The sequence below is a fragment of the Gossypium arboreum genome, chromosome 4 (genome assembly GCF_025698485.1).
Source record: "Gossypium arboreum isolate Shixiya-1 chromosome 4, ASM2569848v2, whole genome shotgun sequence".
NCBI classification, from domain to species: domain Eukaryota; kingdom Viridiplantae; phylum Streptophyta; class Magnoliopsida; order Malvales; family Malvaceae; genus Gossypium; species Gossypium arboreum.
In genome coordinates, this window is record NC_069073.1 from 19,219,886 (window position 1) to 19,291,974 (window position 72,089).

Here is a 72,089-nt window from a genome sequence, read left to right on the forward strand (position 1 = left end):
GATTATAGATGAGATGTGATTAGTGTATAGGAATATATTAATTATACTGAAATCCAACATTTGTTGCAGATTACCGAGTTTGTCTCTATGGAGACCACTGTAATCAATTACCTCTACAAAGATTCAAGTGTATTTTGGAGGGATGTGTAGCCCATGGGCTTGGCACTTCAGTGCCTATGTATGTATTGGTGGTTTAGCTCATTTGAGCAATCAAGTGTGTTTTGGTAGTTACCCGCTTATTTGTATCTGTTTTTTATAGTTCATCGGGCTAAAATAGTAACGAAAAGGTAATAAATAGTATAATGATATCTTTGATGATAGAAATGTATTTATTTATGTGACTGAAGGGATGCAAACGGTGAACTTGATAGATAATTTAATAGATTGGATTTGAATGGAATTATATGGTACAATTCAAAGTATTAAAGTATCATATTTATTAAAATCACCACTTTGTTGGGATCCGATTGATAGGAAAGTTATGTAGTTATTTAAATTGGAAAATTAACTATCTATGATGGTAAGCTATATAGTTTCTTAACCTATGAACTTACAAAGCTTTGAAATTCTTACTCGTTTAGGTTTCTATTTTGCAGTTGTCTTTTGCAGAACTCGACTATCAGATCACTCCAAAACTCACACTATCTAGCTTCTGTCAAGGTAACCTTTTAATCGTTCAAAAATTCAGGTACATGGCATGTAAATAAGAGTCATATTGTATTTATGTTATTTTAGAAGTTAAATGTTGAAGTATGATGTATAAAGTGTGTGTACATATTAGTGATATGGTAAGTCAAATTTGAAGCTTGTAAATGGCTAATTTTGAAATTAGTTGGTATTGATATGGTTTTTTGGTATGAAAATATGTTAAGACATTGTGAGTTAATGGTATGATTGAATGTGGTAATAGATGATCAATTAGGTGAAGTGCCTGGTGCCAAATGAGGCATTTTACTTTGATGATAAATTTGAATGATATAGGTATGATACATTGAAGGTTTTATGCATAACTTGTGGTATGGAATTGAAACATATTGTGTGGGAGAATGCCTCTTATTTGACCAAAATTTATTTTGGCCTTCTTCTCTTAATTAAACTATGTTTTTAGTTTCCCACTTAAACTATCATTAACCTAGAGTTGTTATAGACATATATGCTACAAATTTTGGCCTATAAATAGGTCTTAGTTATTCTATATTTTACACAACAAAAATATTTAGATTGAGAGAATTCTGTTCTTTTTTTTCAAAGGATTTTTCTTGTGAGGCTACAAGTTTTCTTTTAATTCTATCCATCTTTTGTACTCTCCTTTATTATAGTAAAATCTTCTTTTTCTCGTGGTTTTTTCTCCTCTTTTGAGGAGTTTTTCCATGTAAAATTTACATGTTTGACCTTTTTTATTCTTATTTTCTTCACTTTGTTCGTTGTTTAATAGGGTTTAACCTCAACAAAATGGTATACAAGATAGTTTGATTTTCGTAGTCAACTCGTTCAAAGATGACAACGTCAAGGTTCCATATTGAGAAGTTTGACGAAATTGTATTTTTTAGTTTGCGACAAGTTTGAATGATGACAATATTGGTTCTAGTTCGTAGATATGGATTAGTCAGAATGGGTAGAGATCGATGAAAAGTCTCTATCCATTATTTAATTGTGCCTCACGATAATATGTTACAGAAGGTTCAGAAAGAGAAAATAACGTTTGCATTATGGAAGAAACTTGAAGCTTTATATATGACAAAATCTCTGGCCAACAGGTTAGAATGGTCAAAAGTAAGTCCATTAGAACTCGTATTAGTGATTTTGTTACCCTCTTTAATAACTTAAAGAATGTGACACCCCGAATGTGACCCTAGTCGGAGAGTGGTTTCGGGACCACGAAACCGAGTCACAAGAATAATTAAGTGTTATATTTCGTACTTATTGAATGTGGAATTGGTATGCGTAAATATTTCGTGTCTCGATTTTTATTAATTAGGTGCTAATTTATAAGAAAGGACTTAGTAGTAAACTTTGAAAGTACGATAGGGAAATATGTGATGACTAATTAAAGCATGCATGCAAAATAATGGACTTGCATGTCAAATTCCCCCTTTTTACAAGTAATGGCCGGCCATGACAAAGAAATATGGGTTAAACATGTCATGAAACATGTTTTGTTGGGCATTAGGGAGAAAATCATAAACAAATAAGCATGGGTGAGAAAAGAATAAAAAAAAATGTGTGAGAGAGTAGCATTCCCCCATTCTTGCAGTGCAACCAAGAGGAGAAAACAAAAAACTTGTTCATCCTTTCTCATCTTTTTAGCGAAAATATTAAGAGGAAGAAGGATTTTGCTTCATTTCCTTTGTTTAGAAGAGATCTAGAAGGTGATTTGGCTAAATTTGCATCAAGATTAAGGTATGTATGGGGTTGTGTTGGGAGTTTCATGCATGTTTTGGTTGCTAACTTGACGTGCATGTTAGCCATGGCTCAAATCTTTGGTATGCCATGGAAATGGTATTTGGCCAAAGTTGTTATAGTGATAAAGCCATTGCATGCTAAGTGTGAAGCTTGATGATGATGCATGCAATGATGGATTTTCTACTCATGAGTAAGATTTTGAGTTTTCTCTTTGTTTTATCATGATTAAAGTTGAAAAGGAGCATGATTGTCATACTTGGCCATGATGCATTCTTGAGCATGATTCATGCTTCTTGCATGTTAGTTAAAAGTTTGTGTTTTGGATGGCTATGGACACTTTGAAAATTCGCCATGCTCATATATGCATATATATGATTGCCCATTTTGTTTGGTTATGAACTAAGTGATGAATATATTGATTTAAAGAAGAAAATGTGGAAGAATGCTTGTGAAATTGCAAGCACAATTCGGCCTAGCACACATATAAGTGCTTGATGCTATATTATAAGTTTTGGGCCACAATGTGCAAGCATTAATTAGTAGATTGCATGCTGTTTTTGTGAGGTATTAAGTGCAAATTTTGACCTCAACATGTACATGAATATTCGGCCTTGGGTAGCCCATTGAAGGCCTTAGCATTTCCTTGATGTTCAAACAAATTGTATTGAATTGCTTGATGTAGTATAAAATGTGCATGACCATTGTGTATTCAAGCTAAAGAGTGGCCATATGACCATCTAAAATCCTTGTCATATTCGGCCATAAGCAAGCACAATGAGGTTTTAATAAATTGAATTTGTTTGAATTAGCTCAAGAGCCAAGAGGGCCACAATTGGACAAGGGGAAGGAAAAGGTGATCGAATAGCCGAAAAAGCCGTTCGACAACATCCGAGGTAAGTCCTCAAGAAGTGACCTTACTTGAATTATGTGAGATGAAATATGGATGTGTATGATTATTGATAAGGTGTGTATGAGTATTTGAATTCCACCGGGCTAAGTCCCAAGGCGAATATGCTAATGATATTAATTGTGTTTGAGCCTTAGTAACGAAAATGAAATATGTATGTCCAATGATTATTGATGTATGTGTGCATGAGAAATTGAATGATATCCGGCTAAGCCCAAGACAATTATGCTGAAAATTATATCCGGTTAAGACCAAGGCAATTGTGCTAGTGGCTACATCGGGCTAAGACCAAGGCATTCGTATGAAGTTATTCTATCGGGCTAAGACCAAGGCATTTGTGCACTTGATTATATCCGGTTATATTCAAGAATCTTGGGCTGGAGGTGAGTGTTGGTTGCTGAAATGAATTTAATTAGTACACTCGGACAGCCCAAAGGATAAGGTACGTTATATGTGCATTGGAAAGTCGGCGTGTTTGAGCAACATTCGCTCAATCGACTAATGAATTTCAGTTATTGAATTGATTGATGCTTTGCGAACTTATATAATGATGAAGTATGAAGTAAGAATGTGTATTAATGAAATGATGCATTTGGCTATGTGAATGTATTGCTGTAAATTATAGTTCATTATATTCCTTGAGACTTACTAAGCATAAAAATGCTTACCCGTTGCTTTGGCTCTTAGTTTTCTAGATTTCGCTCGAGGCAATCGGATTTGGGATCGTTGAAGTCAAGTCATCCACACTATCAAGCCTCCATTTTGGTATAAATTTTTGTTTGAACTTGAGATGGCATGTATAGGACTACCCTTGTTTGTTAAATATGTTGTAATGTAAGTATGTACGGCCGATGCGAAAATGGCTCGAAAAGGAAGTATGAACTTAGACTAATTGTGGGTTGTATGTATATATTTTGTGTCATGATGTGGCTATGGCTTGGAAATGAGAATGTTGGTCATATGATCAGCCATTGGCACGGTTAAAATGATCATATATGAACCTATGTATGGTAAGGCTAGTTGAATCATGGAGACCACCAAATAGGTGAGTCCTATCTTAAAACAGATGCTGCCAGCTGCAGTGGCGTGAATGTGAAAAATCACCAAAATTCATAGGAATGGAATTAGATAGTGAATAAGCTATGTAAATGAACCTTGATGAGTCTATTTTCATATGGAAGAAATGAAACGGTCATAGGAGTTACAGGTTAAGAGATATTAAAGCTATTGTGAGACAGGGCCAGAATGGTTTCTGGGTTCCCTGTCGCAACTTTAAAAATTCACTATAAATTATCCAAAAGAATTAGGAGATATATCTTATATGTACAGATTCCATTTTGAGTCTAGTTTCATTAGAAACAAACGACACCAGAATTAAAGCCCTGTACAGAGAGATATTCAAGTTATACCGCGCGAAGGTCGGAGCAGTCGATCCCTGTAACAGGGGTAACTTTAACTAATAAACTGTACCAATTGGCCCGACCAAAAATCCTAGAAATAAATCCATGGATGGATATATGAGTCTAAATTCAGGGAAAATTTACGAAACCAGTTTCCGAGTTTTGAAACTCGAGATATGATTTTAAGGCGACAGTGACGCAGTTTTCCAGCCTGACTGGAAATGTCAAATTGGTGGGCAAAAACATGTGAACTTGGTTTGTTAACCTCGGGTCCGCTAACCGCGATGGTCTCGGGTTTGGGGTGTTACAATTTTATTGGTATCGAGCCACGGTTTAGTCGATTCTAGGACTACCGTGATGTGTTTGGGGTCTAGCTATACATGCCATTAAATGATGAATCGATAGTGTGATGAATTCGACAATTTGACTTCATGTTTGTTTATAGCAATGGATCCCGATCCCAACCGAAGCGATAGCTGATGATGTGGAGAGTGTGGCGCCTGCTCCGCGCAAGGGACAGCGCCGCCGGACTCTCAACCTATGGCCAGTAATCCTAATGATGAGGCTAGGCAAGCCTTTTATAGTGTGATGAACGAATGGTTTAATCAATACATTCGAACCAACACTACTGTTCCACCACCTCCATTCCCGACGAATGCAACCCCCAGACCTACGATACCTCCGTTGATCGACCCAATAAGGTCGAGGTAAGCCCTCATCGATAGGATTCAAAACATGGGGCCACTGAATTTAAGGCTACGGATGATGATGATGCCGAAGCGAGCTGAATTATGGTTAGATAACACTATCCCGGTGCTTGATGAGCTATCCTGTACACGATGAGTGCTTAAAGTGTACCATCTCCTTGCTACGCGAGTCCGCCTACTATTGGTGGAGTACTCGACTTGTGGTGCCTAGAGAGCAAGTGACTTGGGAATTCTTTCTAACCGAGTTCGAAAAAGTATATCGATCGAGATTCATCGACCAAAAGCGGAGGGAGTTCCTTGATCTTAAGCAAGGTTCTATGTCCGTTACCGACTACTGAACGAAAGTTTGTGAGGCTTAGCCAGACGCTGCGAGAATGCATTTCGTCGAAGCTATTATGTAAACGCCGAGGATGGGCTGAATGATGATATAAGGATGTTTGTTGGCATTCTCGAGATAAGAGAGTTCAGTAGTACTTGTTGAGCGAGCTTGTAAAAGAAGAGCTTAGAAAGGAGAAACAAAAAGCTGATGTGGGGATTGGAGAATTCGAAAGAGGTCCTCGGAAAGTCTCTTCAACAAGCATTGAAGAGATTTCGAGATGATCTGAGCCGGTCTAGAGGTGTTTGGGCTTTTCTAGACGAGGACGCGATCGACCCCTGTGACCACACGAGTCACCTCGATCGCCGGTGGCGGAAATGATCGCCGAGAGAGGCGGAGTGTCCACATTGTGGCAAATGGCATTCGGGGAGCTGTTGGTTTCGTGATCGCTCTGCTATAAGTGTGGATCGGCCGACCACTTTATGAAGGATTGCCCGAGGATGCACGAACAGAATGCAAGTCGAGTGCAAACCCGGTGCTACCATCGCTCGAGGTAGACCACCTAGAAATATGGGCAATGTCGATTGGCGGTCGAGAGGATCTAGAAATGCTACCATCGGATCCGAGGCTCGTGCTCTGCTAGGACTTATGCCATACGCGCACGCGAGGATGCCTCTCCGGATGTTATTACCGGTACTTTCACTCTTTTCAATACAAATGTAATTGCTTTGATTGACCACGGTTCTACTCATTCATATATATGTGAAACCTTAGCATCCAGTAAGACTTTGCCCATTGAGTCTACTGAGTTTGTAATTCGGGTGTCAAACCCCTTGGGTCATTACGTGCTTGTTAACAAAGTGTGCAAGAAAAGTCCCCTAGTGTTCGAGGTTCTTGTTTTCCGCGGACTTGATGCTTTTGCCGTTCGATGAGTTCGATGTTATTCTTGGTTTGGATTGGTTGACCATGCACGATGCGGTTGTAAATTGCAAGAGCAAGACTATCGATTTGAGGTGCGCGAATAATGAAATAATTCGGGTTGAGTCCACGGACTTAAAAGGGTTGCCACCGTAATATCGCCGATGTTGGCCCGAAATATGTAAGAAAAGGGTGCGAAGCGTACCTTGCGTCGTGCTTTCGATGACAAGGAATCGAGAAGAAACCCGAATCTGTGCCGTGGTTTGTGAATACCGGATGTTTTCCCAGAAGAATTACTGGGTTTACCACTGTTCGGAAATAGAATTTGGCATCGAATTGGTACTGGTACCACTCCAATTCGATAGCTCCGTATCGTATGGCCCCAACGGAATTAAAGGAGTTGAAAGTTCAGTTGCAAGAATTGGTGGATAGAGGTTTTGCTCGCCCGAGTTTTTCGCCTTGGGGTGCGCGGTCTTTGTTCGTGAAGAAGAAGGATGGAACCATGCGATGTGCATCGACTATCGTCGACTTAACAAAGCGACGATAAAGAACAAATATCCGTTGCCACGTATTGATGACTTGTTCGATCAATGAAGGGAGCCTCGGTGTTCTCGAAAATAGATTTGAGATCGGGCTACTATCAATTGCGAATCCGAGATTGAGGACGTGCCCAAGACCGCCTTGAGCGAGATATGGTCACTATGAGTTCCTAGTGATGCCGTTTGGGCTCACTAATGCCCTGCGGTATTTATGGACTTAATGAATCGGATCTTTAGACCATATTTGGATCGATTAAGTAGTCGTGTTCATTGATGACATCTTGGTCTATTCAAGAAATGAGACCGAACATATTTGAACACTGCGGTTAGTCTTGCAAATTTTATGGGACAAGCAATTATATGCTAAGTTCAAACAAGTGTGAGTTTTGGTTAGAGAGGTTAGCTTCTTGGGTCATGTGGTATCTGCATCGGGTATTCGAGTCGACCGAATAAAATTTCAGCCATACTTAATTGGAAACCTCAGAAATATTACCGAGGTTCGAGACTTTTTGGGCTTGCGGTTATTACCGACGATTTGTAAAGGGTTCTCAACGATAGCCACGCCGATGATGGCTTACTCCAAAAGGATGTTAAGTTCGAATGGACGGAGAAATGCCAAAAAGCTTCGATCAACTGAAAACTTATTTGGTGAAGCCCCAATTCTAGTGCAACCCGAGTCCGGCAAGGAGTTTGTTATCTATAGCGACGCCTCTCTACTTGGGTTAGGTTGCGTATTAATGCAAGAAGGTCGAGTTGTGGCCTGTCGTCGAGGCAATTAAAGCCACATGAGAAAAATTATCCGACTCATGATCTCGAATTGGCGCTATCGTATTCGCCTTAAAGATTTGGCGACATTACTTATTTGGTGAAAGGTGCCATGTATACTCGGATCACAAAAGTCTCAAATATTTGATGACCCAAAGAGACTTAAATCTGCGACAAAGACGTTGGCTTGAGTGTTAAAGGATTATGAACGATCATTGATTATCACCGGGAAAGGCGAATGTGGTTGCGGATGCCTTGAGTCGTAAATCGTTATTCACCTTACGAGCGATGAATGTGCACTTGTGCATCCGATCCGACGGTGTGTTAGTGGCTGAATTGAAAGCCAAACCACTATTGACACACCAAATTCGAGAAGCTCGTAAAGTCGACGACGAGTTGGTTGCAAAACGGGCTGCGTGTGTTCGAACAAGGACTCGGAGTTTCAAATCGACGATGACGATTGTTTGAAGTTCAAAAGTCGTCGTGTGTCCCAAGGAATTGAACTCATTTCGATAATTCTGAATGAAGCCCATTGTAGCCAAATGGCAATCCACCCGGGGAGTACAAAGATGTACAATGATTTGAAACGTCGATTTTGGTGGCATGGTATGAAGCGAGACATCTCCGACTTTGTTTCAAGATGTTTAATATGTCAACAAGTGAAAGCGGAACATCGGTGCCTTGAGGATTACTTCACCAATCACGATACCCGAGTGGAAATGGGATCGAGTCACAATGGACTTTGTATCCGGACTGCCATTGTCAGCAAGTAAGAAGGATGCGGTTTGGGTCGTGGTAGATCGATTGACTAAGTCGGCCCACTTTGTCCCCGTACGTACGGATTTTTCAATGGACAAATTAGCGGAATTGTACGTTTCAGAGTTGTGAAATTACACGGGTGCCTATTTCTATCGTGTCGGATAGAGATCCGAGATTTACCTCGCGGTTTTGGAAAAAGTTGCAAGAAGCTTTGGGTACCAAGTTGCATTTCAAGACCGCCTTTCACCCCCAAACCGATGGTCAATCCGGCGGGTAATTCAGATACTTGAGGATATGTTAAGATGTTGCGTCCTCGAGTTTAGTGGTTCATGGGAACGGTATTTGCCGTTGATTGAATTAAACACAACAACAACTTTCGATCGAGCATTAAGATGGCACCTTATGAGGCTTTATGCGGGCGTAAATGCCGTACACCATTGTTTTGGACCGAGCTTGGTGAAAGCAAGATTTTCGGGTGGATTTGATTAGGGATGCTTTGCAGAAAGTGAAAGTAATCCGTGAAAGTTTGAAGATAGCCTTCGATCGTCGAAGTCGATGCGGATATGAAGCGTAAGGATATCGAGTATCGGTGGGTGATAAGGTGTTTCTCAAGGTATCGCCTTGGAAAAAGATACTCGAGTTCTACCGTAAGGGCAAGTTGAGCCCGAGGTTCATTGGGCCATATGAGATATCGAGCGAGTCGGTCCGGTGGCATATCGTTTGATTTTGCCCCCGAACTCAAAAGGTTCACGATGTCTTCCACGTGTCGATGCTTGACGTTATAGATCCGATCCATCGCACGTGATTAGTCCATCGAAATTGAAATTCAAGCTAATATGAGTTATGAGGAAGAACCAATTCGTATCCTATCACGAGAAGTGAAAGAGTTGCGAAACAAGCGGGTTCCGCTAGTGAAAGTGTTATGGCTCAAGCACGGGATAGAAGAAGCTACTTGGGAGACCGAGAACTCTATGAGAGAGCGATATCCGAACCTATTTACCGGTAAGCTTTTGGGACGAAAATCTCTTGAGTGGGGAGAGTTGTGACACCCGAATGTGACCCTAGTCGGAGAGTGGTTTGGGACCATAAACCGAGTCACAAGAATAATTAAGTGTTATATTTCGTACTTATTGAATGTGGAATTGGTATGCGTAAATATTTCGTGTCTCGATTTTTATTAATTAGGTGCTAATTTATAAGAAAGGACTTAGTAGTAAACTTTGAAAGTACGATAGGGAAATATGTGATGACTAATTAAAGCATGCATGCAAAATAATGGACTTGCATGTCAAATTCCCCTTTTACAAGTAATGGCCGCCATGACAAAGAATATGGGTTAAACATGTCATGAAACATGTTTTGTTGGGCATTAGGAGAAAATCATAAACAAATAAGCATGGGTGAGAAAAGAATAAAAAAAAAATGTGTGTGAGAGAGTAGCATTCCCCCATTGCAGTGCAACCAAGAGGAGAAAACAAAAAACTTGTTCATCCTTTCTCATCTTTTTAGCGAAAATATTAAGAGGAAGAAGGGATTTTGCTTCATTTCCTTTGTTTAGAAGAGATCTAGAAGGTGATTTGGCTAAATTTGCATCAAGATTAAGGTATGTATGGGGTTGTGTTGGGAGTTTCATGCATGTTTTGGTTGCTAACTTGACGTGCATGTTAGCCATGGCTCAAATCTTTGGTATGCCATGGAAATGGTATTTGGCCAAAGTTGTTATAGTGATAAAGCCATTGCATGCTAAGTGTGAAGCTTGATGATGATGCATGCAATGATGGATTTTCTACTCATGAGTAAGATTTTGAGTTTTCTCTTTGTTTTATCATGATTAAAGTTGAAAAGGAGCATGATTGTCATACTTGGCCATGATGCATTCTTGAGCATGATTCATGCTTCTTGCATGTTAGTTAAAAGTTTGTGTTTTGGATGGCTATGGACACTTTGAAAATTCGCCATGCTCATATATGCATATATATGATTGCCCATTTTGTTTGGTTATGAACTAAGTGATGAATATATTGATTTAAAGAAGAAAATGTGGAAGAATGCTTGTGAAATTGCAAGCACAATTGCCTAGCACACATATAAGTGCTTGATGCTATATTATAAGTTTTGGGCCACAATGTGCAAGCATTAATTAGTAGATTGCATGCTGTTTTGTGAGGTATTAAGTGCAAATTTTGACCTCAACATGTACATGAATATTCGCCTTGGGTAGCCCATTGAAGGCCTTAGCATTTCCTTGATGTTCAAACAAATTGTATTGAATTGCTTGATGTAGTATAAAATGTGCATGACCATTGTGTATTCAAGCTAAAGAGTGGCCATATGACCATCTAAAATCCTTGTCATATTCGGCCATAAGCAAGCACAATGAGGTTTTAATAAATTGAATTTGTTTGAATTAGCTCAAGAGCCAAGAGGGCCACAATTGGACAAGGGGAAGGAAAAGGTGATCGAATAGCCGAAAAAGCCGTTCAACAACATCCGAGGTAAGTCCTCAAGAAGTGACCTTACTTGAATTATGTGAGATGAAATATGGATGTGTATGATTATTGATAAGGTGTGTATGAGTATTTGAATTCCACCGGGCTAAGTCCCAAGGAATATGCTAATGATATTAATTGTGTTTGAGCCTTAGTAACGAAAATGAAATATGTATGTCCAATGATTATTGATGTATGTGTGCATGAGAAATTGAATGATATCCGGGCTAAGCCCAAGACAATTATGCTGAAAATTATATCCGGTTAAGACCAAGGCAATTGTGCTAGTGGCTACATCCGGGCTAAGACCAAGGCATTCGTATGCGAGTTATTCTATCCGGCTAAGACCAAGGCATTTGTGCACTTGATTATATCCGGTTATATTCGAAGAATCTTGGGCTGGAGGTGAGTGTTGGTTGCTGAAATGAATTTAATTAGTACACTCGGACAGCCCAAAGGATAAGGTACGTTATATGTGCATTGGAAAGTCGACGTGTTTGAGCAACATTCGCTCAATCGACTAATGAATTTCAGTTATTGAATTGATTGATGCTTTGCGAACTTATATAATGATGAAGTATGAAGTAAGAATGTGTATTAATGAAATGATGCATTTGGCTATGTGAATGTATTGCTGTAAATTATAGTTCATTATATTCCTTGAGACTTACTAAGCATAAAAATGCTTACCCGTTGCTTTGGCTCTTAGTTTTCTAGATTTCGCCGAGGCAATCGGATTTGGGATCGTTGAAGTCAAGTCATCCACACTATCAAGCCTCCATTTTGGTATAAATTTTGTTTGAACTTGAGATGGCATGTATAGGACTACCCTTGTTTGTTAAATATGTTGTAATGTAAGTATGTACGGCCGTGCGAAAATGGCTCGAAAAGGGAAGTATGAACTTAGACTAATTGTGGGTTGTATGTATATATTTTGTGTCATGATGTGGCTATGGCTTGGAAATGAGAATGTTGGTCATATGATCAGCCATTGGCACGGTTAAAATGATCATATATGAACCTATGTATGGTAAGGCTAGTTGAATCATGGAGACCACCAAATAGGTGAGTCCTATCTTAAAACAGATGCTGCCAGCTGCAGTGGCGTGAATGTGAAAAATCACCAAAATTCATAGGAATGGAATTAGATAGTGAATAAGCTATGTAAATGAACCTTGATGAGTCTATTTTCATATGGAAGAAATGAAACGGTCATAGGAGTTACAGGTTAAGAGATATTAAAGCTATTGTGAGACAGGGCCAGAATGGTTTCTGGGTTCCCTGTCGCAACTTTAAAAATTCACTATAAATTATCCAAAAGAATTAGGAGATATATCTTATATGTACAGATTCCATTTTGAGTCTAGTTTCATTAGAAACAAACGACACCAGAATTAAAGCCCTGTACAGAGAGATATTCAAGTTATACCGCGCGAAGGTCGGAGCAGTCGATCCCTGTAACAGGGTAACTTTAACTAATAAACTGTACCAATTGGCCCGACCAAAATCCTAGAAATAAATCCATGGATGGATATATGAGTCTAAATTCAGGAAAATTTACGAAACCAGTTTCCGAGTTTTGAAACTCGAGATATGATTTTTAAGGCGACAGTGACGCAGTTTTCCAGCCTGACTGGAAATGTCAAATTGGTGGGCAAAAACATGTGAACTTGGTTTGTTAACCCTCGGGTCCGACACCGGCGATGGTCTCGGGTTTTGGGGTGTTACAAAGAATCTCGAAGCAGAGATTAGTGACGAGTTAGGTCCAAACAAAAGATCTAACGGGCAAGCCTCAATTCTAGTTACAAGAGGCAGATAATTGGAAACACGAAAATATACACACTTTTTCATATCGTTTTTAACTCAAATCATGCAGTTTTGGTAACATTCTTGTCAAAAAATATAGAAAATTATAAAATAATTAAATTGTACTTAAATTGTTAAAATATTGAATTTTAATTAATTTTATAATAAATTTTGATTAATTTTGATAATTTCCCACAGGTTCGCACAAAGGGCAGAAATTGGCCTGGCAGACACTGCTAGAAGCACAAAACCGAGAAGCAATTTTTGAAGTATCAAGGAAAATTATATTTTCAACAAAGGAAGGTCCAAATTATCAATATTAATTCATAATATAATTAATTTTTATTTTAATCCAATTTAATTTGGGTTAAATAAATTATTATTAATTAATTATGAAAAAAGGCCCAGTTGAGCTGAGCCGAGAAAATTAATCCAACCGAGCACTGGGCATGTAACATCCTGATTTTCGGGTTTTTCGCGATTCCTGATATTTTAAGTAATTTTCTAAAATTTGGTATGTGATTATGGAATTCATAATTTGGGTGTGTAAATGGGCTTATGGAAGGCTTATGAGTTAGCCAAAACCCGGTTGAATTTTTAAATTTTGGACTTAGGAGTTAGGGGTTCTGGCTAGGTGCCCTTATATTAAGTTGTGGGTAAAGTGTATCACAAAAATAGCTTTGGTAGAGTGGCAAGGGTGACGCCACTAAGCTCCTAAAAAGGTGGCGTGTGGAGCATAAGGGAAGACCTGGGATCGATTCCCTGTGGTGGCAAATAAGATTATTTATTTTTATATGCAGGAAGGGTAAGTGTTGGAACCTAAGTGGATTCTGTAAGAGGAGAGTTGGATCAAGTCAAATGCATAAATTAAGGAGGGATAAGGGGAGAGATTTTAGGGATTTGAGAGAAGGATAGAGCTTAGCCGTTTGGAAGGGGTTAGAGAGGGGAATTCGGCAGAGGGGTATTAGGTTAGTAATTTCGGCATTAGGGTCTTAGCTGTGTCGTTTTCTCTTTTGTTTTAGTTTTTCTCTTCTTTCTTCTTCCTTAGCCGAATCTACCATCTTTCCTCTCATCTTTTCTCCCTTTTCTTTTTCAAAATCCAGCCTATTACTTTCCTCTACTCATTTATTATTTCTTTCTTTAATCTCTATACTAGAAATACCAAAAAGCCAAATCGGTGAAGATAGGTGGGTGCCGATTCTTGGTGACCAGCAACCTTTTCTTTCCTTTTCAATAGTTGGCGTTCGATTCCTTTACATTTTAGGCATCCGGATTCAAGAGGAGAAAGACTGTGGTAAGTGTTCAAACTCTAAACAATTCCTAGTGTAACTATGGCCAAAAGCCAAAACCCCTCTAGTTTAGGGAGGTGGCCGAATGTGGGTGTAGGCCTTATGGGGTCTTCTTTTAATATTTTTGGTTTATTTATTGAAGGAGCAGCAAGGTGTAGTGTCGACTTGGAGTAGCTTGGATCGCCGGAATGGCTAGACCTAGTCATCAATCGCGACAAAGGTAAGATTCCTAAGGCTATTATGGATGGTGGACGAATGTGTAATTATTAGTATTAGATGATTTGAGGTTTGGTTCAATTATGGGAAGCTGATTATTAATGATGGATTATAAGAGAAATCGTGTAGGAGATCTCGTCGAGGAATATCGCCAAACAGGTGTGTAACGAACCCTTTTCGTGGCTTAAAGTGATAATCTTAGAAAAGTCGAAATGTGAAATTCGGCATTTCGAGGACTTGTGAACAATGACGCTCACTAGTTAGTTAGAATCAATGAGATGATGATCGGAATAATGGAAACGTAAGGCGTGTTTTGGCGTTCATGATAAGTTGGGCCTCGAGGGGCTGAATTAGGGCCCATTGGGCTTTCGGGCCCATTTGGGTAAATTTGGTAGAAAATGGAAATCTATTAAATTGCATGTTAAAGCTATTATCTTGTTATGGATATAGGCTAAATGGGCCTAGATGATGAATCACTAAGTAGGGCCCATTAGGGTTTTTGGCCCAATAACTCGTTTTAGCTAAAATGGGCCGAATCACTGTTTGCACCCATGAATTGTTTGTAACCGTTAATGAACATGGGAACCCTAATTTTTGGTAAAATTACAAGATTACCCTTATAATATGAAAATGACCGTTTTGCCCCTAGGTAAAAATGACCATTATACCCTTAGGGATTATATATGAACTTAATGCATGGGATTTTGATAAACATGATATGTATGATATGCACATGACATGTATGATATGCACATGATATGTATGATATGCACACGAGATGTTCATAAATGCATTGGGTTGGGTTTTTATATGGATGGAGGAAGTGCAAAAGGGCTTATGCCCTAGTTATTAAAAGGGCTTTTGCCCCAGTTATTAAAAGGGCTTTTGCCCTAGTTATCAAAAGGGCTTATGCCCCAGTTATCAAAAGGGCTTTGCCCGATTATTAAAAGAGGCTAGGCCTCGGTTATATGATAAAGACTATCTTTGCCAAAGGGAGAGTTATGGCGGGGTGGGTCAAGTTAATCCCACATGGTGTGTTGGTTGAATGCGGGTGGAGAGTAGCGGATGGTGGGTTGAGTAGCCTCCCAAATGGGTTGCATTCTTTCATTGACATTACATGTGTTATAAAATGGGCCTTTGAGCCTAGCGTTCTGATAAAGGCTTGCCCGAGAATATGAAATTTGAAAAGGCTTGACCCAGTGTTATGAAATGTGAAATGTGAAAAGGGCTATGGCCCAATACATGTTTGAGATTGGATTTGGGCTTAGACCCAACAGTGATTATTGTTTTGGGCTCTGAAAGGGCTTGTTGCATCTTGAGTTTCCAAACTCACCCCTTTTCCTTAACCTTGCGGTGAGCCTTGATGTGGGGACTTGGTAGGAGGGATTCAGAGTAGCCACGGTGATTGTCTTTGGACTTTTAAATAAGCGTTGGTTTTCATTAGATTCCCTTTAATTATTATTTATTTTTGGGTTGTAATAAGGCCATTTTAACTTTCCTTTTATTTCTTTTGGGATTATTTTAATTTTAATAACTTCAAAACTGGTTGATAATTATTCAAATGGGCTAGACTTAGGGACGTGTTTTCAAAATGATACTTGTTTACAAAAGAGTTCAACACCGATTAATCGATTTATCAAAGTCGTTCACTTAAACAAATTTAAACTCGATATAACAAAGTGTGGCTATGGTTGTGGGCATGTCTAGGATTGGATCCAATCAAAGAGCTTGGTACTTAAGCGACCTTCATGGCTCACCTCCTCTGTCTCGGATACCTACGGTCCCCGACTTCCATACACTTCATTATGTATAACAAAATATATGGTTTTAAAACACTAAAAGCGAACGTGGGTTTTCAACTCCAATGTGGCACGCCGATTCGGCCATAACGTCTGGGCCGGGTTTGGGGTGTTACATTTAGTGGTATCAGAGCCTAGGTTGCAACAACTCGGCTGTGGATCGGGTCCAAAAATGTTTTCAGAAACTTAGGCCTAAAAGGGGTATTTTTGAAAATGGTTTTTTTTTAGATGTTTTGCAGGGAATATATGTTAAAAAGGTACAAGTTTTTCTGTTTTAAATCAAGAGTTCAAAATAAAGGGAGTTTTCAAATTTTTAAATTTCTATTTTTGGTGATTAAAACATGGTTTTCAAGTTCGGATTGAAGAAAGAAGTGGCGCATGAATCCCGGCACCAAGTCTGTAAGTATATTTTCTTTATGATATATGATATGATATTATGAATAGTATTGAGACCCTACTATGATACTTTAGCTAGGGTAGAGTGTATGCAGTAGGAATGAGGCGTAGCTAGGCTACGATGATCTGAAAACAATCCTTGAACTGCTATATCTCCATAAGACATTTTCTTAATAAACAGTGGAACGTTATACTAATTTCATAAAACACATAAACAGAAAATTCGATATGAGTACAAGAGGAGCTCGCGGACGTGGTCGCGGAAGGGTGCAAGCTGAATCTTCATCCTCAGGGCATAGGCCAGCTGAGGAGCAATCTGTGCCACAAGCAACAGAGACTGGGTCTTATGATCGGGCTGCGGGGGATGATGCTTTGTCCCAAGCCATGTTAAGGGTTTTAGAAAGAGTGGCTGGAGCTAGTACTGGGACAGTGAATAGGGGGTCTATATCGGAGCGACTCCGAGCCAACGGATCAGAAGTATTTAGGGGTGTATCTGGAGTAGCCCGAAATGTGGCAGAATATTGGCTAGAGGCAACAGAACGGATCATGGACGATCTAGACTGCTCAGTGGAGCAAAAGCTGAAAGGAGCTGTGTCGCTGCTACGGGACGAGGCATACCGTTGGTGGATCACCATAAGGGAGAGCACCCCAATTGAGCAAGTAACCTGGGAATTGTTCAAAACTGCTTTTAAAGGGAGGTATGTTGGAGCAAGCTATGTGGATGCTCGTCGGAAGGAATTCTTGAATTTGACTCGGGTGATAAGGCGTAGCAGTATGAGGCGAGAATTTTTAATGGTGAGTCGATATGCTAGTGGCATAGTGGCAACTGAATATGAGCACAGTGTCCGCTTCAAGGATGGTCTCCGTGATGAGCTTAGGATATTGATAGCTCCACAGAGGGAGTGTGGTTTTGCTGCATTGGTAGAAAAGGCTAAGATAGCCGAGGAGGTGAAGCTGAGTGAGCGACAAAATCGTGAGAAGGATCGAGCCAGATTCAAGAGGGATTTTAGACCCTCAAGTGCCACGAATCGAAATGTTAAAAGAGCAAGGATGGAGGAACCGGTTCGAGCAGTTCTAGTAAATACTTATAGACCGCAGGCTTGCAGGAATTGTGGTAAGGCGCATATGGTGGAGTGCTGGAAACGAACTGGAGCATGTTTTCGATGTGGGTCTAAGGAGCATAAGTTCAGAGAGTGTCCTCGGAGGACAGCTCAGGAGCTAGCGGCAGAGCAAAAGGGATGTCCAACCACGGGGAGGAGGACCACCACCACAGAGGGGTCGTGGGCAAGGTAGAGGTGGCAATGGTAATGGACGAGGACGTGGGGCACCTAGTAGAGGTACTGGACATGCTGAAGATTGACAACCGGCGTTGGTTTATGCTGCACGACGTCGTGAGGAGGGAGACGCTCCTGATGTTATAACGGGTACGTTCTTTACCCATAGCATGCCTTACACTGCTTTGATTGATGTGGGTTCCACCCACTCGTATGTTACTTGTGATGTATTTGGGGGGTTGGATGTGCTTCCTGAGAAGACTGTGAGTGGGGTATCAGTGATAAGTCCATTGGGACATTCGATTAAGGTAGATAAAATTTTAGAGGCGATCAGTTAGTGACACAAGATAAAATCTTTGAAGGAGATTTGATGGAGCTGCTATTTGGGGATTTTGATCTTATCTTGGGAATGGACTGGTTAACTAAGCACAAGGCGACGTTGGATTGTGCTGCAAAGAGGATGGTACTAAGAACTGTCGAAGATGAGGAGATAATGGTCATAGGGGAACGAAGGGATTATTTATCCAATGTTGTTTCGGCGTTAAGAGCCGAGAAGTTGATTCGGAAAGGTTGTGAGGCGTACTTGGCCCTTGTAAGTCAAACGGGACTAGAAGAGATAAAGGTAGAGTCGGTTAGGACTATTAAGGAATTTCAGGATGTATTCCCAGATGAACTTCCTGGATTACCCCCGAACAGAGAAGTCGAGTTTGGAATCGACTTACTACCTGGAACAGCTCCTGTGTCCATTGCACCTTATAGGATGGCACCAAAGGAGCTAGTAGAATTGAAAGCTCAGATTCAAGAGCTGTTGGATATAGGGTTTATAAGACCAAGTGTTTCCCCGTGGGGAGCACCGGTACTATTTGTAAAGAAGAAAGATGGGACTATGCGAATGTGTATTGACTATCGGCAGTTGAATAAACTGACTATCAAGAACAAGTATCCGTTACCAAGAATCGATGATCTGTTTGACCAATTAAAAGGAGCCTCGGTGTTTTCTAAGATCGACCTTGGTGGATATCATCAATTAAGAGTTAAAGAGGGGATATTTATAAGGCGGCGTTCGGGACTCGTACGGTCATTACGAGTTTCGGTAATGCCATTTGGGTTGACTAATGCCGGCGTCATTCATGGATTTGATGAATCGGTGTTCCAACCATACTTGGATCGGTTCGTAGTCATTTTATTGACGATATCTTGGTGTATCTTGGAAGCGGAAGAGAAGCATGATGAGCATCTTCGTGTAGTCTTTGCAAGTGTTAAGGGAGAAGCAACTTTATGCAAAGTTTAGTAAGTGCGAGTTTTGGTGAAGGAAGTTACCTTCTTGGGGCATGTTGTGTCCGAGGGGATCAAGGTGGACCCTCGAAAGATTGAAGCAATTTTGGAATGGAAGCCACCGAAGTCGATATGAGATTCAAGTTTTCGGGGTTGGCGGGTTATTATCGGAGATTCGTGGAAGGATTTTACGTGTTGGCAGCACCGATTAATCTAAACTTATAAGGAAGGAGCACCTTTTGTTTGGACAAATAAGCGCAAGAGGTTTTGAGAAGTTGAAGAAGGTTTTGCGGAAGCACCGGTTTGATTCACCAGAGTCGGTAAGGATTTCACTTGTGTCTGCGATCGTCACATGTAGGTTTGGGTGCGTGTTGATGCAAGAAGGTAAAGTGGTCGCTTATGCCTCACGACAGCTTAAGCCACATGAGGTGAACTACCCTACGCATGACTTGGAATTGGCAGCGGTAATCTTTGCACTTAAAATATTGAGGCATTACCTGTATAGAGAGAAATGCATCATATATACGGATCACAAGAGTCTTAAGTACTTGCTGACTCAAAAGGAACTGAATCTTAGGCAGCGAAGGTGGATAGAGTTGTTAAAGGACTATGACTGTTCGATCGAGTATCATCCAGGTAAGGCGAATGTCGTGGCTGATGCGGCTAAGTCGAAGGGCTGTGGTGGAATTAAAGGCGATGTTTGCTCGTCTAAGTTTGTATGACGACGGAAGTTTATTGGCGGAGTTGCAAGTAAGACCGACTTGGGTAGAACAGATTAAACAGCAGTTGGAGGACGAGTCGTTGGTTTCTCGGCCACAAGTTGGGAAGGGAGAATCGACTTTGGGTTAAATAGTGAGGGAGTTCTTTGTTTTCGAGGAAGAATTTGTATGCCGAAAGACTCAGACTTGAGATTGATGATTTTGAAAGAGGCACATAATGGACCTTGTGCTATGCATCCGAAGGAAGTAAGTTGTATCGAGACTTGCGAGAAGCGATATTGGTGGCTGGGCTTAGCGAAGTGACCGAATTTGTAGGGAGATGTTTGACATGTCAACAAGTGAAGGCCGAGCATCAACTACCTTCGGGATTATTACTGTAGGTAAAGATACCACTTTGGAAGTGGGAAAGGATAACTATGGACTTTGTGAGTGGGTTGCCGTTGACACCTTCTAAGAAGGATTCGGTTTGGGTGATTGTGGATAGGCTCACAAAATCTGCTCATTTCATACCTGTCCGAACCGATTACTCACTTCAGAAGTTGGCCAAATTGTATGTGGCGGAAATAGTACGGTTGCATGGTGTGCCAGTATCGATGATTTCAGACCGAGACCCAAGGTTTACATTCGGTTTTGGCAGAAGTTGCATGAGGCATTGGGAACGTGATTGGATTTCGGTACGGCTTTTCACCCTCAGTCGGATGGGCTGTCGGAGAGGGTTATTCAAATTTTAGAGGATATGTTGAGGGGTTGTGCTATTGAGTTTAGAGGCAGCTGGGAGGACCATTTGTTATTGGCGGAGTTCGCGTATAACAACAGTTACCAAGCAAGTATTCAGATGGCTCCATATGAGGCAGTATATGGGCGAAGGTGTCGTTCACCTACTTGTTGGGCAGAATTGGGGGAAAGGAAAATACTTGGACCGAGTTGGTAGCGCATAATCGAAGACAAGATTAAGGTGATCGGGAAGAGGTTAAAGAGGCGGCGGATCGACAAAAGTCTTATGCCGATCTGAAGCGTAAGGATATTGAATATGCGGTAGGGGACATGGTCTTTTTGAAGGTTTCGCCTTGGAAGAAGATTTTGAGATTTGGTAAGAAGGGTAAGTTGAGCCCACGGTTTATTGGGCCTTACCGAATCACTAAACGAATAGGGCCGGTGGCTTATCAGCTAGAGTTACCTCCAGAACTGGATCGCATTCACGATGTCTTCCATGTGTCCATGCTAAGGCGATATCGTTCTGACCCAACTCATATCGTGCCAGTTGCAGAAGTTGAGGTACGGTCGGATTTGACCTTTGAAGAGGAACCTGTGTAAATACTTGATCGTGATGTCAAGGTGTTGAGAAGGAGGTCAGTCCCGTTGGTGAAGGTACTTTGGAGGAACCATGGCAAGGAAGAAGCTACTTGGGAGACCGAAGAGGCAATCGTCGTGATACCCTCAACTGTTTGGATTAGGTAAATTTCGAGGCCGAAATTTCTTTAAGGAGGGTAGAGTTGTAACATCCTAATTTTCGGGTTTTTCGCGATTCCTGATATTTTAAGTAATTTTCTAAAGTTTGGTATGTGATTATGGAATTCATGATTTGGGTTTGTAAATGGGCTTATGGAAGGCTTATGAGTTAGCCAAAACCCGGTTGAATTTTTAAATTTTGGACTTAGGAGTTAGGGGTTCTGGCTAGGTGCCCTTATATTAAGTTGTGGGTAAAGTGTATCACAAAAATAGCTTTGGTAGAGTGGCAAGGGTGATGCCACTAAGCTCTTAAAAAGGTGGCGTGTGGAGCATAAGGGAAGACTTGGGATCGATTCCCTGTGGTAGCAAATAAGATTATTTATTTTTATGTGCAGGAAGGGTAAGTGTTGGAACCTAAGTGGATTCTGTAAGAGGAGAGTTGGATCAAGTCAAATGCATAAATTAAGGAGGGATAAGGGGAGAGATTTTAGGGATTTGAGAGAAGGATAGAGCTTAGCCGTTTGGAAGGGGTTAGAGAGGGGAATTCGACGGCAGAGGGTATTAGGTTAGTAATTTCGGCATTAGGGTCTTAGCTGTGTCGTTTTCTCTTTTGTTTTAGTTTTTCTCTTCTTTCTTCTTCCCTAGCCGAATCTACCATCTTTCTTCTCATCTTTTCTCCCTTTTCTTTTTCAAAATCCAGCCTATTACTTTCCTCTACTCATTTATTATTTCTTTCTTTAATCTCTACTTCTACCGAAATACCAAAAAGCCGAAATCAGTGAAGATAGGTGGGTGCCGATTCTTGGTGACCAGCAACCTTTTCTTTCCTTTTCAATAGTTGGCGTTCGATTCCTTTACATTTTAGGCATCCGGATTCAAGAGGAGAAAGACTGTGGTAAGTGTTCAAACTCTAAACAATTCCTAGTGTAACTATGGCCAAAAGCCGAAACCCCTCTAGTTTAGGGAGGTGGCCGAATGTGGGTGTAGGCCTTATGGGGTCTTCTTTTAATATTTTTGGTTTATTTATTGAAGGAGCAGCAAGGTGTAGTGTCGACTTGGAGTAGCTTGGATCGCCGGAGTGGCTAGACCTAGTCATCAATCGCGACAAAGGTAAGATTCCTAAGGCTATTATGGATGGTGGCCAAATGTGTAAGTATTAGTATTAGATGATTTGAGGTTTGGTTCAATTATGGGAAGCTGATTATTAATGATGGATTATAGGAGAAATCGTGTAGGAGATCTCGTCGAGGAATATCGCCAAACAGGTGTGTAACGAACCCTTTTCGTAGCTTAAAGCGATAAATGCCGAAAAGTCGAAATACCGAAATTCTGGCATTTCGAGGACTTGTGAGCAAGCGAACGCTCACTAGTTAGTTAGAATCAATGAGATGATGATCGGGAATAATGGAAACGGTAAGGGCGTGTTTTTGGCGTTCATGATAAGTTGGGCCTCGAGGGGCTGAATTAGGGCCTATTGGGCTTTCGGGCCCATTTGGGTAAATTTGATAGAAAATGGAAATCTGTTAAATTGCATGTTAAAACTGTTAATACTGTTATGGATATAGGCTAAATGGGCCTAGATGATGAATCGACTAAGTAGGGCCCATTAGGGTTTTGGCCCAATAACTCGTTTTCGCTAAAATGGGCGGAATCACTGTTTGCACCCATGAATTGTTTGTAACCATTAATGAACATGGGAACCCTAATTTTTGGTAAAATTACAAGATTACCCTTATAATATGAAAATGACCGTTTTGCCCCTAGGTAAAAATGACCATTATACCCCTAGGGATTATATATGAACTTAATGCATGGGATTTTGATAAACATGATATGTATGATATGCACATGACATGTATGATATGCACATGATATGTATGATATGCACGAGATGTTCATAAATGCATTGGGTTGGGTTTTATATGGATGGAGGAAGTGCAAAAGGGCTTATGCCCCGATTATTAAAAGGGCTTTTGCCCTGATTATTAAAAAGGGCTTTTGCCCCGTTATCAAAAGGGCTTATGCCCTGATTATCAAAAGGGCTTTGCCCGATTATTAAAAGAGGCTAGGCCTCGGTTATATGATAAAGCACTATCTTGCCAAGAGAGAGTTATGGCGGGGTGGGTCGAGTTAATCCCACATGGTGTGTTGGTTGGTGCGGTGGAGAGTAGCGGATGGTGGGTTGAGTAGCCTCCCCAAATGGGTTGCATTCTTTCATTGACATTACATGTGTTATAAAAATAGGCCTTTGGGCCACAACGTTTACAGTAAAGGCTTCGGCCCAGTAATATGAAATTTGAAAAGGCTTTGGCCCAGTGTTATGAAATGTGAAATGTGAAAAGGGCTATGGCCCAGTACATGTTTGAGATTGGATTTGGGCTTAGACCCAACAGAGATTATTGTTTTGGGCTCGAAAGGGCTTGTTGAACATCGAGTTTCAAACTCACCCCTTTCCTTAACCTTGCGGTGAGCCTTGATGTGGGGACTTGGTAGGAGGGATTCAGAGTAGCCACGGTGATTGTCTTTGGACTTTTAAATAAGCGTTGGTTTTCATTAGATTCCCTTTAATTATTATTTATTTTTGGGTTGTAATAAGGCCATTTTAACTTTCCTTTTATTTCTTTTCGGATTATTTTAATTTTAATAACTTCAAACACGGTTGATAATTATTCAAATGGGCTAGACTTAGGACGTGTTTTCAAAATGATACTTGTTTTCAAAAGAGTTCAACACCCCGATTAATCGATTTATCAAAGTCGTTCACTTAAACAAATTTAAACTCGATATAACAAAGTGTGGCTATGGTTGTGGGCATGTCTAGGATTGGATCCAATCAAAGAGCTTGGTACTTAAGCAGCCTTCATGGCTCACCTCCTCTGTCTCGGATACCTACCTGGTGCCCAGCTTCCATACACTTCGTATGTATAACAAAATATATGGTTTTAAAACACTAAAACGGAACGTGGGTTTTCAACTCCAATGTGGCACGTCAGATTCTGCCATAACGTCTGGGCCGGGTTTGGGGTGTTACAGGGCAGCCCAAAAACTATCCCACATGCTAACCCAATCATCTTGTTTGGCTGATTATTTGTCTTGCAAAATATCCCTTGAAGACTCCTTCAATTTGCATTTAAACCCCTTTCACTATTTATGCCTTTCTAGATTTGCCCCTACCTTAAAATAGCAAGTTTGAAACCTTCAAACTTGCCACATGTGTGGCTGGCCATGGGGGGACTCTATGGCTGCTGATTTTTGCTATTTTTAGCAGCCTTCTCAACCTATAAATACCCTATTGTCTGCTCACTTCTCTCACTTTTCTCTCTTCATTGTTCTTCATTTCCTTTCCCATTCCCTTGCTGATTTCACCTCTTGAAAAACAAGCCTTCAACCACCATTTGAAGTGGCATTCAAGTGTTCGTGGAAGCCTTGGTTCAATAAGAACAAGCAAAGATGGAGTAGCAGAGCAAACTAGTTAAGTCTCAGAGAAACATTGAACTTGATTCTTGTTCCTTATCCTTTTAATTTTATTATTGCTATTATGAACATGTCTATGAATATTTTTTATCTTGATATGTTTAATTTAATTAATATGGCTTAAATTTAATTCATGTTAGGTTGATTGCATTTTTTCTACTTGAGTTATTAAAATTGTGTTTGTGTTGTTATAGGCCTTGGTAAGATGTTTGATTACGTAAAACCATGACTTAGTTATTCTTGAATTAAAATTGAAAGGTGACTAATGAATTAATTATTTAAACGAATTAAAATTGTAATTAATTGACACAATACTTAATCAGTGCATGTTTAATCATCTAAGGTAGCTTAGGGTTAAATTAGTGACGGTATCTAACGATACATTAGCCTTGCATAACTTACAAGATTATTGTGATTAAACTATTTCAAGGTAGAAATACATTGTTACCTCTCGTAATCCTTTATGTACTTATGAGATTAAATTAATTGTTTGAATTGGCATAGAGATATGTACAAGAGATTATTTTAATTTCATAAGTATGTATGTGCATTAACACATTTGCTTATTAAAAATTGTTTAATTGGTTGAATTGACATAGAGATATAGTCAAGAGATAAATGGATTTTGATAGGTTAGTATGTTCATAAGTTAGCAAATTACCAAGTTGCCGTGAATTTATTCGTAACAACATAAACATGAGTTTAATAATTCTAAGTTAAGAAATGTAATTAATCTAGCACAATTATGTCATCTTAATTAAAGTTATCTTTTGAAATCGTGCATTGGAACTTTTATTTTATTTTTATTTATTTTACTTAGTTAAAATCCTAGTTTTTAATCACCTCTTCAAATCAAAATATTTTCTCCACCAAAGTGTTTTTAAAATTGCATTCATAAATAATTCTTTTCACAGTCCCTATGGGTACGATAACTCGACATTTACTTATCATTTTATTACTTGTTGCGATTGTATACACTTGCACATTTCTGTCATTCCAATAACAAACTATAGAGACAGATTGAAACAGGTCTAAAGCAAGGTCCAAATCCAGAAATCGTGACAAATATTGTGGCTATTCTAAAAAGGTGAGCCATGTTAAGACAGAATGTTGGAAACTTCAAAATAAAATAAAAAAGTTGAAAACAATGAGAAAGATAAGTAGAAAGCCAAAGTTGTTGATGCTAGTGTAGTCGAGGACAGAGGTGATGATTTCTTACTGGTGTCACTAAGCCAAAGCTTTCATCTTACTTCCGCATGGATCTTAGATTCAGGGTGCTCCTATCACATGTGTCCCAGCAGGGACTGGTTCTCCACGTACAGTTCAATTGAAGGTGGAGTTGTGCTGATGGGGAATAACTTTCCATGTAAATATTTGAAATCGGAATAGTACAAATTTGGATGCATAATAGAATTATTCAGGACATTTTAAGATGTTACTTATGTTCCTAATTTAAAGAAAAATCTTATATCATTGGGAATTTTGGATTCTAACGGTTGCAAGATAGTTATTGAGTCAAATGGCTTAAACATCTCTTACGGGGCTCTTGTTGTAATGAGAGGACAGAAAAAGAGTAGCCTATACATTCTGCAAAGATCAATAGTTACTAGCTTGATTACAACTGCGACAATCGAAGAAAAGCCGAAATCACCACCACGTCGCGATGAGAATCAACCTAACTTCGTGGCACCACAACGTGACTTTTCTCCACCAATTCTCATTCAACCGAACTTTGGCACATGCAACTGGTTCATATGAGTGAGAAAGGTATGACAGACTTGTACAATAGAGGTCTTCTCAAAGACATTGTATGTAACACCCCAAACCCGGCCTAGACTTAGGGCTGAACCTGGCGTGTCACATTAAAGTGTTTTTCAAAAACCATGTTTTCATTGAAACCCTTCTTAATATTTAAATAACAACTTTTGGCCATTAAAACTTTTATAAAACCCCAGTTTATATTAGTCTAATTTCAAAGCATGGTTCATTGAAAAATACATAATTTTATTCCCAAAATCTCTCTTAATTGCAGAAGCTAGTTTTAAAATAATTACTAAAACTTGATGTTAAAAAGTTAAGAAAATAAAGAGGCCCTATTTCAACCCAAATCAAAAACCAAAATGCTTAACTAAATAAATGAAATAGACAAACATGTGCAGATGTATGGCTGTCTCCGAGTCCCTCTGCGACACCAATCCACCTAACGCTGGGGATTACCTGCACAGTTAATAAACGGGGTGAGTTTATGAAAACTCAGTGTGTAATCCCTTTACTAGAGTAACAGTCAGTATACAGAAACAGAAATAGAAATAATCTGGGCTAGAGCCCGTTAACAGTAACAATACAGACCAGTTTAGAGCATACGTGGGCCAAAGCCCATTATAATATCATTTGGGTCGCAGCCCATTAGAGAATCAATTGGGCTCAGACCAAACCAATAACAAAACAGAATGTGTGAATGCATGGATGCATGCTATCCCATCCAACCCTGCACTTGCCTCCGTCCAGCCCTGCACTACCTGTGGAGAATAACTCACCCATGCCATCCCTGCACTCCAGTATATATACGGCTTTAAGCCTTCAGTAACGGTCTTATTATTGGCACAAAGCCATCAGTAACTGTATTATGTTATGCACATAGCCATCAACTAGAGTAACATAACCGGCACACAGCCCTAGGTAAATATGATTGAAATAGAGTCGTCAATAATCATATATTGGCACATAGCCTTAGGCAAATACGTTTGGCACACAACCATAATCAGAATAATTGGATTTAAGCCATCGGCAGCTATATCATGTTAGGCACATAGCCATCAGCGATGGTAATATAGTCGGCACACAGCCTCGGGTAAATATGATCGACACAAAGTCGTCAATAATCATATATTGGGCTTAAAAGCCATCGGTGGATCCACGGTCGACAAGCAACCATGTGATCCTTAATTGATTGATCCACGGTCATCAAGCAATCATGCGATCTTCAATCAGTGGATCCACGGTCGTCAAGCAACCATGCGATCCTTAATTTCTTCCTCCATTTCATAATCCCCACCCATGTGCAACATAATATTATATGAATGCAGCAAATATACACACGGCATACAAAATCATACAAATCACAGTCACAACAGTCCAATCACAATCATACATTCTCAGTCAAAACATAGTCAAATCAATCAAATTGTATTATTAGTGAGTCATATACCCTAGAGGGGCAGAGCAGTCTTTTTACCTATTAAGGGTATTTTAATCATTTCACCATACAAGGGTGTTTTGGTAAATCCACAAACCAAGGGTATTTCTGCAATTTTGCAAACCAATGGTATTTCTGTAATTTTTAAAAGTAAAGGGTATTTCTATAATTTTGTAAATCAGGGGTATTTTTGTAATTTCTCAAATCAAGGGTATTTTGGTAATTTTCCAAATCTAGGGTATTTTGGTAATTTTATAAATTGAGGGTATTTCGGTAATTTTACAAGTCGAGGGTATTTCGGTAATTTCACAGATTAGGGGTATTTTGGTAATTTTACAAACCAAGGGTATTCAGTAATTTTGTAAACCAAGGGTATTTTAGTAATTCTATCCTACAGGGGCATTTCAGTAATTCTACCCTATAGGGGTATTTCAACAATACTAGCCTATAGATATGAGATTCACATAGTCCAATCCAATATTTACTACACAATCATACAATTTATCCACTTGGGCCCACATGGCCCAAAGCAACCTAAGCCCACGAGAGCACTCATGATGGCCTCAACCATCACGTCAAAGCTCCCACACGTACGCTCGTACGTTCGTGTGGCTGCCATCGCCCTGTGACCAGCATTTTGGCATTCCGGCATTTGTCGTTCTACAGCTAGAGTAATGCAAAATACAACATGTTTACAAGAACGCGCCGAAGTCCACGATCACCAACTTTGGTTAAGCAGGTATGAAATAATCCCGCCTACAACCAGTGATCACCAATCCTTGGCACATCCTGCATTGAGTATTCCTCACCAACTCATCTGGTTTGCTCTATTTAAAGCCAGCTTCTCTCCAATTCTCATGTTAGCTTCCCGATGTGGGATTTACTTTCAACCATTAGGAAAATTCCTCATTCTTATGACCACTTCAACCACAAAGTTCTAGTCCAACTCCACCTCCTACACACTCAAATAGCAAAATAAATACTCATCCCAAGACTTGAACCTCAGACTTCACAGTTAGACAACACGCCACCTTGCCACTCCACCACAGGCTCCTTTTGTGTCATATTTTATCCTTAATTAATTATAAAGTCTAAAGGCCAAAGTCCAGGTTCCCTTAAAAAAAACCAGAATAAATTGCAAGAGCCAAGGCTTGAACCCAGGCTCCCATTCAACCTTAATGACGCCCCAACCACTAGACCACATGTTTTCTTGTGTCATTTATTTAACACAATAATTTAAAAGGCCTTCATCCAAGCATCCAGGGTTTTATTCACTTAATACCAAAATTTTTGCTAAAGCCCAGGTTTGAACCCAAGACTTTTCCAACTCCTTTCAAGACCCTTAACCACTTGAGCAGACTTTTAATTGTGTCATTTCCTTGCACAATTAAATACTTATATACAACCTCCTTACGGACCCATACTCAAGGCCCAATACATCAGGCCCAAATTCGGGGCGTTACATTATAGTTGGTAAGTTAGGTTTCTACGAGCATTGCATTTTTGGGAAACAAACTTGAGTCAGTTTTGATTCAGCAGTGCACAGAACAAAAAGGACTCTAGATTACATTTATTTCGATTTATGAGGTCCACTTTTGACATCTCAAAAGGAAGTAATAAACATTTCCTAACTTTTATTGATGATCACTCCAAAACAATTTGGTTTATTTCTTGAAACAGAAAGTGAAATGTTTGGAATCTTCAAACAGTAGAAGATAATGTTAGAAAAACAAACCAAAAAATCTGTAAAGCGATTGAGAATAGATAATGGTCTTGAGTTCTATTTTTCAGAGTTTAATGATTTCTGCAAATGGGAAGGAATTTAAAGACATCGAACTATTGTTGGAACTCTGCAGTGGAATGGAGTTGCAAAAAGAATGACCAGAACCTTGCTGGAAAAGGCTCGATGCAGGCTTTCTAATGCAGGCTTAGAGAATGAATTATGGGTTGAAGTCGTAAACCTAGCCAGTTATTTGGTAAATCGAGCTCCTCATCGAGCATTGAATGGTAAAGTTCCAAATGAGATGTGGTCAGGTAATCCTCCCAATTATTCTAATCTTAGAATTTTCAGTTGTCCTGCTTATGCTAAAGTTAGCCAAGGAAAGGTCGAACCAAGGGTAGCTAAATGCATCTTTTTGGGACACTCTGCCGGTATAAAAGATTTTAAGTTGTAGTGTTCAGAATCCAACAAAATAATAGTTAGAAGAGATGTTACGTCTGATGAATCTGCCATGTTTCGATCAAAAAAGGGTAGTTTACTTTTAAAGACACAATAAATTAGAGTGTCTCAAGCAAGGTGGAGGCAAAAGCCAAAACATGTGGCGACGTCATGACAAGCAAATGCCCAACGTTGCAACGACACTATGAATAGAGGTCTCATCCCAATGAAGAGTCTCATGACGTCATGACAACACAACAAATTATGATTCTTACCAATTTGAAGTTGTTTTGGATCTGTTTGAGGTTCCATCGACCTTAGGTACCCTCACCATCTGAGTTAACTAATTACAAGTTCGCTCGTAACAGTAAAAGACGAGAAATACGACCACGATATAAATATTGTGAAAGAAACCTAGTGGCTCATGCTCTAAGTGTTGCTAAGAGCATTGATTCAACCGATCCTTTGTGTTATTATGAGGCAGTTCAAGGCTCTGATTCTAGCAAATGGGTCGTTGCAATGGAAGAAGATATGGAATCACATCAACAGAATGAGACTTGGAGGTTAGTTAAATTAGCCATCGATAAAAGAATCATTGTTTGCAAATGGGTGTTTAAAAATACGAAGGGTTTGAGTCCCAACGACACTAGGTACAAGGCAATACTAGTTGCAAAGGACTATAGTCAAGCAAAGGAAATTGATTTTCATGATGTTTTCTCTCCCCGTTGTGAGATATACATCCATTCAAGCTCTTTTGACCCTTGTTCCATCAAATAATATTTGAGTTAGACTAGTTAGATGTAAAGACTGCTTTCCTTCACAGTGACCTTGATGAGGACATCTACATACAATAACAGGAAGGCTTCAACTTTGAAGGTAAATAGGATTATGCTTGTCTCTTACAAAATTCTTTGTACGGTTTCAAGTAATCTCCTCGGTAGTGGTATAAAAATTTTGACTCCTTTATATTGAGTATTGGTTTTTCTTAAAGTATGTATGAAAATTGTGTTTATCTATAATGTATTGATGATGGTTCTTTTATATACTTGCTACTTTATGTTGATGATATGTTACTTGAGACTAAGAATCCATCTGAAATTGATCGTCTTAACACCATGCTTAACTCCAAGTTTGAGATTAAAGATTTAGGTGCAGCAAAGAAAACTTTAGGGATAAAAATTTTGAAAGAGACACTTCGAGAAATTATTTATATCGCAAAAAATGTACATCAAGAAGACCCTTGAGTGATTTGAGATGCAAGATGCAAAATCGGTAAATACTCCTTTAGTTGCACACTTAAAACTCTCAATTTTAGACTCCCCATAGAATGAAGAAATTGAAAGGTACATGTCAAAATTACCTTATTCAAGCGTAGTTGGAAGCTTGATGTATGCAACGGTATGCACTTGTCAAGATATTTCACATGTTGTTAGTGTTGTTAGCTGATACATGGAAAGTCCTAGTAAGTTACACTGGCATACAATTAAATGGATTTTCAGATATTTACAGGGCACTTCTAACATGTGCTTAGAGTTTGGAAGAACTCAAAAAGGTCTAATCGAATATTTGATTCTGATTATGCGGGAACTTAGATCGAAGAAGGTATCTTTGCTTTTGGGAATTGTGTCGTTAGTTGGAAAGTGACACTTCAAGCTACAGTGGATTTGCTGACTACTGAATAGAATACATGGAAATTACAAAAGTAGTAAAAGAAGCAATTTGATTAAGGGGCCTATTCAGTGAACTGGTAAGTGAAAAATGGGCAACTATCATATATTGTGATAATCAAAGTGTCATACATCTCACCAAAGATAAAATGCATCATGAGAGAACGAAGCACATAGATATTCATTATTCTTTTGAGAGAACAAAGCACATAGACATCAGGGGATATTCAGATTCTTAAAATTGGCACATAACACGATCCAGCTGACATGTTGACAAAGGGCCTTCTTCAACTTGGTAAGTATTCAACGAAAAATTAGTTAACCCCATAACAAGGCTCAATAAGGGAATTGGTCCAAATACAAGTCAAGGTGCAGACTTGTGGGAGAGTTCTCTTATTTTGACCAAAATTTATTTTTATTTTTCTTCTCCTAGTTAAACTCTATTTTTAGTTTCCCACTTAAACTCTAATTAAACTAGGTTTTGCACTCATATGTGCTATGAATTTTAACTTGTAAATAGGCCTTAGTTGCTCTAGGTTTTACATGACAAAAATATCTAGATTGAGAGAAATTTGTTCTTTGTTTTGAAGGGTTTTTCTCATAGAGCTTTCAGTTTTCTTTTAATTCTCTCCATCTTTTGTAATCTCTTTTATTATAGTGAAATCTCCTTTTGCCCGTGGTTTTTTACCCTTTTTTGAGGATTTTTTCCACTTAAAATTTACATGTTCGATCTTTCTGATTCGTAGTTTCTGCACTTTGTTTACATGTTTAATAGATGAATGGTATAAGTGATTGAATGGTATGATTTGATTCATGACATGTTGATTGATCTGGGTGACATTTGAGGTATATTGGTATAATTTTTAACATGGTTTAAATGTGATAGACTGGTACGTGTTCTATTTAGTTTATGTATGTTTTGAATAGTTCTAATTGTGCTTTTGAACATAAATTATGTTTTGGATATAGTTTGGCATGATGTGTAACACCCTATATCCAACCCGGTTTACTAGGTCCAAATATAACATGTCACAATAATTACATACTTAACAAAATTTTACAATACTTCTTATTTATTTAAAATCCTTTTTTTAAGATAAAAGGTTTGAATGAAACATTTATCGTTTGTTACAGACTCTCGAAAGCAGTATAAAGCCTTACAACATAAATGTTTGATTAACCAGGCATATCCGTAACGTGTATTACTATTTGTCATTTGAAAATATGTAACAGCCTATTTTTCAATGGTATTAGAAACAGTGATTTCGGGGCCACTAAATCCGTCAAGTAGGTTCATAAATATTATTATTTAATATTTTTGAGTCAAACCTGGTTTTAAAAAGGTCTTTGACATAGTGATTTTTGTTATATAAGCGATTTATTAAGTTCAAGTGGTAAGACCCCAAGATCAAGTGGTTTTAGACAATGAGGTATCGGGACCTCATTTCTATAAACCGAGACATAAATATTTTTATAAATATTTATGGAGTTTCATTAAGGTGGTATTAAAGTTTCGTTGAAAAATTTCAACGTTTTGATAGTTAATTAATTAAAAAGGACTAAATCGTAAAAGATGTCAAATTTAATCACTATTTGATTTGAGTGATTAAATGGTTAATTAAATAAAGGAAAAGGGACTTAAATGGGAATCAGATCACTAAAGGAGTTAGTGGACAATTATGGCATGAAATTGGTGTTTTATTTATTTATTAACCAAGGTTAAAATGGTAATTTGGTATATTAAATTAAAATAAAACTAAACTAAAATCCATTATTATCTTTTTCATGTTTCTTTCAGCGAATTTGAAAGATGAAAAACTCCGTGAAAGGTTTTCAAGCTTCGGTTTTCACTTTGAAGCTAGCATGGTTTGTCATTTTAGCCCATTTTTAATGACTTTTATGTTTTTTGAGATTATTGTAACTAGGTCCAGCTAGCCCGTACCTTCGATTTTGAAACTGTTAAAGATTTTGAATGTTGAAATTGATAAAACTTGTGATTTTAGATGTTAAATGATGAATTTGAAATATTATTTTTTTATTTAAAAGTATTTTATTACGTTAATTTTGATGAATTTTTCGATCAGGGACTAAATTGTTTAGTAAAAGTACAATGATTTTATGTGAAATTGTTGCATGAATGGGCTATTTTGGATGCCATAAGTATTCAGCTGGGCTCGATTTTGGGTAAAATGGTTAATTTGCATGTTTTAGGCTTAGGGACTAAATTGAATAAAAGTAAAAATTTAGGAGCTATTTTAAAAAAATGAATAAATTGCATAATATACAATTAATAGATTAAATGAAATTATTAATTTAGATCAAGATTGGGAAAAAAAATCGAGGAGAATGGAAAATTACCAAATGCCCCTGTACTTTGACATTTTTGTAATTTAGCCAGGTAAGTTCATATGAACTATATTATGTATAATTTTGATTAAATTGAATGTTAATAAGAGATTATATTGTAATTAAATCAATATATATATGTGTGTTTGTATGCAATTTATCTTGTAATGAAACGATGGAAATCCAACGATGTTACGTTGTCTATCGAGCTTCGTTTGAACCTTAAGAATTTGTAGAATACAAATGACATGTCATTAGGATTTAAATGATTCAGATGCTGGTCTTGAAAGTCCTACCGATGGCTGAAGTCTGAAATGTGTTGCAGATACTCCATAGCTCGTGTGAGTAGCATCATGTAGCTACGTTTTGACCTACAGCTCATTTGAACAGGCCCATTTTCACATCTCGTGTGCGCATTCTGATTCACAGCTCATGTGAGCATTCTGATTCACAACTCGTGTGAGCATACATGTACAGAAATTGACAAATTATAGTTATACAAGTTAGAACACTATGTGTGAGCTATCTCGGGTATCCAACAGTATTCTAGATGGTTCAACGGGCATGATTTGAAAAGAAATAGTAAGAGTTCGATACGAACTAAGACATGTTCACATATGAACTAGATTGAATTGGTGATACATGGATAAATGTATGTTGAGATGGATGATATATTCATATGTTACATGTTTAAATGTTGTTATCATCCATGAGTAAATTGCCTATGACTTATTCTTATATTGCTAACATGTTTAGTGTGAATGCTTAGGTTTTGACCAAGCTATTAGATGGATTGTATTATTCTTACTTATAAGTTATGCATTGAAATGGTAAGTACCCAAATGGAAATATGCTTGTGTTCATGAAAGAGTGGTAAGGTTTAAATTATGTAATTTCTTATGAAATGGTTTATCATGTGGTTAATTTCAAAAGAACTATGTTTAAATGCACTAGCTTGTGGCTATGGTTGATGATATGCTTATGTCTTGTGTGTTAAGCATAAGAAACGGGTGGAATGGTAATGGAATAGTAAGTTCATACTTGAAGTGTAAATTGATGAAAAAGGGAATGATGAGTTGAATTGATATTGTTATTTAAGCTAAAGAAAGTAAATCAAACAGAAAGTAATGAAATGCAAATAAAAGCAAGAAAATTTGACAGGGTTTAAAGTTTTATAAAATCCTACTATGCTAAGGATGATATGTATATGTGATACTACGGATTTATTTTCTCTATGAGTTTTTGAATATGGTTTCATGAATCTTGCGATATTGGTATAGGATTATTCTTGATATGTATAAATTTCATACTTGAAATGGATTAATATGACTAAAGTTTATACGAGCTTATTAAGCATTCATTGCTTATGTAGTTGTTTTTCCTGTACTTTTTAGATTATCAGAAGCTTGATTGGGTTGGAAGCTTGTCAGAGATCTATCACATTATCCATCGATTATATCAGTAGATTTTGATGTCTTGGTTAAGGTTATAATGGCATGTATAGGTGGACTTACGGTTAATGATTAGTTGAATTTTAGTTGATGAGTTTGGCATGTATAGGTCATTTTGGGTAATGAAGCCTTGGTACATTTGGTGCCTTGTTGATATGTGTTAATTTGATAATATGTTAAAGCATGTTTGAATGGCAAAAATGGTATGGTTATTAGATATCAATTATCTTAAGTTTTGACATTAAAACAAGTTAAGTGATAATTGTTTAAATATGCACATGTATAGGTTTTTTGGTTGATATTATAGCCATTATGTTTTGGCTTATAATTATGGTATTTTAAGCGATTGAAATGGTTGTTAGGTTGATATATGTATGTGGCCTTATGATGGTTTATTTTGTAGTCTTTATGATGCTTAACTTATGGAAGTTGAAATGGTATTTAAAATATATGTAATGGTATGTTCTTTGACATGGTTAAATGTGGTCATTGTGGTATATGGAATGTAGTTGACTTTTATGGCTAATGGTGCTGAATGTTAAATGGTCAATTTGGTTGTATGAGTGTGGATTTGATATGTGAACAAAATGGTAAGTTTTGGCTAAACTATGCATATGGTTATACATGTTTAATTGTTGTGATTAAGGTGCCTTTTGGGCATATTGGTTGTATGAACATATACCATGTTGTTCTAGCTTGATTATGCATGTTTTTGGTGCACTTGAATGCTTGATTATATGTGCAAAAGTGTTATAGGTGGGTGCATGTTTTGGGTGAAAAAAATTGCTTGAAAATGGTCTATTTATTGTCTACACGGCCTAAGACATTGGCGTGTGTCTCAACCATGTGTGACACACGGCTCTGTGACACAGTCGTGTGTCCCTTGTAGGTTTTAAAGGTTACATATTGAGGATTACACAACCTAGCACACAGGTATGTGGCTTGGCCTTGTGAACCAAGTCAGAGAGTTACACGGGCATGAACACGATCTGGAACATGGTCGTGTGTCCCTATTTTAAATGCCCACACGGCCTGAGACACAGGCGTGTGTCTCAGCCGTGTGACCCCTTCAGTTTGAAAATTTTCATCTTTTCCCAAAAAAATCTATATGTTTATGATTTAGTCCCGATTTGTTTCTAATGTGTTTTTAGGGCCTCAAGGGCTCATATAAGGGACAATATGTATGTTATTAATGGATTTTTCTATGATTAATGTTGTGAAGTAAATGATATATATTTTTTATAGTTTTGAAATGTAAACTCCGGTAATGCTCTGTAACCCTATTCCGGCAACCAATACGGGTTAGGAGTGTTACAGAACATGTATCTAAAAATGTCCCTCTATATGCATAACATTACCCTCAATCTGCCACCATTGTGCATTCCTAGCTTGGTCCCTCCCGGCACACTAGTTCGATTCCCAAAACCTGCATACCAAAATATGTATATAAGTTCAAAGGAACTTAGTAAGTCCCACTCATTATTACTTTAAGCGGTGTTTTTGAATTTCTCAACTTAAGGGTTTTGGATTTTCCTTCAGACCTTGGCAGATACTTTTTTGATTCCTAGTTGGTGGATAACCATGCACGAATTTCTATTCTTAACCGTCTTATACATATTTCACCCGACTGGTGGATCTCAGACTTCACACCATATTTTGAATCCCATTACACAATTTCTTTGCAGATTGTAGTTGGATACACTTCTTCAAACGAAACTCAATGGATACTACTCTTGAAAGATTCCTTTCTAGTACCCATCGATTACCAGAACACCACTTACATCGTATCTTCAAATCAGTCCAAACAAACATACTTGCTTAGAAAGATACAACATTTAAATTCAAGCAATAGAATCCTAGATGAGTTTAATACAAGACCGAAGAAATTCCAAGTTTGGTGGACAGTTGCACCACCAACATTCCAAATACACAAAGCTCCCTGACATGGATGATCACTATGGCAGAATTATTAAACAGGTATACTACCGCGAAGTCTTTCAAATAATTTCTTATAGACATGCCCAGGTCTTGCCACAAGAGTGGAATATCAACTTGTCGTTTAGGCGTTTCAGAATTCACAATATAGACCTTCCAAAAAACTTGCCACAAGTATTCCCTAAATTACTCTGCCACTGAGGCTTTACAGAATATTCGCAACAAAGGCTTTACAGAGAGTTTGCCACCAAGGTTTTGCAGAGAGTTCCCCAAAAAACTCATTTTACTATTAAAAAATTAATAAAATATTAAATATATATTTAGTTGTTATTTTATATATTTTATAATTAAATTTTAATTTAAAAATATTTTTTATTCTTTAAATTAAATTCAGGCTAGACTTAAAGTGTAAATATCCTTGTTCAAGCCTGAGGCTAAGCAGGCTACCATGCCCTTAGACAGGTCTATTTTGGATGAATTAAAATAAATGTAAGGCTTTTTCTTTTTCTTTTTCTCCACTGGACACATAAACATAAACATTTTTACATCATGCCCTTCACTTTTCTATAACATAAAACCATAAATAAAGGCGGATGAGATACTAAAAAACATGTGCATTACTTTTTTGTAAGTTCTCTCACGTAGCTCATGAAAACCTTAAACTTCAATGAATAACGTAATGGAGGAAACAAGTTTAAAAGCGGGTTTTCAAGTTGATTTTATTGAAAAATCAGAGTAAATGAGTGAAATTTCTTTTCGATTTGGAGAGAGGGGGTTCCCACCTTTTCCATGATGATCAGCTAAGTGGGGAAGGAGAGGGGGTTTTCTTATCTTTTTCTCCTTTCTAATCCATTTAAAAGTATTAGTCAAGTCAAAGTTCAAGTTAAATTAAAATATGTGATCTACGTTAAATTTTTTTTTATTCTAACCCAATGGTCGCAATTAATCCTAACAATTCAATACCTCATCATTATAATATCTCAAGTAATTCTATATGAAAAGACCCAAATACTCTTTTATGAAAAAATTATATTTTAACCCCTTATCACTAATTACCTTTCTTTATTTTCATTTATGACACTTAACGCATTAAGTTTTTCGTAATTCATTTTTATCATCCATAATTATCAATTATTCATGCAAAAAATTACATTTATTTCCTTTTCGGAAAAATAAAAAAATTACAATTTAATCCTTATACTCTTCACTTTCATTCAATTTAGTGCAATCAAGACTTCCTTATCAGCAATACTTCTGTAATATCCTAATTTTGGGCCTAGTCAGAATAGTGGTTTTGTGACCACAAAATCCGAGATAGAAATAATTATTTTATGATTATTTTGAGGTCTATGATATGATTGCATGATTGTGTGAAAATTTCGTGAAGAAATTTTATGCATAAAGTGCTTAAATTGAAATTAGGGACTAAATCGAATAATTTGTAAAACTTGCATTCTAGAAGTTTCTAGTATGAAATTGTTTTGAAATATTAATTAGGATGTCTTAAATAGAAATTTTACCAATTTCTAAGTCTATGGACAAAAATTGGACATGGATGGAATTTTTGGAAAGTTTAATAGCAAGGGCATTTTGGTCATTTAGGGGTAAAATGAATTAAAATACAAAATTAAAAGCCAATTTTGCTCATCTTCAACCCCATGGCCGAATGTAGCAAAGAGAAACCATGGCTAGGGTTTTTCAAGCTTCCAAGCTCGATTGTAAGTCCGTTCTAGCCTCGTTTTTAATGATTTTTACATTTTTGGAGTCCCGGTAACTTGATTTAGCTTATGCTAGCAATAATTTAACCTAGGGTTTATATTTGGAAAAATACCCATAGGTGAAATTTGTGTATTTTGGTGTTTTATGATAGAATATGAGGTTTTAAATTATGTTAGACAACTTGTGCTACTCGGTTTTAAGTGAAAACGAGCAAAAGGGCTTAATCGGTAAAAGTACCTAATAGTCATAAGTACATGTTAGAGTGAGAATTTGATGTTGCCATAGAAGGGGAAAATGATCAGCATGTCATAAAACATAAGAAAATAGGCTGACGTTTAATTTACGAGATTTGGGGTAAAAGTGTAAATATGCAAAAGTTTAGGGGCAAAATTGTAATTTTTCCAAAATATGATTTTGGGTCAATTTGAATAATGTGAGACCTAATTAGACTATATTTTAAATGATAGAGCAAGGAAAACTGAAATTCGGGCTAAAATGGGGAAAATACCAAGTTGTGGACGAAATGGTAAAAGTAGCCATTTTCGCATACGAGGTAAGTTCATATGTAAATGTTGGTAACATAGTTATTATTTGAAATGTTTTTATGTTATTTAAATGATATGATAATTATTATGAAATATTATACTCGTGATAATTGTTTGATAATATGTCAAATTGTGTGATATACTTGGAAAATGTGAAATACTACCGAGTTCGGTATCGGTATTCCGTAGAAGATGGTTGAGACACATGATTGGGAAAAAGGTCCCGTTGAACCTTAGGAATGGATTAGGATACAAGTGACATGTCACTAGGATGTTTGGGCATCCGAACTCGTTGAGTTGAGTCCGAGTTCACTTATGGATGCGAATGTCCAAACTCGTTGAGTTGAGTCCGAGTTTGAGAGATGTAACTAGGCATCTGAGCTCGTTGAGTTGAGTCCTAGTTCACTTATGGATGCGAATGCCCGAGCTCGTTGAGTTGAGTCCGAGTTCGCTTATGGGCAGGTTACATGGTAGCTTGGCTACATATGTAGCACTTATGTGCAAACTTTCCATGTATCCGAATTATATTCCGATGTGTTCAACGGGTAAAATTCTACTCAAATGGAGGAATACTCGAGATGAAAGGGACGTATTGGTAAGTGTTGTGAAATGAATACTTTGAACAGGTATGTACTTAACCCTCGGGTTGAAAACTCGATATAACAACAATATGGTAAGATGATAAATGAAAATGTGATATGAATGTCTCGGTGATGATTATGCAAATGATGTTTTATGTTTGCGCATATAGTTGTGTTACTTGCTATTTGCATGTGAGCTTACTAAGCATTTATGCTTACTCCCTCCTTTTCATTCCTTGTAGTGTTGACAAGCCAGCTCGGAAATCGGAAACGGTTGGAGGCACGCTCACACTATCCGTATACCATCTTGGCATAATGGCTTGTATATTTTGAGTATGGCATGTATAGCATTATAACCATTTTGTGTATATGGTCTTATGATATGGTTATTGAGTGGTATGGAAATGCTTGGTAATGATTAGCCATTGGAATGGCTAATCATGATCATATTTGGTGTTATGTATGCTAAATTACTAGCTAATCCATGGAAACCATGAAATAGGTAAAATTTACCATAAAATAGATTCAGTCAGCAGCAGTGACGTGAGTTTGAAAAATCACTACGAATAGTAGAGATACAATTAGATGATTAATAATATATGGAATTGAAGAATTATGAGTCTATTTTCATATTGATGGAACAAAACAGGTATATGAGTTATATTTTATGAGATGTTTAAATTTTTGTGAAACAGGGCCAGAGCAATTTCTAGATCCCCTGTTATGACTTTGGAAATTCACCATAAATTGTTCAAAGATAATTAGAAGTCATAATTTATATTTACAAATTCCTTATTGAGTCTAGTTTTATTAGAAGCAAACGGTATAGTCATTGAAACTCTATACAGGGAGATATTTGATTCGTAATACACAGAGGTCAGAGCAGTCAAACTCTGAAACAGGGGAGACTTTAACTAATAAACTGTACTAATTTGCTAAACCAAAAATTCTATAAAAAAATTATTAAATAGATAAATAAGTCTAGTTTCAGGAAAAATTTACGGAATTGGATTTCAAGTTTCGTAACTCGAGATATGAATTTTTAAGCGACTATGACGCAGATTGTTAGCTTGACTGAAAATTTTAAAAATAAATTGTTTGCGTTGTTTAAGTAATGAATTAAGTCTATTAACACCTCGTGTTCGACTCCGACGACGGTCTCGGGTACGGGGCGTTACAACTTCAATATCATCTCCATACTTGATAATCGTTATTAACACTCTTTTCCTCTATTTGGCCAAATTACACTGCATTTTTTCAACTCTTTCAACCAGTCTTTATTCTACTATCTCTAATTCACTCATACTCATTGAATTTTAATTCTTCAAATGTGTAATTAATTCCTTAAAACTTCATTTAATATACTCGCTTTCATTATTTCACTATTTTCAATCCCAAAATAGTATTGATTATTATACTTGAAATTTTGAAGCTTTACAAATGAAATACGTTTGTTCGAGATAAATAAATAATAATAAACTAGCCAAACCAACATATTTTAACAATATAACTAATTTCAAATTAATGCACATAAATTTGGGACCATATATATTTTGAGATCTCTTTCAAAGCAAAATGAGAGAAAGATATTCAAACACCCTTTTAACATTTGAGGTACTTAAATTTTTAGCTTGTGTATGATATAGGGTTGACTATTTACTGTTAATTCAATTATTGAAATGCCCCGTTTTAAGCCTATGAATTGAGTTTTAAGCTTTAATGAAATAGTAAGTTTAGACTTAAATGAAGCAGTGCATTTTGGGTTGTATTAGACATTGTGTTTTGGTTAAATGTAGGGTGTTGGTCGTTTTAGATGAAACAATGTGTTTCATTACCTTGCTAGTTGTGTAACTAACAACTTAACAGAATTTCAATTTGGTTGTAATGGTTTTTAGCTTTGAAATAGCAAATACAATGTAGCAGTCGATTATGCTAAAAAAATTTTGATTGATTCGTTGCTTTTCTTCTTCTTTCGATCTCCTATCTCTATTTTCTCTCTTTTTCTCAAATTCTTGAGACCAAATGTATCAAAGGTATCAGAGCTTGACATTCCTACATGGTCAAAAATAAGGTATCTAATCGATTACAAAAAGAGGTTAACCATCTGCAACAAGAGATGGCCAAGCTTTAGAACGATTTCTCTTAATAAAATACACGACTAGAGGGTCGTTTTAAGGATTTGAAAGACAAGTTTCAATGAGAGCTGAAGGTGGAGCTACAAGGACTATTTGAGCAATACTTGGGCTGATTGATTGGCTCATATTCTGTTGGGCAATCACCAGACAAGGGTAAGAGGATCTTGGGAGGTCCTCCCCTACTTTCAAGGGTAGATCTAGGTAATTTGAATCCCTCATATCATTGAGGTAGCGTAAAGGCCACTTCTCGATCTTATAAGTTGGAGTGTCATAGATTTGATGGGATTGATATTCGAGGATGGTAGGTTAAACTAGAAAGTACTTGAAGTTGAAGGGGTCACTATCAATACTCGAGTGAGAACATTCATGTTGTATTTAGAAGGGAAGGCCCTTGACTGGCACCATTTTTACACTCAATGTCAAGGAGGATTCTATATGCTATCTTGGGACTCTTATGCTCAAAGCTTAAAGGAGTGATTTGGTTCTAGTATGTTCCAAAACCTTATGGTTGATCTAGTTTCTTTGAGGCAACAAGGTACGGTAGATCACTACCATGACATATTTATCAGTCTTTTGAACCAGCTTCACCTGAGTTATATGCACTAAGTATTTTTATTAGAAATATGAAACCTATAGCTTTTCAAGCCTAAGTCCTTTCTGGAGGAATTCCTGATTACTCGACAGGTGGAAACCATATTCAATTCCTCTCCCAAACGTGTTCTTTTAAAAGGGTAGGGTGCATCAAGGGCACCTCCACAAACTCTTTCAAATGTAAGTAGTGTCAAAAGCTTGGTGTCTACACCTCCTATCACATAGATCAATGCTACAGTAGGGTTTGGTGGACACTCTAAAAGGCTAATCTGATCATTATCATCAGCTGAAATTGAAAATAGAAAAAAAAAGGGCTATATTTTTGTGTGGGACTAAGTATAGTACTGGTCACAACTGTATAAAATCACAACTCTATCAAATTTTATAGAGTTTTGTTCTAATAGGGAGAGAGGAATTCCAAGAGTGTTTGGACCAACTTGAGGAATTCACCCTTACTGAGGATGTTAAGGGGCCAGTTTTCTTTCTACATGCTATAAAAGGCTCCTAAGGTTAGAATACAATGAGGGTTGTTGCCTACATTGGACATTCCAAGGTCATTGTATTGATAGATTTAGGTGGTACTCACAATTTTATTAGTTGGTGAGATAGCTAATCTTGCTTATTAGCTAAAAACACAAATTGAGGGTTATAATTATTAATGGTAGTAGTAACCTGACTTCTAGAGGCATATGGAGGCATATACAAAAGGGTAACTTAGAGAACTGAAACCACTAATTTTAGTACTAGTTTCTTTATGTTGCCTGTGAAGGATTGTGATTTGGTGCTAGGAATGCAGTGGCTTCTTTCTCTAGGAACCATTGCTTGGAACTTTAGTACTTTGACTATACAATTTACTCATAAGGGACAACCTTATGTGTTACAAAGTATTGTGCCATGGGCCATGAAAGTAGTAGGGAAAACCTAATCTACTAAGGGTTCTTATCTAGTAGTCAGTTGGTAAAGCCATGTGTTTTGGTGTTAGCTACTCCTACAAAGGCCTCTTTGTTTATGGCCAGCGATTTCATCCCCACTGAGTTGCAGAGCTTGTTGGATGAACTTGGTAACATCTTTTAAACTCCTACAGAGTTTCCTCCACCTAGGTTGCAAAATCACAAGATTCCCTAAAAAGATAAGGGATCGGTGATCAAAATCTGACCCTATAGGTATCCTACCATATAAAATAACGAAATGGAATATATGATCAAAAATATGCTAAAGGAAGGGATCACTAAAGAAAATAACAACTCTTTTTTATCCCTTATTGTGATGGTTAAGAAAAAGAATGGCGGTTGGAGGTTGCGTGTGGATTATAGGTAACTCAACCAGTTGACCTTCAAGGACAAATTTCCCATACTTGTCATTGAAGAGCTTTAGGATGAATTAGGACAAGCAATATTTTTCTCTAAGTTAGACCTTAATTTAGGCTACCACCAAATCAGAATGTGGGAGCTTGAGATCTACAAAACTACTTTTAAGACTCATGAGGAGCATTATGAGTTCATGGTCATACCTTTTGATCTCACTAATGCCCCATCTAGCTTTCAGGCCCCGATGAACTTTGCCTTTAAGTCTTTGTTGAAGAAATCTGTATTGGTTTTCTTTAATGATATCTTGGTGTATTCTATGTCTTAAGCAGATCACTTGGTACATTTCAGGCAAGTTTTCAGCATCTGAGGAACCATCAGCTCTTTGCAAAAAAGAGTAAATACCAATTTTTTTACTACTCTAATTGAGTATTTAGGGCATGTCATCACCCCAAAGAACAATAGTAATGGATCATTCTAAGGTAGAGATCACAATGTTTTGGCTAGCTCCTCATTCAATTAAGGAACTCAGAGGGTTTTTAAAACTTTCAGGATCTTACAGAAGGTTTATTTGAAACCATGGTACTATAGTCAAGCCCCTAACTAACCTCATCAAGAAAAGTGAGTGGCAGTGGCCCGTGGGAGTTAAGGAAGCCTCTCAAGCGTTGAAAGGTGCATTGAGTACTGCTCTTGTCCTTCTTTTACCTAATTTCCAACTTGAATTTTGTGCTTACATAGATTCTAATAGCTTGAGAGTGGAAGTTATTCTTCAACAGTAAGGGCATCGCATTACTTTCTTCAATAAGGCACTTAGAAAGACGCACTAAATATGTTCATATATGAGAAGGAGATGTTAGCAAGCCTCATACATGTCATGTCAAACCTAAATATTGACGGATCTGAGAAGTTAAGTAAGGTGGGTAGATAAACTATTAGGTTTGTTGTGGTAACATAATCTGCCCCTCTGTTGACTTAATGGCGAATTAAAAGTATCAATGCATACTAGCACTAAAGTATCCATCTATTAGCGGTATCTAGAATTAATTATAGGTTGTTTTCAAGTGGAGAAGGATTGCTCCCATGAAAGTGTACGCCTATGAAGGGGGTATGCCCCAGAATTTTGTTTGAACACTAACAGCTCGTCAAGTATATGAAGAAGTTGTAGAAGACTTAATTGTCTCTAAGACCTCGTCAAACGTGAGTTACTTCCAAGATATAGGATGCTTAATTTGCATAAGTACGGTTCAATTAGATCTCATATCCGGTTAGTTGGGAGTTGTTGGGATTTTACAGCAACTAAATGTAAAGATCAGAGTAGCATAATGCATGAAAGATTGATTGTACTCTATAACCAACAAACTAAACAAATCACCACAAGTAGTATGGTTGACCATCTCTCAACAAGAGTAAATTAAATTGATTTGACCTCCATGACTAGTCAATAGTGACGTTAACCTTCACCGAATTTTCTTTTCCTTAACCTAGATTTGGTAGAAAATTAAGGGATCCAAGACTATATTTATAGAAGAGGACCATTCCGAATGGTTTTTCTTTCTACTTAATGTTCAGGTCCTTCTTTCTAACCTCAATACTTTTTTCTTATTAAGATCGAAAAAAGATCTAGTTTAATTAATGGATGATTCTACATTCTGGTAAGTCTTACAGCTTTGCACGTTACGATTATAGAAGGGAAGAGTGTACAAAAAGGCCTTATATAGAGGTCATGTGTAGTTGAAATGTTTTTAACTTGTTTGTAATGAAAATTTTAATAAATATTTTATGGTCGTTTAAGCCGTTGCTACTGCTGGATCGTGAAGCACTATCGAAATCAAAGCTCTAAGTCAAGGTAAAGGTGAGTCTCTAAATCTAACTCCTGCATGTTATGATATTGTGTGTATATGTGTTTCTAAAAGGTATCTACAAATACGTAAATGAGGTGAACAATGTGCAGCATGATATGGTATTATGTGATATGAGATGTTTCTTGACAAATCTAAGTTATTTAAAAAGGTGAGAAAAAGATCCATTTGTATTGCCTCTAATAGGGTAGGTATATTGCTAACCAAATAGGCAGATCACTATGAAAATTAAGATTGTGTAGCCTTCGATGGGGTAGCTATAATGGTAACCGAACTGGCAGATCATGAAATAAATCTGTGGAAAGTCTATGGCCATGACATTATATGACAATACACAGAGAGGGCGTGAAGGTATAAGACCATGTGGGGGAAACCCCATGGCATCTATAGAAATGGTCCGCCGGGACAATAAACACAAATTCTCTATGCGAATTCTCTATAAAGACTTTGTAGTGAATTCTCTAAAAAATTTGTAAAGTGAATTCTATAATGACCAAGTGGTGAGATGTTAGTCAGCCTTGCATGATATTTGGGTAAGCCTATAAGGCATCTTCTGATGAAATTCTCAACAAAGTAACCATATGATGAATACGCCTTAGTGATCTGTTATGACAGGGAACTTAAGGCATTTGAAATATTGGTGGTGTAAGGGTCTGCCAAACCTGAAATTTCTTACGTCTTGTATTAATTTTATCTAGAATTCTATTGCATGTACTATAATGTTATGTTCTTCTAAACAAGTATGATCGTTTGGACCGATTTGAAAATACAATGTAACTGGTGTTCTAGCAATCAATAAGTCCTGTAAGGGAATCTACCAGGAGTAGTATTCATTGGGTATTGTTCTGATAAGCGTATCTAACTATAAACAACAAAGATTGATGAACGGTTATCTTCCAACCAAGAATCAGAAATGTATCTGCCAATATCTAAAAGGGAACCCAAACCCTTGAGTCAAAAGAATCTACGTCTTTGTAAAAAGGTAAAAATGAGTAAGACTCACTAAGTTCCTTGGAAACTTATATACATGTTCCAATTTCTTGAGTTGAACTTGTACGTCAAAAGGGACCAAGCCAGAATGTGCCTTGGCGGTAAACTGAAGGCAATATTATGCATATAGAGGGAGATTATGTGACAGCCTAAAATAGACCCTAGCCGGAATGTGGTTTCGGGACCACAAAACCGAGGCATAGCAATAATTTAAAATTTATTTTGATGCCTATAATATGTGAGTATTCAAGTATGACATTTTTTGATGATTGATTTAGTGTTATAAAGGTGAATTTCACTAGAAAGGACTTGTGTGAGAAAATTTAAAATTTGAGATAGGCAAATGTGTAAGTGGCCTATTGATGCACACTAGGAAATGTTGTCCTTGCATGTCAAATCCCCAAAATTGACTATAGTGGCGGCCATGGTGATGAATATGGGCAAAAGAAAACATGTCTTAAACATGTTTTGCTAGTGGTGCATGTTTGAAATAATAAAATAAGAATATGAAAAAGAAAAAAAGAAAAAAAAATGTTCATCCTTCTCCATAGGCTTGGCCGAATGTACTAAGGAAAGAAAAGAAAAAAATTTGTTCATCCTTTCTCATCTTTTTGGCCGAAAATCATAAGGAGGAAGAAAGGGATTTTTGCTCCATTTTTTGGTTTAGAAGAGAACTAGAAGGAGATTTGGTCATACTTGTACCAAGATTAAGGTATGTATGAGGTTGTGTTTGGAGTTTCATGCATGACTTGGTTACTAACTTGATGTGCATGTTAGCCATGGCTCAAATCTTTGTTATGCCATGGAAATGGTATTTGGGCAAAGTTGTTATGGTGATAAAGCCATTGCATGCTAAGTGTGAAGCTTGATGATGATGCATGCAATGATGGATTTTCTATTCATGAGTAAGATTTTGAGTTTTCTCTTTGTTTTATCATGATTGAAGTTGAAAAGGAGCATGATTGTCATATTCGGCCATGATGCATTCTTGAGCATGATTCATGCTTCTTGCATGTTAGTTAAAATTTGTGTTTTGGATGGCTATGGACACCTTGAAAATTCGGCCATGCTCATATATGCATATTTATGATTTCGCATTATGTTTGGTTATGAACTAAGTGATGAATATATTGATTTAAAGAAGAAAATGTGGAAGAATGCTTGTGAAATTGCAAGCACAACTCGGCCTAGCACACATATAAGTGCTTGATGCTATATTATAAGTTTTGGGCCACAATGTGCAAAGCATTAATTAGTAGATTGCATGCTGTTTTTGTGAGGTATTAAGTGCAAAATTGACCTCAACATGTACATGAATATTCGCCTTGGGTAGCCTATTGAAGGCCTTAGCATTTCCTTGATGCTCAAATAAATTGTATTGAATTGCTTGATGTAGTATAAAATGTGCATGACCATTGTGTATTCAAGCTAAAGAGTGGCCATATGACCATTTAAAATCCTTGTCATATTCGCCATAAGCAAGCACAATGAGGTTTTAATAAATTGAATTTGTTTGAATTAGCTCAAGAGCTAAGAGGGCCACAATTGGACAAGGGAAGGAAAAGGTGATCGAATAGCCGAAAAAGCCGTTCGACAACATCCGAGGTAAGTCCTCAAGAAGTGACCTTACTTGAATTATGTGAGATGAAATATGGATGTGTATGATTATTGATTATGTGTGTATGAGTATTTGAATTCCACCCGGGCTAAGTCCCGAAGGCGAATATGCTAATGATTATAATTGTGTTTGAGCCTTAGTAACGAAAATGAAATATGTATGTCCAATGATTATTGATGTATGTGTGCATGAGAAATTGAATGATATCCGGCTAAGCCGAAGACAACTATGCTGGAAATTATATCCGGTTAAGACCAAGGCAATTGTGCTAGTGGCTATATCGGGCTAAGGCAGAAGGCATTCGTGCGAGTTATTCTATCCGGGCTAAGACCCGAAGGCATTTGTGCACGTGATTAAATCCGGTTATATTCCGAAGAATCTTGGGCTGGAGGTGAGTGTTGGTTGCCGAAATGAATTTAATTAGTACACTCGGAAAGCCCAAAGGATAAGGTACGTTATATGTGCATTGGAAAGTCGACGTGTTTGAGCAACATTCGCTCAATCGACTAATGAATTTCAGTTATTGAATTGATTGATGCTTTGCGAACTTATATAATGATGAAGTATGAAGTAAGAATGTGTATTAATGAAATGATGCATTTGGCTATGTGAATGTATTGCTGTAAATTATAGTTCATTATATTCCTTGAGACTTACTAAGCATAAAATGCTTACCCGTTGCTTTGGCTCTTAGTTTTCTAGATTTCGCCGAGGCAATCGGATTTGGGATCGTTGAAGTCAAGTCATCCACACTATCAAGCCTCCATTTTGGTATAAATTTTGGTTGAACTTGAGATGGCATGTATAGGACTACCCTTGTTTGTTAAATATGTTGTAATGTAAGTATGTACGGCCGTGCGAAAATGGCTCGAAAAGGAAGCATGAACTTAGACTAATTGTGGGTTGTATGTATATATTTTGTGTCATGATGTGGCTATGGCTTGGAAATGGGAATGTTGGTCATATGATCAGCCATTGGCATGGTTAAAATGATCATATATGAACCTATGTATGGTAAGGCTAGTTGAATCATGGAGACCACCAAATAGGTAAGTCCTATCTTAAAACAGATGCTGCCAGCTGCAGTGGCATGAATGTGAAAAATCACCAAAATTCATAGGAATGGAATTAGATAGTGAATAAGCTATGTAAATGAACCTTGATGAGTCTATTTTCAAATGGAAGAAACGAAACGGTCATAGGAGTTACAGGTTAAGAGATATTAAAGCTATTGTGAGACAGGGCCAGAATGGTTTCTGGGTTCCCTGTCGCAACTTTAAAATTCACTATAAATTATCCAAAAATAATTAGGAGATATACCTTATATGTACAGATTCCATTTTGAGTCTAGTTTCATTAGAAACAAACGACACCAGCATTAAAGCCCTGTACAGAGAGATATTCAAGTTATACCGCGCGAAGGTCAGAGCAGTCGATCCCTGTAACAGGGTAACTTTAACTAATAAACTGTACCAATTGGCCCGACCAAAATCCTAGAAATAAATCCATGGATGGATATATGAGTCTAAATTCAGGAAAATTTACGAAACCAGTTTCCGAGTTTTGAAACTCGAGATATGATTTTTAAGGCGACAGTGACGCAGTTTTCCAGCCTGACTGGAAATGTCAAATTGGTGGGCAAAAACATGTGAACTTGGTTTGTTAACCCTCGGGTCCGACACGGCGATGGTCTCGGGTTTGGGGTGTTACAATTTTATTGGTATCGAGCCACGGTTTAGTCGATTCTAGGACTACCGTGATGTGTTTGGGGTCTAGCTATACATGCCATTAAATGATGAATCGATAGTGTGATGAATTCGACAATTTGACTTCATGTTTGTTTATAGCAATGGATCCCGATCCCAACCGAAAGCGATAGCTGATGATGTGGAGAGTGTGGCGCTGCTCCGCGCAAGGGACAGCGCCGGCGGACTCTCAACCTATGGCCAGTAATCCTAATGACGAGGCTAGGCAAGCCTTTTATAGTGTGATGAGCGAATGGTTTAATCAATACATTCGAACCAACACGGTGTTCCACCACCTCCATTCCCGACGAATGCAACCCCGCACCTACAATACCTCCGATGAATCGACCAAATAAGGTCGGGTAAGCCCCGATCGATAGGATTAGAAAACATGGGGCCACTTGAATTTAAGGCTACGGATGATGATGATGCGAACGAGTGAATTATGGTTAGATAACACTATCCGGTGCTTGATGAGCTATCCTGTACACCCGATGAGTGCTTAAAGTGTACCATCTCCTTGCTACGCGAGTCCGCCTACTATTGGTGGAGTACTCGACTTTGTGGTGCCTAGAGAACAAGTGACTTGGGAATTCTTTCTAACCGAGTTCAAAAAGTATATTAGTCGAGATTCATCGACCAAAAGCGGAGGGAATTCCTTGATCTTAAGCAAGGTTCTATGTCCATTATCGACTACTGAACGAAAGTTTGTGAGGCTTAGCCAGACTGCGAGAATGCATTTCGTCCGAAGCTATTATGTGTAAACGCTTCGAGGATGGGCTGAATGATGATATAAGGATGTTTGTTGGCATTCTCGAGATACGAGAGTTCGTAGTACTTGTTGAGCGAGCTTGTAAAGCCGAAGAGCTTAGAAAGGAGAAACAAAAAGCTGATGTGGGGATTGGAGAATTCCGAAAGAGGTCCTCGGGAAAGTCTCTTCAACAAGCATCAAAGAGATTTCGAGATGATGCGAGCCGGTCTAGAGGCGTTTCGGGCTTTTCTAGACGAGGACGCGATCGACCCCCTGTGACCACACGAGTCACCTCGATTGCCGGTGGCGGAAATGATCGCCGAGAGAGGGCGGAGTGTCCACATTGTGGCAAATGGCATTCGGGGAGCTGTTGGTTTCGTGATCGCTCCTGCTATAAGTGTGGATCGGCCGACCATTTTATGAAGGATTGCGAGGATGCATGAGCAGAATGCAAGTCGAGTGCAACCCCGGTGCTACCATCGCCGAGGTAGGCCACCTAGAAATATGGGCAATGTCGATTGGCGGTCGAGAGGATCTAGAGATGCTACCATCGATCTCGAGGCTCGTGCTCTGCTAGGACTTATGCCATACGCGCTCATGAGGATCTTGCCTCTCCGGATGTTATTACCGGTACTTTCACTCTTTTCAATACAAATGTAATTGCTTTGATTGACCCCGGTTCTACTCATTCTTATATATGTGAAACCTTAGCATCCAAAGAAGACTTTGCCCATTGAGTCTCTCGAGTTTGTAATTGGTGTCAAACCCTTGGGTCATTACGTGCTTGTTAACAAAGTGTGCAAGAAAAGTCCCCTAGTGTTCCGAGGTTCTTGTTTTCCGCGGACTTAATGCTTTTGCCATTCGATGAGTTCGATGTTATTCTTGGTTTGGATTGGTTGACCATGCACGATGCGGTTGTAAATTGCAAGAGCAAGACTATCGATTTGAGGTGCGCGAATAATGAAATAATTCGGGTTGAGTCCACGGACTTAAAGGGGTTGCAATTGTAATATCGCGATGTTGGCCCGAAATATGTAAGAAAAGGGTGCGGCGTACCTTGCGCACGTACTCGATGACAAGGAATCGAGAAGAAACCCGAATCTGTGCCCGTGGTTTGTGAATACCGGATGTTTTCCGAAGAATTGCGGGTTTACCACTGCTCGGGAAATAGAATTTGGCATCGAATTGGTACTGGTACCACTCCAATTCGATAGCTCCGATCGTATGGCACCAACGGAATTAAAGGAGTTGAAAGTTCGGTTGCAAGAATTGGTGGATAGAGGTTTTGCTCGCTTGAGTTTTTCGCCTTGGGGTGCGCCGGTGTTCGTGAAGAAGAAGGATGGAACCATGCGATTGTGCATCGACTATCGTCGACTTAACAAAGTGACGATAAAGAACAAATATCCGTTGCCACGTATTGATGACTTGTTCGATCAATGAAGGAGCCTCGGTGTTCTCGAAAATAGATTTGAGATCGGGCTACTATCAATTGCGAATCCGAGATTGAGACGTGCCCAAGGCGCCTTGAGCGAGATATGGTCACTATGAGTTCTGGTGATGCCGTTTGGGCTCACTAATGCCCTGCGGTATTTATGGATTTAATGAATCGAATCTTTAGACCATATTTGGATCGATTAAGTAGTCGTGTTCATTGATGACATCTTGGTCTATTCAAGAAATGAGACCGAACATCTTTGAACACTGCGGTTAGTCTTTGCAAATTTTACGGACAAGCAATTATATGCTAAGTTCAACAAGTGTGAGTTACGGTTAAGAGAGGTTAGCTTCTTGGGTCATGTGGTATCTGCATCGGGTATTCGAGTCGACCGAATAAAATTTCAGCCATACTAAATTGGAAGCCTCAGAAATATTCTTGAGGTTCAAGCTTTTTGGGGCTTTAGGTTATTACCGACGTTTTGTAAAGGGTTCTCAACGATAGCCACGCCGATGACGGCTACTCCAAAAGGATGTTAAGTTGAATGGACGGAGAAATGCCAAAAAGCTTCGATCAAGCGAAAACTTATTTGATGAAGCCCCAATTCTAGTGCAACCCGAGTCCGCAAGGAGTTTGTTATCTATAGCGACGCCTCTCTACTTGGGTTAGGTTGCGTATTAATGCAAGAAGGTCGAGTTGTGGCCTATCGTCGAGGCAATTAAAGCCACATGAGAAAAATTATCCGACTCATGATCTCGAATTGGCGCCATCGTATTCGCCTTAAAGATTTGGCGACATTACTTATTTGGTGAAAGGTGCCATGTATACTCGGATCACAAAAGTCTCAAATATTTGATGACCTAAAGAGACTTAAATCTGCGACAAAGACGTTGGCTTGAGTGTTAAAGGATTATGAATCGATCATTGATTATCACCCGGGAAAGGCGAATGTGGTTGCGGATGCCTTGAGTCGTAAATCGTTATTCACTTTACGGCGATGAATGTGCACTTGTCTCCGTCCGATCCGACAAAGTGTGTTAGTGGCTGAATTGAAAGCCAAACCACTATTGACACACCAAATTCGAGAAGCTCGAGAAAGTCGACGACGAGTTGGTTGCAAAGCGGGCTGCGTGTGTTCGAACAAGGACTCGGAGTTTCAAATCGACGATGACGATTGTTTGAGGTTCAAAAGTCGTCTGTGTGTCCCAAGGAATTGAACTCATTTCGATAATTCAATGAAGCCCATTGTAGCCAAATGGCAATCCACCCGGGAGTACGAAGATGTACAATGATTTGAAACGTCGATTTTGGTGGCATGGTATGAAGCGAGACATCTCCGACTTTGTTTCAAGATGTTTAATATGTCAACAAGTGAAAGCGGAACATCGGTGCCTTTGGATTACTTCACCAATCACGATACCCGAGTGGAAATGGGATCGAGTCACAATGGACTTTGTATCCGGACCGCCATTGTCGACAAGTAAGAAGGATGCGGTTTGGGTCGTGGTAGATCGATTGACTAAGTCGCCCACTTTGTCCCCGTACATACGGATTTTTCAATGGACAAATTAGCGGAATTATCGTTTCTCAGATTGTGAAATTACACGGGGTGCCTATTTCCATCGTGTCGGATAGAGATCCGAGATTTACCTCGCGATTTTGGAAAAAGTTGCAAGAAGCTTTGGGTACCAAGTTGCATTTCAGACCGCCTTTCACCCCCAAACCGATGGTCAATCCGGCGGATAATTCAGATACTCGAGGATATGTTAAGATGTTGCGTCCTCGAGTTTAGTGGCTCATGGGAGCGGTATTTGCCGTTGATTGAATTCGCTTACAACAATAGCTTTCAATCGAGTATTAAGATGGCACCCTACGAGGCTTTATGCGAGCGTAAATGCCGTACACCATTGTTTTGGTGAGCTTGGTGAAAGCAAGATTTTCGGGTGGATTTGATTAGGGATCTTTGAGCGAAAGTGAAAGTAATCCGTGAAAGTTTGAAGATAGCCTTCGATCGTCAGAAGTCGTACGCGGATATGAAGCGTAAGGATATCGAGTATCAGGTGGGTGATAAAGTGTTTCTCAAGGTATCGCCTTGGAAAAAGATACTCAGGTTCGGCCGTAAGGGCAAGTTGAGCCCGAGGTTCATTGGGCCATATGAGATATCAGAGCGAGTCGGTCCAGTGGCATATCGTTTGATTTTGCCCCCTGAACTCAAAAAGGTTCACGATGTCTTCCACGTTTCGATGCTTCGACGTTATAGATCCGATCCATCGCACGTGATTAGTCCATCAGGAATTGAAATTCAAGCTAATATGAGTTATGAAGAAGAACCGATTCGTATCCTATCACGAGAAGTGAAAGAGTTGCGAAACAAGCGGGTTCCGCTAGTGAAAGTGTTATGGCTCAAGCACGGGATAGAAGAAGCTACTTGGGAGACCGAGAACTCTATGAGAGAGCGATATCCGAACCTATTTACGGTAAGATTTTGGGGACGAAAATTCCTTAAGAGGGGGAGTTGTGACACCTAAAATAGACCCTAGCCGGAATGTGGTTTCGGGACCACAAAACCGAGGCATAGCAATAATTTAAAATTTATTTTGATGCCTATAATATGTGAGTATTCAAGTATGACATTTTTTGATGATTGATTTAGTGTTATAAAGGTGAATTTCACTAGAAAGGACTTGTGTGAGAAAATTTAAAATTTGAGATAGGCAAATGTGTAAGTGGCCTATTGATGCACACTAGGAAATGTTGTCCTTGCATGTCAAATCCCCCCAAAATTGACTATAGTGGCCGGCCATGGTGATGAATATGGGCAAAAGAAAACATGTCTTAAACATGTTTTGCTAGTGGTGCATGTTTGAAATAATAAAATAAGAATATGAAAAAGAAAAAAAAAAGAAAAAAAAATGTTCATCCTTCTCCATAGGCTTGGCCGAATGTACTAAGGAAAGAAAAGAAAAAAATTTGTTCATCCTTTCTCATCTTTTTGGCCGAAAATCATAAGGAGGAAGAAAGGGATTTTTGCTCCATTTTTTGGTTTAGAAGAGAACTAGAAGGAGATTTGGTCATACTTGTACCAAGATTAAGGTATGTATGAGGTTGTGTTTGGAGTTTCATGCATGACTTGGTTACTAACTTGATGTGCATGTTAGCCATGGCTCAAATCTTTGTTATGCCATGGAAATGGTATTTGGGCAAAGTTGTTATGGTGATAAAGCCATTGCATGCTAAGTGTGAAGCTTGATGATGATGCATGCAATGATGGATTTTCTATTCATGAGTAAGATTTTGAGTTTTCTCTTTGTTTTATCATGATTGAAGTTGAAAAGGAGCATGATTGTCATATTCGGCCATGATGCATTCTTGAGCATGATTCATGCTTCTTGCATGTTAGTTAAAATTTGTGTTTTGGATGGCTATGGACACCTTGAAAATTCGGCCATGCTCATATATGCATATTTATGATTTCGCATTATGTTTGGTTATGAACTAAGTGATGAATATATTGATTTAAAGAAGAAAATGTGGAAGAATGCTTGTGAAATTGCAAGCACAACTCGGCCTAGCACACATATAAGTGCTTGATGCTATATTATAAGTTTTGGGCCACAATGTGCAAAGCATTAATTAGTAGATTGCATGCTGTTTTTGTGAGGTATTAAGTGCAAAATTGACCTCAACATGTACATGAATATTCGGCCTTGGGTAGCCTATTGAAGGCCTTAGCATTTCCTTGATGCTCAAATAAATTGTATTGAATTGCTTGATGTAGTATAAAATGTGCATGACCATTGTGTATTCAAGCTAAAGAGTGGCCATATGACCATTTAAAATCCTTGTCATATTCGGCCATAAGCAAGCACAATGAGGTTTTAATAAATTGAATTTGTTTGAATTAGCTCAAGAGCTAAGAGGGCCACAATTGGACAAGGGGAAGGAAAAGGTGATCGAATAGCCGAAAAAGCCGTTCGACAACATCCGAGGTAAGTCCTCAAGAAGTGACCTTACTTGAATTATGTGAGATGAAATATGGATGTGTATGATTATTGATTATGTGTGTATGAGTATTTGAATTCCACGGGCTAAGTCCGGCGAATATGCTAATGATTATAATTGTGTTTGAGCCTTAGTAACGAAAATGAAATATGTATGTCCAATGATTATTGATGTATGTGTGCATGAGAAATTGAATGATATCGGGCTAAGCCGAAGACAACTATGCTGGAAATTATATCCGGGTTAAGACCGAAGGCAATTGTGCTAGTGGCTATATCCGGCTAAGGCAGAAGGCATTCGTATGCGAGTTATTCTATCCGGGCTAAGACGAAGGCATTTGTGCACGTGATTAAATCCGGTTATATTCGAAGAATCTTGGGCTGGAGGTGAGTGTTGGTTGCGAAATGAATTTAATTAGTACACTCGGAAAGCCCAAAGGATAAGGTACGTTATATGTGCATTGGAAAGTCGGCGTGTTTGAGCAACATTCGCTCAATCGACTAATGAATTTCAGTTATTGAATTGATTGATGCTTTGCGAACTTATATAATGATGAAGTATGAAGTAAGAATGTGTATTAATGAAATGATGCATTTGGCTATGTGAATGTATTGCTGTAAATTATAGTTCATTATATTCCTTGAGACTTACTAAGCATAAAAATGCTTACCCGTTGCTTTGGCTCTTAGTTTTCTAGATTTCGCTCGAGGCAATCGGATTTGGGATCGTTGAAGTCGAAGTCATCCACACTATCAAGCCTCCATTTTGGTATAAATTTTGGTTGAACTTGAGATGGCATGTATAGGACTACCCTTGTTTGTTAAATATGTTGTAATGTAAGTATGTACGGCCGTAGTGCGAAAATGGCTCGAAAAGGGAAGCATGAACTTAGACTAATTGTGGGTTGTATGTATATATTTTGTGTCATGATGTGGCTATGGCTTGGAAATGGGAATGTTGGTCATATGATCAGCCATTGGCATGGTTAAAATGATCATATATGAACCTATGTATGGTAAGGCTAGTTGAATCATGGAGACCACCAAATAGGTAAGTCCTATCTTAAAACAGATGCTGCCAGCTGCAGTGGCATGAATGTGAAAAATCACCAAAATTCATAGGAATGGAATTAGATAGTGAATAAGCTATGTAAATGAACCTTGATGAGTCTATTTTCAAATGGAAGAAACGAAACGGTCATAGGAGTTACAGGTTAAGAGATATTAAAGCTATTGTGAGACAGGGCCAGAATGGTTTCTGGGTTCCCTGTCGCAACTTTAAAAATTCACTATAAATTATCCAAAAATAATTAGGAGATATACCTTATATTTACAGATTCCATTTTGAGTCTAGTTTCATTAGAAACAAACGACACCAGCATTAAAGCCCTGTACAGAGAGATATTCAAGTTATACCGCGCGAAGGTCAGAGCAGTCGATCCCTGTAACAGGGGTAATTTTTAACTAATAAACTGTACCAATTGGCCCGACCAAAAATCCTAGAAATAAATCCATGGATGGATATATGAGTCTAAATTCAGGGAAAATTTACGAAACCAGTGTCCGAGTTTTGAAACTCGAGATATGATTTTAAAGGCGATAGTGATCCAGTTTTCCACTGACCGAAATGTCAAATTAGTGGGCAAAAACATGTGAACTTGGTTTGTTAACCCTCGGGTCCGACACGGCGATGGTCTCGGGTTTGGGGTGTTACAGATTATAGAAATATGTTTTTCAAATGATAAATAGTAACACTTGCTACAAATATGTTTGTCTATTTAAGCAATTTGTTGTAAGGTTTTATTTTACCTTTGAAAGTTTGTGACAAACGATTGATGTGTTACTCAAGCCTATTATCTTATAAAGGAATTTAAATAAATAAGAGGCATATTCAGTATATATTTTAGCAAATTGAAAATTTTAGCTAAATAAATAAGTATTATGACGTCTTATACTTGGATCCAGTAAATCAGGTCGATATAAGGCATCACATGTCAAAAAATGGCATCCTTAGCTGATTGGTCATCGTTTCCACATCGGAACCAATCATCAAAGATTGAGGTTTCTCTTTGAGCAGTAGAACATCACACCATTTCAGCATAAATAAGTAGCCAAAATGATAGGTTATGATTTTGAGGTGGTATACAGGAAAGGTAGTGCTAATATAGTGGTCAATGCACTCTCCACCATAGTCTAGATGATCAACTATTACAAATAGTTGGAAGTTTAGCTATTTCTAATCTACTAGATAGAATGCATCATTCCTAGCAAGATGGTCCAAAGCTCAAGAAACTCTTTTTTGAGCTTCAGCATCAGCCTTCTTCTCACTTCAAGTACAACTGGGATAGCAGGTTTTTTAGGAGGAAAGGAAAGCTGGTGCTGAAAGTCAATAAAGAACTTCAGAAGGAACTTTTCTCCTATATCCATGAAAGTCCTATAGGTGGCAACTCGGGCATTCATGCTACCAAACACATGTTAAACAGCTTGATGTACTGGAAGGGCAAGAGTTAAGAGAATGTGTAGCCTACCAAAGTTGTAAATTTGAGAATGCAGCACAATCAAGCATGTAACACCCCAAACCCAGCCTAGATGTTATGGCCAAATATGGCATGTCACATCAAACCATTTTTCAAATTTGACCGTTCTGGTGAAAATCCATTACTGAATCTAAATTCCTTTATTATTATTAAACTAAAGTTCTCATCAAAATGTTTAGCAATTTGTTTGCCTTTAGTATATTACCTCATTTCAAATCGCGGAAGCATTTTGAAAACTTTGTTCTTGGAAGCTCGTGTTCCTTAGAAGAATCATGCCATTTTGAAATCTCAAGTTTTCCTAGACTAGCAGTTTAGTATAAGAAATCACAATCCAAATTAAAACTTAAAACCCACCAACGGCCTTATTACATAAATTAAAAACCTAAAACGAAATCTAATTACAATTAAAAGACACAGAAAAAGTAGTGTGGCCATCTCTGAGTCCCTCACAGCTCCAAACCATCTAAGCTTAAGGATTACCTACACAGTTAGAAACGGGGTGAGTTTACGAAAACTCGGCGTGTAATCCCAATAACAAACAAACAGTGAATAACATGGTACCAGTACAATCTGGGCCAAAGCCCTATTCAGTCTCGACATTTACTGGGCCGAAGCCTTTACTGTAAACGGTATGGCCATAGGCCCATTTCAATATCACATGAAATACCAACGAATGTATGCAAGCCCATTTGGGGAGACTACTCAACCCACCATCCGCTACTCTCCACCCGTACCAACCAAGCTCTCCATGTGGAGAATAACTCAACCCACCCAACCAAACTCTCCACTTGCCAAAGATAGTCGCTTTATCATATAATGGAGGCCTAGCCTCTTTTTAATAACAGGGCAAAGCCCTTTTTGATAAACTGGGGCAAAGCCCTTCTCGGTAAACTGGGGCATAGCCCTTTTACCACTTCCTCCATTTATAAAAACCAACCCATGCAACATGTCATGTATGCAGAATGTCATGCCCATATTTGAATCAAACAATCACAGTCAAGTCATTCATATCACCAACATATATTCACAGTCAAATCCGTCAACCACACAGTCCAAGTCAGTCACTTGCCCACAAGGGCAAAATAGTCATTTAACACCCTAGGGGCAAAATGGTAATTTTAACACACAAGAGTATCTCGGTAATTCTACCCTACAGGGGTATTTTAGTATTTTTACCCTACAAGGGTAGTTCGGTAATTCTACCCTACAGGGGTATTTCAGTAATTCTACCCTACAAGGGTATTTCGATAATTCTACCCTATAGGGGTATTTCGGTAATTCTACCCTGTAGGGGTATTTCGGTAATTCTACCCTACAAGGGTATTTCGATATTTTACAAATCGAGAGTATTTCGATAATTTCACAAATCAGGGGTATTTTGGTAATTTTACAAGCTAGGGGTATTTTGGTAATTTTACAAACCAAGCGTATTTTAGTAATTTTACAAACTAGGGGTATTTTGGTAATTTTGTAAACCAAGGGTATTTTAGTAATTTTGTAAATCAGGGGTAAAATGGTAATTCTATAAATCGAGGGTAAAATGGTAACTCTATAAATCGAGGGTAAAATGGTAACTCTGTAAATCGAGGGTAAAACGGTAATTCTGTAAATCGAGGGTACTTTGGTAATTTTACAAATTGAGGGCATTTTAGTAATTTGGTAAACTAAAGTATTCTAAACAAGGATAACAATACGAATGGGCCTAAAGTCCATTCTCGGCCAAAATGGGCCCACACGCTCGTGTGGCCCTTTTAACCCAAATCTAGCCATAGATATGAGATTTATCTAGCCTAGTCCAATATTTACTACACAATCAAACAACTTATCCAATTGGGCCCGTAGGCCCATTAGGCCCACATGACCCCTTTCGGCCCATCGCGGCCCGAAGTAGCCATCCTACAGCTAGAGTAGCGAGAAAATACACACTTGATTGGAGACTGGAGTTAATCCACTCTCCGAGCACTCTTAGCTGACGCCAACCCAAACGAGCACGCCACAAAGCAAAAGGGATCAGCCAAGAAAGGTACCTCGACTCTACTCTCCTCATGGTTCTCTCTATTTAAAGCCAGCTTCGCATCCCCTCTTATGTTAGCTTCCCAATGTAGGATCCCTCCAACATTAGAGTTTAAATTCAACACCAACTCTTGCTGCCCCCTGTTAGCAAAATAAATGCTCTTTGATTGCCATGAGTTTCGAACCCTGGACCTCCTTGCCAACTCTATAACGCCGCCTTGCCACTTCACCATAGGCTCGTTTTGTGTCATATTTTATCCCCAATTAATTATAAGGTCTAAAGGTCAAAGTCCAGTTTCCCTTAAAAAAACCAGAATAAATTGCAAGAGCCAAGGCTTGAACCCAGGCTCCCATACAACCTTAATGATGCCACAACCACTAGACTACAAGCTTCCTTGTGTCATTTATTTAACACAATAATTTAAAAGGCCCTCATCCAAGCATCTAGGTTTTTTTTCACTTAATACCAAAATTTTTGCTAAAGCCCAAGTTTGGACCCAAGATTTCTCCAACACTTCTCAGGGTCATTAACCACTAAAGCAGACATTTAATTGTGTCATTTCATTGCACAATTAAATACCTATATATAACCTCCTTATGGACCCACACTTAAGGCTCAATACTTCTAGGCCCAAATTCGGGGTGTTACAATTCTACTCCCTTATAGAAATTTCGTCCTCGAAATTTCCCACTCTCAGACTATACCACCACACCTCCGCTGTGCACTTTGATACTAATAATACTAACATACACCTAAAACATTTATCCATCAGAGCGGATAGATTTCACATGCTAACAATTACATTTCTAGAACATACACCAAATAAATACTAAATCAAAATTCAAGCGTTACAGTTTACTCTAACTAGAGAGTTCCAGTATAGTGCTACTATCTATAGTAGTTTTTCAATATAGCATTTCAATCTATAACAGTAAACAGAGTTAGAGAACTTACAGATTTGGTGCCGGAGACTCGGTGTGCCACACTTCCAATAACATCTTTTCAGAAACAATTCAAGTTTCGTTGATAAGTTTCAAAACAAAATTTTAGAAAAACCCTTTTCAAACCCCAATTTCGAAAAAAGAAAGAAAAAAAACTAACAATAATTTTCTGCACCCATACCACAGCCGAGTTTTGTAACCTGGCTCTGATACCATTAAATGTAACACCCCAAACTCGGCCTAGACGTTATGGCCAAATATGGCGTGTCACATCATACCATTTTTCAAATTTGACCGTTCCGGTGAAAATCCATTATTGAATCTAAATTCCTTTATTATTATTAAACTAAAGTTCTCATCAAAACGTTTACCAATTTGTTTGCCTTTGGTATATTACCTCATTTAAAATCACGGAAGCATTTTGAAAACTTTGTCGTTGGAAGCTCGTGTTCCTTAGAGGAATCATGCCATTTTGAAATCTCGAGTTTTCCTAGACTAGCAGTTTAGTATAAGAAATCACAATCCAAATTAAAACTTAAAACCCACCAACGGCCTTATTACATAAATTAAAAACCCAAAATGAAATCTAATTACAATTAAAAGAAACAGAAACAATAGTGTGGCCATCTCCGAGTCCCTCACAGCTCCAAACCATCGAAGCTTAGGGATTACCTGCACAGTTAGAAACGGGGTGAGTTTACAAAAACTCAGTGTGTAATCCCAATAACAAACAAACAGTGAATAACATGGTACCAGTACAATCTGGGCCAAAGCCCTATTCAGTCTCGACATTTACTGGGCCGAAGCCTTTACTGTAAACGGTATGGCCCATAGGCCCATTTCAATATCACATGAAATACCAATGAATGTATGCAAGCCCATTTGGGGAGACTACTCAACCCACCATCCGCTACTCTCCACCCGTACCAACCAAGCTCTCCATGTGGGGAATAACTCAACCCACCCAACCAACCTCTCCACTGCTAGCATAGCTGCTTTATCATATAATTGGAGGCCTAACCTCTTTTAATAACTGGGGCAAAGCCCTTTTTGATAAACTAGGGCAAAACCCTTTTCGGTAAACTGAGGCATAGCCCTTTTACCACTTCCTCCATTTATAAAACCCAACCCATGCAACATGTCATGTATGCAGAATGTCATGCCCATATTTGAATCAAACAATCACAGTCAAGTCATTCATAACACCACATATATTCACAATCAAATCCGTCAACCACACAGTCCAAGTCAGTCACTTGCCCACAAGGGCAAAACAGTCATTTAACACCCTAGGGGCAAAATGGTAATTTTACCCCACAAGGGTATCTCGGTAATTCTACCCTACAGGGGTATTTTGGTATTTTTACCCTACAAGGGTATTTCGGTAATTCTACCCTATAGGGGTATTTCGGTAATTCTACCCTACAGGGGTATTTCGGTAATTCTACCCTACAAGGGTATTTCGATATTTTACAAATCGAGAGTATTTCGATAATTTCACAAATCAGGGGTATTTTGGTAATTTTACAAGCCAAGAGTATTTTGGTAATTTTACAAACCAGTGGTATTTTAGTAATTTTACGAACCAGGGGTATTTTGGTAATTTTGTAAACCAAGGGTATTTCAGTAATTTTGTAAATCGAGGGTAAAATGGTAATTTTTTAAATCGAGGGAAAAACGATAATTCTATAAATCAAGGGTAAAATGGTAATTCTATAAATCGAGGGTAAAATGGTAACTCTGTAAATCGAGGGTAAAACGGTAATTCTATAAATCGAGGGTACTTTGGTAATTTTACAAATTAAGGGCATTTCAATAATTTGTTCAACTAAAGTATTCTAAACAAGGATAACAATACAAATGGGCCTAAAGCCCATTCTCGGCCCAAATGGGCCCACACGCTTGTGTGGCCCTTTTAGCCCAAATCTAGCCATAGATATGAGATTTATCTAGCCTAGTCCAATATTTACTACATAATCAAACAACTTATCCAATTGGTCTCGTAGGCCCATTGGGCCCACATGACCCCTTTCGGCCCATCGCGGCCCGAAGTAGCCATCCTACAGCTAGAGTAGCGAGAAAATACAAACCTGATTGGAGACTGGAGTTAATCCACGCTCTGAGCACTCTTAGCCGACACCCAACCCAAACGAGCACGCCATAAAACAAAAGGGATCAGCCAAGAAAGGTACCTCTACTCTCCTCATAGTTCTCTCTATTTAAAGCTAGCTTCGCATCCCCTCTTATGTTAGCTTCCCAATGTGGGATCCCTCCAACATCAGAGTTTAAATTCAACACCAACTCTTGCCGCCCCCTGTTAGCAAAATAAATGCTCTTTGATTGCCATGAGTTTTGAACCCTGGACCTCCTTGCCAACTCTATGACGCCACCTTGCCACTTCACCACAGGCTCTTTTTGTGTCATATTTTATCCCCAATTAATTATAAGGTCTAAAGGCCAAAGTCCAGGTTCCCTTAAAAAAACCAGAATAAATTGCAAGAGCCAAGGCTTGAACCCAGGCTCCCATACAACCTTAATGATGCCACAACCACTAGACTACAAGCTTCCTTGTGTCATTTATTTAACACAATAATTTAAAAGGCCCTCATCCAAGCATCCAGGTTTTCTTTCACTTAATACCAAAATTTTTGCTAAAGCCCAGGTTTGAACCCAAGATTTCTCCAACACTTCTCAGGGTCATTAACCACTAAAGCAGACATTTAATTGTGTCATTTCATTGCACAATTAAATACCTATATATAACCTCCTTATGGACCCACACTTAAGGCTCAATACTTCTAGGCCCAAATTCGGGGTGTTACAATTCTACTCCCTTATAGAAATTTCGTCCTCGAAATTTCCCACTCTCAGACTATACCTCCACACCTCCGCTGTGCACTTTGATACTAATAATACTAATATACACCTAAAACATTTATCCATCGAAGTGGATAGATTTCACATGCTAACAATTACATTTCCAGAACATACACCAAATAAATACTAAATCAAAATTCAAGCGTTACAGTTTACTCTAACTAGAGAGTTTCAGTATAGTGCTACTATCTATAGTAGTTTCTTAATATAGCATTTCAATCTATAACAGTAAACAGAGTTAGAGAACTTACAGATTTGGTGCCGGAGACTCGGTGTGCCACACTTCCAATAACATCTTTTCAGAAACAAGTCAAGTTTCGTTGATAACTTTCAAAACAAAATTTTAGAAAAACCCTTTTCAAACCCCAATTTCGAAAAAAGAAAGAAAAAAACTAACAATAATTTTCTGCACCCATACCACAGCCGAGTTTTGTAACCTGGCTCTGATACATTAAATGTAACACCCCAAACTCGGCCTAGACGTTATGGCCAAATATGGCGTGTCACATCATACCATTTTTCAAATTTGACCGTTCCGGTGAAAATCCATTACTGAATCTAAATTCCTTTATTATTATTAAACTAAAGTTTTCATCAAAACGTTTACCAATTTGTTTGCCTTTGGTATATTACCTCATTTAAAATCACGGAAGCATTTTGAAAACTTTGTCGTTGGAAGCTCGTGTTCCTTAGAGGAATCATGCCATTTTGAAATCTTGAGTTTTCCTAGACTAGCAGTTTAGTATAAGAAATCACAATCCAAATTAAAACTTAAAACCCACCAACGGCCTTATTACATAAATTAAAAACCCAAAATGAAATCTAATTACAATTAAAAGAAACAGAAACAATAGTGTGGCCATCTCCGAGTCCCTCACAGCTCCAAACCATCCTAGCTTAGGGATTACCTGCACAGCTAGAAACGGGGTGAGTTTACAAAAACTCAGTGTGTAATCCCAATAACAAACAAACAGTGAATAACATGGTACCAGTACAATCTGGGCCAAAGACCTATTCAGTCTCGACATTTACTGGGCCGAAGCCTTTACTGTAAATGGTATGGCCCATAGGCCCATTTCAATATCACATGAAATACCAATGAATGTATGCAAGCCCATTTGGGGAGACTACTCAACCCACCATCCGCTACTCTCTACTCGTACCAACCAAGCTCTCCATGTGGGGAATAACTCAACCCACCCAACCAAACTCTCCACTGCCAGCATAGCTGCTTTATCATATAATTGGAGGCCTAGCCTCTTTTAATAACTGGGGCAAAGCCCTTTTTGATAAACTAGGGCAAAACCCTTTTCGGTAAACTGGGGCATAACCCTTTTACCACTTCCTCCATTTATAAAACCCAACCCATGCAACATGTCATGTATGCAGAATGTCATGCCCATATTTGAATCAAACAATCACAGTCAAGTCATTCATATCACCACATATATTCACAATCAAATCCGTCAACCACACAGTCCAAGTCAGTCACTTGCCCACAAGGGCAAAACAATCATTTAACACCCTAGGGGCAAAATGGTAATTTTACCCCACAAGGGTATCTCGGTAATTCTACCCTACAGGGGTATTTTGGTATTTTTACCCTACAGGGGTATTTCGGTAATTCTACCCTACAGGGGTATTTCGGTAATTTTACCCTACAGGGGTATTTTGATATTTTACAAATCGAGAGCATTTCGATAATTTCACAAATCAGGGGTATTTTGGTAATTTTACAAGCCAGGAGTATTTTCGTAATTTTACAAACCAGTGGTATTTTAGTAATTTTACAAACCAGGGGTATTTTGGTAATTTTGTAAACCAATGGTATTTCAGTAATTTTGTAAATCGAGGGTAAAATGGTAATTCTGTAAATCGAGGGAAAAACGATAATTCTATAAATCGAGGGTAAAATGGTAATTCTATAAATCGAGGGTAAAATGGTAACTCTGTAAATCGAGGGTAAAACGGTAATTCAATAAATTAAGGGTACTTTGGTAATTTTACAAATTAAGGGCATTTCAATAATTTGGTAAACTAAAGTATTCTAAATAGGGATAACAATACGAATGGGCCTAAAGCCCATTCTAGGCCCAAATGGGCCCACACGCTTGTGTGGCCCTTTTAGCCCAAATCTAGCCATAGATATGAGATTTATCTAGCCTAGTCCAATATTTACTACACAATCAAACAACTTATCCAATTGGTCTCATAGGCCCATTGGGACCACATGACCCCTTTCGGCCCATCGCGACCCGAAGTAGCCATCCTACAGATAGAGTAGTGAGAAAATACACACCTGATTGGAGACTGGAGTTAATCTACGCTCTGAGCACTCTTAGCCGACGCCCAACCCAAACGAGCACGCCATAAAACAAAAGGGATCAGCCAAGAAAGGTACCTCTACTCTCCTCACGGTTCTCTCTATTTAAAGCCAGCTTCGCATCCCCTCTTATGTTAGCTTCCCAATGTGGGATCCCTCCAACATCAGAGTTTAAATTCAACACCAACTCTTGCCGCCCCCTGTTAGCAAAATAAATGCTCTTTGATTGCCATGAGTTTTGAACCCTAGACCTCATTGCCAACTCTATGACGCCACCTTGCCACTTCACCACAGGCTCTTTTTGTGTCATATTTTATCCCCAATTAATTATAAGGTCTAAAGGCCAAAGTCCAGGTTCCCTTAAAAAAACCAGAATAAATTGCAAGAGCCAAGGCTTGAACCCAGGCTCCCATACAACCTTAATGATGCCACAACCACTAGACTTCAAGCTTCCTTATGTCATTTATTTAACACAATAATTTAAAAAAGCCCTCATCGAAGCATCCAGGTTTTTTTTCACTTAATACCAAAATTTTTGCTAAAGCCCAGGTTTGAACCCAAGATTTCTCCAACACTTTTCAGGGCCATTAACCACTAAAGCAGACATTTAATTGTCATTTCATTGAACAATTAAATACCTGTATATAACCTCCTTACGGACCCACACTCAAGTCTCAATACTTCTAGGTCCAAATTTGGGGTGTTACAAAGCAACCCTTGGCCTATTGGATCTAGTACCCTGAATGCAGTGTTTTTTTTCTAAGTACACTTGTAATTTTTCAAAAAGAATTATTAATAAAATTATTTATGAATTACATTAACACTTTGCATAATTTCCACACATGATTTTTGCATGCAAAACAAAATAGAAGAAAATGTTACTCATTGGCTGTCTAATGTTTAACTAATACTAAGAGATATTACGTGGTTGGGTTGTAGCATGGAAAGATAGCTTGTATTAGTATATGAACCTAAACATGTCCTTAGTCTAATTGAAAATCATCAAACCGATTAAAAGACTAATATGTCGTCTATCAAGTCCAATTGGAGAGATGTCTTATATTTGGCATCAGAGTTGATGACTCCCAAAAAATAAAGACATAGACATAACTAACTGGACTAACATTACATTAGACAGGACCTAAGCAGAATATATCCTGAATGGGTTTGTAGATTTGTTCACTTGTGACGTTCATAGTGTGGCTAAAGGTGCTCATGGGTCGGGTCGGGTCAGGTCGGGCTTGATGAAACTCAACCAAAAATTTAGCCTCATTTGCTAGGCTCAGCCCAGCCCAACCCGGCATGAAAAATGGACCTAAAATATTGCCCAAACCCAGCCCAGATAAAAATGCTAAAACTCGGGTCCAACCTAGCCTGCCCATATTAATCTTTTTTATATGATTTTTAAATATATATATATATAATACATCAAAAATACTAAAAATATTAAAATAAATATTTCCCAACAAATTCAAAATAAATTTTAAAAAAATATGTATACTTAAATAACACTAATACAAATGCAACATAACAAATAAATGGCACTAAAATAATAATAAGATTAACAATAAAACAAGTGTTATAAAATATCCAGGCAATAACAACAAATTAATAGTAACATAATAGTGAAATGATATCAAAATAGGGAGAAAACAACAAGAAAAAAGCATTAAAACAAAAAGAAAATAGCATATTTTTTGTCCTTTTGTGAATTTGGGCCAGGCTCGGGCCAAAAATACCTTACCCGAGGCCCAGCTCGTTTCTTAAACAGGCCTTTTTTTACCCAAGCCCATTTTTTAGGCCTATATTTTTTCCCAAATCCTCCCACTATTCAAGCAGGCTCTCGATAGCAAGTCTAAGTATGGCATACCTAAATCTTAAATGGATTACGAACTACGTATGATATAAGTAAAAGCCTGAGTTCAATAAAATAAGGAATCAAAAGTTGGTGCATTAGGTGTACGAGTTCTATAGTACGTCATTCACAACAGGGAAATTCATAGCCCAAAACATGGGTAAATGATATCCTCTCATTGTCATTGCATAGTTGATGAAAAGTAAACAAGACCACAGGTTGTCCATCTTTGTGATGGATGACTTGATCACTAATTGATAACGATTGACTTTTCATGAAGGAAGACGTAATGGTTATCATGAGATAAAATAGGATCATATTGGGAGAATGGATATTATCCCATATAAATCAAGGATATCCTATGAGGGTAACACACTAATGACAAGGTCATTGGACGAGCTCTAAGTAGTTACTTTCATAATGGTATGTCATTAGGGAGAGCTCAGCCACAATACTACAATGGAATGACTTCATGACTAAATGAGCTTATAATTGATAGAAGAAAAGCCAAAATTTAATTATAAGTCATTTGAGCCTTAACTTCATATGTCCAATCGGTCCCTCTACTAGCTTGTTGAAACCAAAAATGAATTGCATGTTTGAATTAAAATGAATGAAATTAATAGTAAAAAAGAAATGGAAATATTCAAGAATGATAATGGTTTTTTCCAAAATGGAGAAATGGAATCATTTGGAAATGAATGTAGGCTTTCAAAAATGAAAAATGAAAATGAAAATTTGCAATCTTATATAAGATTACTTAAAAAATGATAGAAGAATGAGTTTATATTTTTGGACTATTTTGAAGCCTAAAAATGAAAATAAACCATTCGGTCATAGTGAACATGTTGAGTTATGACATTGAACGAATTTTCTTGAAATTTTATTAGGGGTAAAATTGTTAAATTTTTACTAGAGTAAAATTGAGATGAAAAATTATTTAATATGTAAATATTAAAATTTATTTTGGGAAATAGAAAATTTGAATTGGATTGGATCACATTATAGAGTACTAGGTCGAAAATGCCCAGGAGGTACTCATATTTGGACTCAATGTGAGAGAGGCCCAAAACCCCTCATATAACATGAAGGAGGTAGTAACCCTAGTAAAAATACAAGGGAGAGTCATTCACCCCTCCTTCTTTAAGTAGGATATTATTTTTCTATTTAAAATGAACCTTTACAACTCAACAAGGTTCTACCTTCTCTTCCCATAAATAGATGGCACCGATAGTGCTATTAATAGAAATTTTGAGAAATTATTATTCTGCTGAAAAATAGAGAGGATTTATTCTCAACTTTTAAAAATATTTTTCCAAAATAACAATTCTACCGATTTCTACTATAGAATTTTCGTTTTCACGCCAAAAGAAAAGAAAACTTTTTCTAGTTCTATGTTTCAATTCAATTGGTTCGAGCCCACACTTGAAGCAGTTCGTGGAACAAGAATAGTAGAGAAGATCGTTTGATTGAAAGCTGGAAAACATTTAAGGATCCGCTTATCCGAAAACACAAGAACGAATTTAGTTAAGATTTGTTGCTATAAATATCACAAATCATGTCAGTTTTCAAAATTTTAATTTTTTGCTGTGTTAAACCAGATTTTTTTTCCACATGGTCATTCCTAACAGAGCTTGGTCTCATATCAACATGGATTTTATTGAAAGATTGTCTTCCTCTAGAGGAGGCAAGGACACTAACCTATCCATTACAGAAGAACTCACCAAGTATAGCCACTTTATGGCCTTAAGCCATCCTTTTTTTGCTGTAATTGTGGCCCAAACTTACCTTGACAACGTGTACAAGCCTCACAGGTTGTTAGAATCTATTGTTTCTAATTGAGCTAAGATCTTCATCAGCTCTTTTTGGAAGGAACTCTTTAGGATGCTAGGCACTTACCTCCATCTCTCCACAGCTTGTCACCCTGAGAATGATGGTCAAACTAAGTTTCTAAATAAGTTTTTGAGAGCTATCTTCAATGTATAATAGGAGAAAGGCCTAAGGACTGGTGTGGTCGGCTTCCCTTGGTTGAATGGTGGTGTAACAGCCCATTTTCAGTGAAATCTGAAAAATGGTTTCGAGACCACAAATCCAAGCAAAAAAGAAAATTTATTTTACTATTTTTGCATGATTTTTATTTTGATAGAAATATCATGTGAAAAATCTGATAAGAAAATTTTATCGATTTAGTGCTTAATTACGGGAAGGATCAAATCGCATAAAATGCAAAAGTTGAATTCTAATAGCTAGAAGGATCAAATAGCTATGGAATTCAAACTTAAGGTCCTCATATGGTAATTAGACCACTAATTAAAATTTAGTAGATATTTTTGGTGATTCATCCATGGAAAAATTAGAGAAGGCTAAGGACTAAATTGGAAAGTGATAAAATTAAAGATGATAATTAAATTAAATAGAAATATCATCTTATTTTATATCATCTTCCCCAAAATTTGCATGGAAACCCTAAGAGAGAGAGAATAAACTAATGAAGCTTAATTAGGTAAGTATTCTTGTCTCATTTTTAGTAATTTTTATATTTTTAAAACCGGGACAGTTTACTCTATCTATTTGGGGGATTAATTTGAAAAGTTATCGAAGTATAGAAATTATGC